General features: G+C 41.9%; 1 protein-coding gene and 1 long non-coding RNA gene across 2 annotated transcripts; one reads left to right on the top strand and one right to left on the bottom strand.

Moving 5' to 3' along the window:
• The first annotated feature begins 29,320 nt into the window (after positions 1 to 29,320).
• On the top strand, positions 29,321 to 45,650 carry LOC140718414 (uncharacterized). Its single transcript, XR_012096682.1, has 3 exons — positions 29,321 to 29,810; positions 35,797 to 36,606; positions 45,254 to 45,650. It is a non-coding gene; the product is annotated as an uncharacterized lncRNA (long non-coding RNA).
• Positions 37,826 to 71,505, bottom strand: LOC140718413 (tumor necrosis factor receptor superfamily member 5-like). Its single transcript, XM_073032127.1, has 10 exons — positions 70,904 to 71,505; positions 68,778 to 68,893; positions 67,656 to 67,760; positions 66,249 to 66,374; positions 64,492 to 64,635; positions 60,986 to 61,079; positions 49,619 to 49,782; positions 46,365 to 46,425; positions 42,941 to 42,998; positions 37,826 to 38,945 (listed from the first exon to the last, which is right to left on the bottom strand). The coding sequence occupies exons 2-7, from the start codon at positions 68,809 to 68,811 to the stop codon at positions 49,689 to 49,691; spliced, it is 597 nt and encodes a 198-aa protein (XP_072888228.1). The 5' UTR covers positions 68,812 to 68,893; positions 70,904 to 71,505; the 3' UTR covers positions 37,826 to 38,945; positions 42,941 to 42,998; positions 46,365 to 46,425; positions 49,619 to 49,688.
• Between the last annotated feature and the right edge of the window lie 584 nt (positions 71,506 to 72,089).

Below are 72,089 nucleotides of genomic sequence, written 5' to 3'. Positions count from 1 at the left end.
CAATTAATGCTCCCCAAGTTTCTGTCTAATAGCATTATATTTCCCCCTACCCCAATTAAACGTTTTCCTAAATTATCTGCTCCTATCCCTCTCGAGTGCTATGGTAAAAGAGACAGAGTTGTGATCACTACCTCCAAGATGCTCTCCCACCGAGAGATTCGACACCTGACTAGGTTCATTTCCCAATACCAGATCAAGTACAGCCTCCCCTCTCGTTGGCTTAGCTACATATTGCGTCAAGAAGCCTTCCTGAACACACCTAACAAAGTCCACCCTATCCAAATCCCTGGCTCTAAGCAGATGCCAGTCAATATTACAAGAGTTAAAATCACCCATCACAACAACCCTATTATTTTTGCACCATTCCAGAATCTGCCTCCCTATCTGCTCCTTGATGTCTCTGTTATTATTGGGTGGTCTATAAAAAGAGTTATTGCCCCCTTCCTGTTCCTGACTTCTACCCACACTGACTCAGTACACAATCCCTCTATGACTTCCTCCTTTTCTGCAGCCATACTATCCCTGATTAGCAATGCCACACCCCCACCTCTTTTGCCTCCCTCCCAGTCCTTTTTGAAATACCTAAAGCCCAGCACTCTCAGCAGCCATTCCTGCTCCTGAGACATCCAAGTCTCTGTAATGGTCACAACATCATAGTGCCACATAATGATCCACACTGTAAGTTCATCCACCTTATTTATGATACTCCTTGCATTAAAATAGACACATCTCAAACCATCTGGCTGAGAGCATCTTTGCTCTATCATCTGCCTATCCTTTCTAAAAAGCTCCCTACAAGCTATCTCTACTTGTGCACCAACTACCCTATCCTCTGCCTCTTCAATTTGGTTCCTGCCCCACTGCAAATCTAGATTAAACCCTCCCCAATAGCATTAGCAAGCCTCCCTCCCATCCCTCTCATCAGTATCTAAAGGGGTATACCAGTTGCTGAGGGGATTGGCCACAGGGGGACCCTGCACTTTCTCCCTTTACCTCTCTTGGTGTTCATCCATCTACTCCCTGAATTCTACACTCTGGGTGTAACCACCTGCTCAAAAGTTTTATCTATCAATTGCTCTGCCTCCCAGAGGATCCAACTCCAGTTCCAGCTCCTTAATGCAGATTTTCATGACCTGGAGTTGACTGCACTTCCCACAGGTGTAGTCATCAGGGAGACCATCAGGTTCCATGAATTCACTCATCCTAAAGGAGGAGCATACCACTTCCATATCTACTAACCTGCCTGCTCTTCTCATTGAAGCCTCTAAGTTCCCACTCTGTCTCTAGCTCCCATTCCAACGATTGCTGCTCCACTAGATCCTATCTCTCTTTTATGGTTTAAAAAATAAGAAAAATCCTGACGCAAAGAGAAAGAACTCACCACATTTGGTGGTGCTCCACCTGCCTTCTGCTGCCACTGATGCCTCTGATGCTTCCCGCACCTGCGGAGATCTAGTGTCGCACTCTCTCTAGCTGGCACTTCAATGTACTGATTAAGGAAACTTTCATGAACACATTTAACAAACCCAAGCAGCAGCAGAAATCGAACCTGGGTTGCTGGAACTGTGAGGGAAACTTGCTGGTTGTAGTTCCATGGACCGTCAACCAGATTATGCCTTGTTCTCATACCTTGTAAAGCATTGCGCTCACCACTGCACTACTGTACACCCCAATTTTGCTCAATTATCTGAAATGTTAGTTTCCCATACAGGGCAATGATGATTGAGTATATTGTAGTCTTACCATTTTGAACTCTTCAGCTTTAGTACCTGAAAACAAAAGAATAAATGAAAATATATATTCTCTGAGGAATCTTCAGAACTGACATACATTTGCTAGGGAATTGAACGATGAAGCACTAGATTAATAGTTCTTCTAATTCTCCAACTCTTCTGAAGTCTCAGCCATTGAATTATAATTTTGCTTATCCTAGATTCTACAGACACATGATGATTCATTTTTAAAATATTAAATATAATTTCCATTGTTAATACATAAATTTACATATTTCAGTATATGAAGAAAGTTTAATGTATTCTGATGTTTACACTGACCTGAAACATTAACTGTTTCTCTTTCCACAGATATTCAATAATTCCAGAATTATGTTTTAATTAGTTAAACAATCTTGTTTAAAATTTGATTTAAGTTGTATTGAATCACCAATCCTGAATTCTTGTAGGTCAATCAGCAGCATTAATGGCGTATGAACTCTGCAAATTGTTCAAAAGATTTAAATGGCTCAACAATGTACATGTTAACACTTAATCACTGCTATTATTGGTCATCAATTATCTTGACTGATGAAAGAAGACCCAACAAGGTCAATTAGACAATGGTGCTTGCCAATGAAGTAGAAAATGGACTGGTGCCAGAGCATACTGGCTATCCAAATGGACATCATGTACATTTCTCTTGTGAATGAAAGCCATGATGAAAATCCCAAAGTGATCCAGGATATAGAATTCCAAAGATTCGCCATGCTTTTGAAGTAAAAAATTTCTCTTCATTTCAGTCGTAAGTGGACTATCTCTTATTGTAGACAGTAGGACATGCTTTTAGACTCCTGCTTGGGTCCTGTTGAAAACTGTGAACTTTAAAGTTCATTGAGATCATCTCTCAGAGTACAGATCTAGCCTACTCAATGTCTTCTCATGCCAAACCCTATCCATCCCCGGAATCAGTCTATTGAATCCCCATCGCAGTTCAACTATGTCAAATGTGTATGAGCAGTGTTGTATGTTGGTTTTGCGGTTTGGGAGAAGAACAGGCAAGGAACGAAATAACAAAATATAATTGAAAATGATAGGGTAGTGCAGTTGGTAGATCATTATTTGCAAAGCTCCAGTGACTAGTGTTTGATCTTGGCCTCAGATGGTGCGTATTCAGGCTTTCAGCCTGAAATGACAGTTCCTTTCCCCTCAAAGATGTTACTTGAGCTGCTGGGTTCATTCAGTAGAGTGCTTGTTGTAGATTTAGTTCCTGCTTGATGGTTGAAGAACACTGAACAACCATTCATCACTTCCTCTAGGACTTTTAGATGGGCAGTCAATACTGGCTCTGCCTGGTATGCCCACAAACCATCAATCATACTCCCTCAAACACTTCCCTCAAAATTTTACACTACCACCTATAAAACCCCTTTTTATCACTCCACTTCTCCCCAGCCATCTACACCAGGAGTAACTTTCAGTGGCTGATTAACCTAACAACTACTATGTCTTTGGGAGAAAACAGGAGCACCGAGGGGGAAATCAGATCACAGACAGAACATGCAAACTGCACACAGACAAGAGTGGTTGTCCGATTGGAACCAGGGCCACTAGAAATGGGAGATAACTGCACTATCCTCAGTGCCACTGTGCCAAATGTTCTCTTGTGGCCAGTGTTGGCTCTCATTGTGAATTAATTTTGATATTGTTAAGACTGAAGTGCTAGAAAGCTAAACAAATTTCTACAATTGAAAAAGTTGGACAAAGCTTCAATCAGAAACAGGATACAAATCTAACTACTATCAAAGTGAAACTAACAGGACATGGATCATCATTAACAAATAGATTTATTTCATTAAACACATACTGAGAAAATCAAAATCATAGAACACTACTGAACAGAAACAGGCTCTTTGACCCTTCTAGCATGTGCCAAACCATTAATATGCCTAATCCCATCGACCTGTACCCAGACCACAGTCCTTCATACCCCTCTCATCCATGTACCTATCCAAATGTTTAAATCGATCCTGCATCCACCACTTGTGCTGGCAGCTCGTTCCACATTCACACTACCAACTCGTAAAACAATTATACTAGTTTAAACAAAGTCTTCTGAAATATACGGAAGAAATCACAAACCTGAAAAAAGTGAGCTGTGCTCCTCATGGTTTTCTTGGCATTTTATACTGACAACAATCGAGATGACAAAGAACAAAAAAATGTAGAGATGGGGCTACCACCTTTAGTGTTTCCACACCACACCAGCCGAAATTTGAATCATCTGTTGATCCCTGTGGGAAAAAAAATGAGAAACAGAGTCAACTTGTTTTTCAGTGAGATGCTCCAATAACTGCACCACCCATGAATGGTAGTTCAGCCCAATCTTCCAAAAGAAAAAATAGCTCAATGTCACTACCTCACTCCTTTTCTCTTATACGTTGAATTTATTCCCTCTAATTTATTCTGTACTTTTAATTCTAGTTTCTTATTTTGTTTTCAACTTGTTCCATTATTGTTTTGCTACCACCTCCCACTCTTCTTTCTTTCCCATGCACTAATTAAAAAGTAAAGAATTATTGTCCTATTTCAGAGTAATATTATCATTATTAATAATGCTTTTAATAATTCCAGATTGTCATTCATTTATTAAATTTTAATATACCGACTCACCAAAGATTGACAATTAAAAGAGAAAACAAAAGCCACTCAGTTGCTTAATCAGCAGGAACAAAAAAAAACTTGATATCACTTCAGACAATGAAATATATCTTATTACACTTCTATGGGACCTTGATGAAACCTGAGTTTCTGTTCATAAAAGTAAAATCCTTCCTTAAGCAAAAATACGTAAAGCAAGTAGACTTTTCCCACTAGATTCAAAAACTTAAGCTGTATTCCAAAGCACAAGAACTCTGGTCAAAACAAATCATTAAACACTTAAAAATACATTTGAAACATCTGAAATGCTATCAACTTTAAATTTAATCGTTAAAAATATAATAAAGATATAATGTGCATTCCAAGTGATAAAATACTGAGAGGGATTTGACAGGGAAACATGGAGAGGATGCTTCTATTTCATGGAAGAACGTGGAACTAACAGTTATTGCCCCACAATACGGGGTCATTTATTTAAGACAAGGGGAGGCAAAATGTTTTCTGTTGAAAGGTTGAAAGTCTTTAGATATCTCAAAAGGCCAGTGGAAACAACTTCTCCAGTAAGGCAAGTTCTTGATAAGCAAGAGGATGAATAGTGCGGGTAAGCAGGGAGTTGACGTAATAAATCAAAGCAGCTTACAATGACCTTTTGAAGATGGATTAAATTTAAGGAGCCAACGTATCTACTCCTGCTCCTAATTAATATCCTTGTACACAAGTAGTAGCGGCACATTTAAGCTAAGGCAGTAGCAAGACAGATGGGAGACAGAATTGTCACTGGTGTTCAGCTGATGGTAGCGGTGACACTGAAGTTGATGGAGTTGGCCATGTTGATGTGGAGGCTTCCTCCTGTAATTGTTCCTGGGTGGTTAATGGACGAAGCTAAGGTAAGATGTTGGAAAGCTGAACAGCTCTCTTTTACATCCTTTACAATAAAACACAGCATTGTCTACCGTGCAGCAAAATCTGGTGCTGCGTAACATAGGACTGTCATAATTGAAGACTGCAATCACTTTCACAAGATCAATGAGGAAAGCTTTTGCGCCATGATAGTTTGGTTGCAATGGGAGATACATTGTAGTTTCTCAATTCTTTGTAAACTCTTTAGCATTCGATTCCAATAACCTTTCCTCATCATTCTTGATGTGCTTCATCAAACATTGGTTTGTTTGCCAATCTGCAATGTCTTCTCAATGAATGTTCAGGTTTGTAAATCCATGGGACCCAAGCATGCACTCTGGTCAAAATGTCATCCATACCTGAGTAGCGAGTTTGTTGCTGCTGCTCTTTTCCAAAATGAATCACTTCATTTCATGCTGCAGGTAATCGGCCTTGAACATAACAGCATCCTGTAACACTGAAATGGTGTTAAGGCTAAATCGCTGCCTGGATGTTAACAACCACATCCTTGTGGTCAAACAAATTTGCAGGAGCATTGCGGATGAACAAAGCTCTGCAGTTGATGTTTTTTCTGCACAATATTGTTTGATAAAGCTAAGAAAAATAGTAAGGTATAATTTTAAAAGAGCAGTGTTGCATTTGCACATAACTGGGACAATGGTCTTTGAGTATCGCTCAGAGCCTTTGGGTGCTCTGGGTGGTAGATTCAGACAGGTTTAACTTAAGAGTAACTCTCTGTATTGCTTCCAAGAGGAGTTTCCCCTGAAGACTGGAGTGTTTTTTTAATCTCTCAAGATGAATATTTGGGAGGGCATCCACTTCCAGAAAAACCCCACATGGAGTCATAGATGGAAACAGGCTCTTTGTCCTATGTCACCCATGGCAACCACCATGCCTAACTGAGCTAGACCCATTTGCCTGCACCCTTATCCCCATCAACTTTTCCTGTTCTCATACCTGTCCAAATACCTCTACATGTAAAATGATTTTGTCTACACCACATCCTCTGGCAGCTTGTTCCATTTATTCACTATCTGTGTGAAAAGGTTGCCTCTCAGGTCCTTCTAAAATCTTTCCATTCTCACTACACCTGCTAGTTTTGCATTGGTTTGTCCAAAGGAAAAGAGTTTGCTGTTCACCTTATCTATGCCTCTCAAGATTTTTTACATTTCTGTAAGGTCGCTCCTCAGCCTCCTATTCCCCAGGGAAAGAATGTCCAACCCCCATCCAGCATTTCCTTATAACCAAAGCCCTCCAAGTCCTAGTGACATCCTCGAATCTTCTTTGCATTCTCTCCAGCTTAATGACATCTTTCCTATGAAAGGGTGCCCATGGCTGTATGCTGTACTCCAAATGTGGTTTTCCCAATGTCTTGTACAACCACATTATGACTTCTCAGCTGCTGTAGTCAACATTCTGACTGATGAAAGCAAGCATGCTGTAAGGGAAAAGTTACATTTGATTCCTTCTTGGTGTTTGCTAAAATAAAATGGAAATTTGAAAGAAAATGGCGTCAGCTTGAAGTATGATAATGGCCTGTTTCCCTTTCCACCCTAGTTCCCTTATTGACCAATATTTCACCTTTATTTTGAATGAGCATTATTAAGATTAGATACCAGTGAAGAACGTTTTCCTCCTTAGATGCCAGCAGTTTGTTTTTAAGTTGTGTGTCTAGGCTAAAGATTCTGAGAGCTAAAACGGGGTCTTGAAGGGTATAAAGAGAGGTAATTTCTTTGTGGAAAGGGGGAAATTATCTCTTAGGCCTGGTCACAACTAGTGCTAGCTAAGAGTAGGAGATAAAAAGAAGGCTGCATCAAAGGTTGTCAGGTCTGTGGTTCCCTCTAGTGTTGCGCAGATCAGCTTACTAAGTGGAAGGTAAGTATTATTTTTGTTTTCTGTACTACTATATTAATCATTCATTTCTTTTTATCCTACATGTTTTATATCACTCTCATAAAGTAATTTCTTGTAGCCTTAACACATGTACAGTTCCACCTTTGTCTGCAAATACCTCATCCTGCTGAATCAAGACAGAACATGTTACACATGCTACCTGTCTTCCTTACCATTCTGTTTACTAATGTTGCTAATGTCAGTGAATTTTTGTACTTGCACCCCAAGATCTCTCTGTTCCACAACACTCCTCAGGACTATCCACTTCATATTTATCTGAATTATATACCAAACTGCCATTTCTCAGCCTACTAGCCCAGTTGCTCAAGATCCAAGGGAATTAAATTTAAATTTAATTTAATTTAATTTAATTCAAGGGAATTAAATGCAGCATCTCAAAGTTTGCGGATGACACGAAGCTGGGCGGCGGTGTTAGTTGTGAGGAGGATGCTAAGAGGATGCAGGGTGACTAGGATAGGTTAGGTGAATGGGCAAATTCATGGCAGATGCAATTTAATGTGGATAAATGTGAGGTTATCCACTTTGGTTGCAAGAACAGGGAAACAGATTATTATCTGAATGGTGGCCGATCAGGAAAAGGGGAGATGCAACGAGACCTGGGTGTCATTGTACACCAGTCATTGAAGGTGGGCATGCAGGTACAGCAGGCGGTGAAAAAGGCAAATGGTACGTTGGCATTCATAGCAAAGGGATTTGAGTACAGCAGCAGGGAGGTTCTACTGCAGTTGTACAAGGACTTGGTGAGACCGCACCTAGAATATTGTGTGCCGTTTTGGTCCCCTAATCTGAGGAAAGACATTCTTGGCATAGAGGGAGTACAGAGAAGGTTAACCAAATTGATTCCTGGGATTCATATGAAGAAAGACTGGATCGACTAGGCTTATACTCACTGGAATTGAGGGGGGATCTTATTGAAATGTATAAAATTCTAAAGGGATTGGACAGGCTAGATGCAGGAAGATTGTTTCTGATGTTGGGGAAGTCCAGAATGAGGGGTCACAGTTTAAGGATAAAGGGGAAGCCTTTTAGGACCAAGATGAGGAAAAAATTCTTCACACAGAGAGTGGTGAATCTGTGGAATTCTCTGCCGCCACAGGAAACAGTTGAGGCCGGTTCATTGGCTGTATTTAAGAGGAAGTTAGATATGGCCTTGTGGCTAAAGGGATCAGGGGGTATGGAGAGAAAGCAGGTACAGGGTTCTGAGTTGGATGATCAGCCATGATCATACTGAATGGCGGTGCAGGCTCGAAGGGTCGACTGGCCTACTCCTGCACCTATTTTCTATGTTTCTATGTTTCTATCCAGTTGTAATCTTAGATAATCTGCTCTGGTTTCCTCCCACAGTCCCAAGATGTACCGGTTGGTTGGTTGGTTAATTGGTCATTGGGACTGTGGGAGGAAACCACAGCACCCAAAGGAAACCCAAGCAATCATGGGGAGAACATATAAACTCCTTAGAGACAGCGGCAGGAAATGAACTTGGGTCGCGAGTACTGTAAAGCATTTTGCTAACCACTCCACTATCATGCCGCCCTATTTGCATCCAAATTAGTAATATAAATGATGAACTAAAGTGGATCAAGCAATGATCCCTGCAAAGCACTGTTAGGCATGGAAGCAGAGCTGTACACCCTAGAAACAGATCATTTCGCCCATCTGGTCCATGCTGACCGAGATGCTGATCTAAGTTGTTCCCACTTGCCTACAGTTGGCTCGTATTTCTCAAACTTACCCATCCAAATAGTCATAGGCCTCCAATCTGGTAAAAAACCCTTTGACTCCTACCATCACCAAATAAAAATAAAGAACAGAGCCACAAAATTGAGGATTTTATGGAAGACAAAATGGCATGGATGGAAGTGCAAAATGGATTATTGACAGTAATTGATATACTGGAGAGAAAGCAAAAAAGCTTTGTTAATTAAGGACACATGTCCTAAAGAAGGGTATCTGTACTAGTTAAAAAGGAAGTATAAGAAAGATTCAGCATACTAGTTCTTGGCACAAATGTGTCATCTGAGGAGAATTTGAGAAAGCCAAACAGTTTTTTTTCTCTAAATGAAGGTGAACTCATTGCAAAGTCTCATATTCTTAGGTAGAAGCAAGGAGAATATTTCCCCGGCCTAGAATTCAAGAATTATGGGGACACGTCCAAAATAAAGGGCAAATCATTTCAGACTAATGTGAATGTGACTGTCTCCAATGTAAAAATATCATCCAGATGCACAGTAACAGAAGTTTTGCATCCATTTAACTGCTTACCAATTTCTTTATCTTGACTCTATTTGGTTAGTGATAGATTTCAGTCCATGCCACCTCTGGCTCCACACATGATTCTTCACATTTCCTACAGGACAAAAGGTCAAAAAAAAGTCTTGTGAACTGTGTTGTTCTGATATTTGACAAGCGGACTTCACCACCCTGCATTTTCTGTCTATCTTATGTTTCTTATCAAAGCTGTATTCTTACCACCTTGATTCTTTGTACCTTGGATACTGGCAAGATATTAATATGTTCTGCTTATTAATAATTACATGCTTCAACATCCAGATGCACACACTGCAGGGATATATTCTCTTAATAAGCTCTTACCAAAGATAAACTATCCAATTACAGATGCTATGTAATCCTATTCATAAAATCTAAACAGTACTATTCTGACTCTAACGCACTAAGGTTTGTAAACATTTCCACATATTCAACTTCACCCTTTCTAGCTATGACACATACAACTTTCCAAAGCTGGACCAAATACAGATATCAAGTCAGGTCAAGTCAAGTTTATTGTCATTTAACTATATACATGTACACCATCAAATGAAACAAGATTTCTGCTGATGTAAGGTCTCTACCAGAAACATCGACTGTTTACTCTTTCCCATAGATGCTGCCTGGCCTGCTGAGTTCCTCCAGCATTTTGTGCGTGTTGCCAACAATTCTCCGAACCAGGATGTAAAGTACATAATAACTTAGGAAAGTAAGAATAAAATTTACAGATTAATTATGCATAAATAAAGTGCATAAATTAAATATTGGACAGAACAGATTAACCAGTGACATTTCAAATGCAATCCGGCAGGTAGTTCAGAAGCCTAATGGCCTGAGGGAAGAAACTGTTTTCCATCCTGACTGTTTTTATACATCAGACCTATACACCAGCTAGAAAGGGTCCAATGTAGCCGTGAGAAAGCCTTTAATGTGCTCCATGATCAGCCACTCAAAGTATTTCGTAATGGTTAATGCTAATTCCACCAGACGATAGTTATTTAGGCAGGTTAATATCGCCTTCCTTGGCACTGGAATGATGGTTGCTGCCTTGAAAACTAAGGGGACAACAGGGTGGTCCAGAGAGATGTTGAATATATCTGTCAGCTGTGCAGTTTTTCAGAACCCAACCTGAAATATTATCAGACCACGCAGCTTTGGGTGAGTTGACCCTGATCAGGGTCTTCCTCACTCAGCTTCAGCCAGAAAGAGTGTCCACTCCCCTGGAGGATGCCTTCCTAGCCAGCACTTGGTTCCATGCATCAAACTGGGTGTAAAAAGACATTCAGCCTGTTGGGAATGAGGCATCCTGGCCACTGACATGCACGATGTAATCCTCTGAATTCCCTGCTATATGCGCCTTGTGTCTCTGGTATCGCAGAAGTGGTTGCATATTCTCCGAGAATGCTCCTGTTTCACCTTCCTGACGAAGCAGAAAAGCACAGTTCTTGCTTCCCTGAAAGCTGTCACATCCCCCTATCTAAAGGCACCATCACAATCCCTCAGCTGTGCACGGCCCTCTGAAGTAAGTCATAGCTTCTGATTTGCCCTTTGCTGGATATGTTTCATGATGGTCTCATCCTCAGTGTACTTATCTATGTAGTTGGTCACAGAAGCCACATATTCCTCAATGTTTAGTGCTGCTCCAGTCCTGCAATGCTGAGATTGGCCCTTCAGGCCAGGTTTTCATCACCTTTAGAACCGGTTTGGCCCGTTTGATCAGTAGTTTATACGCTTTAGAACTCTTCAGTATTAGAAAAATGTCCTTTGCACACTGTGGGAACTCTACTCCATTATGCATTTTATTTCATTCATTGGTGTAATTAAAGTATGGATTTTTAAAATTTGTTTTCCTATTTTGATGAATTCATTTTCCTATCACAATTGGTGTGTGATACAAGGTTTTGTCACGGGCCTTGGGCAGCACTGAAATAATTTCACACACACTCTTTTTACATCCAAATAATAATCTTACCACTTGATACCATATTCTGCTGACATGTCAGTCCATGACCTCTACTGCCACAGTGAGACCTCTCTCAGGTTGGTATGAGTTCAGCGTGGCATATTCCATCTGGGTAGCTTCCAACCTGATGGCACGAACAGTCGATTTCTCTAACCTGGTAATTTCTTCCATTCCCCATTCAGGCTCCCCCTTACCTCTTTTCCTCACATGCCTATCAGCTCCCTCAAATCTACAGTTATAGTATTAACAGCTTAATCTATATTCTCGACCTTGATCTACAGGCTGTCATAGACATTCGATTGTTCCCTATTCTTTCCCTGCCAAAGCATAAATATTCGCTTCTCCTGTTCTGTTTCAAGGTCATTGATCTGACATATTTATTGTTTTTTATCCACAGATGATGCCTGACCAAAGTATCTCCTTGTGTTTACTGAACACATACAAATACAAATGTGTAAATGCATATTAGTCTAGAAAATGGAGTCTAAATTGGATAATTTGCAGACCTGAGAAAACCAGCGCATGATCACTATCAATGACCGTCCATCCAGTGACGAGCAACACTGTTAACAGTGAGACATTTAGGATGACAGGCAGTGGTTTCCAGTTCTCAGCCTTCACTGGAACAGAACACATCCTTGAGTATCTGCCAAAGACAACAGCATAATATGCAACTTGTTTATGAATTTGTTTTACTAATTGGTTAGTTAGTCAAGCAATCCCTCCATAATCAAATGTTGAAAGGCCTCGATAGAGTAAATGTGGAGGGGTTGCTTCTTATGGTGGGGGAGTCTAAGACCAGAGGACAGAGCCTCAGAATTGAGAGACGTCCAATTAGAATGGAGGTGAGGAGGAATTTGTTTAACCAGAGAGTGGTGAATACGCGAAAGTTGTTGTCATGGGTGGCTGTGGAGGCCAGGTCATTGGGTATATTTAAGGCAGAGGTTGATAGATTCTTGATTAGTCAGGGAATGAGGGCATGGAGGGATATAGGAAGAAGGCAAGAGATTAGGGCTGAAAGGGGAATGGATTAGCCACGATGAACTGGCAGAGTAGACTCGATGGGTCAACTAGCCTATTTCTGCTCCTATATCTTATGGTCTTACCCCTGCATGTAACTAATGGAAGCCCATTTAATGAAATATCAAGCAGAAGCACACACTTTGCCACATCTGCTTCCGATCACTATAAAGCACAATAGTCTACAAGGTGAGCCAAACTATAAACCTTGTATTTACTGTCTCCTATTCACAAAGATCCTTCATGCAGATTTCTTTGACATTCATAGGGATCAACATTTTCTCATAGCTCCTCTCCTAAGTTTATGTGAAAATGTGTTAAAGGATTAGTGAAATAACACTGCCTCAGCTTCTGAGCATGCCCTAATAGAACAGGATTAGATAATATTTTTAGACATCTATATCAATGCATACAAATACTGTCACTGGGTCAGACTCCTAAAACTGAAGTAATGTAATCAAGGGCTGAGTTAATTTAGTTCTCTGAAATCTGATTATAAATCTATTTGAACTAAACAATATTCTGTAGCCTTCAGAAGACTTCCTGCTTCAGAGATCATGCATTCATTTATATTCACTAAAGTTTAACGATTTATTAACATGAGGCAGGTTTTATTTTGAATAGTTGTTGGTATTACAACAAGCTGAGTTTTTCACATGGCATTTTGCAGAACTCACTAAAGCATCTTAAGAAGGTGATGGAGGAGATGTATAAACAGAAGCACAAATGTTGTAGATAATAACCATTGTTTTGTAATAAAAATTAATTTGGATCAGTTTGCTTCATTTGCCAACTGTGGCTTTTTCCTGCAGTGATCCACTACCTTTAGTTGAATACTTTGTGATTATGAAAATCTACACGAGTGGAATTGCTTTATTCAGTCATTGGCAGATAGTCTGGCACTTAAGCCCATAACTAGATACCATTAAATGAGTGGCTGGTTAGGATATTTCACAGGGCAAGGAAGAACAAACACCTAGAGTCACAGTTATGTAGCCTGAAAACATGCCCATCTGTGCTGGACAACATGCCTTCCTGAGCTGTCCAATTTGTCTGAATTTGACTCATATCCCTCAGAACCTTTCTTATCCATGAACTGTTTAAATACTGTAATTATATGCACCTCTAATAACTCCTCCTGATGTTCATTCCATGCACCCACCATATTGGAAAAATGTGCTCTTCGGGTCTTCTTTAAAACTTTCTCCTCTTAACTTAAACTCACTGGCTTCTGGTTTTAGACTCCCCTGTCGGGGAATAATATTGTGACCACCCACCTTATCTATGCTCCTCTCAATTTTATATTGTCTCCTTAAGGTCACCCCTCAATCTCCTTCAGCCTATTCAGTCCCTCCTTATAACTCAAGACCTCCAGTCCCAGCTACATCCTTCTAAATCTTTTCCGTACCCTCTTTACTTAAATTGCATCTTTCTTATAGTGTGGCAACCAGAAATACACACAAAACTACAACTGTGGTCTCAAAGAGTCACCTCCAGTAACTTACCTACCACTTGCTTGTAGTTCCCCAGCTTGTCCTTGCAGTCCTTCTAAAATAAAGGCACAATATTAGTCTTCTTGTACATTATTCATGATTAGGATGATACAAAAATTTCTTCCCTTGCTTCCCACAACGTCCTGGGATACACTTCATCAGGCCCCAGGAACCTAACCTATCCACCTTTATACATCAAGATCACTATAACCTCTAATGTAATACTGATGTTTCAGGACATCACTGAATTCCCTAGCTTCCAGAAGCTTCTCCATGGTAAATACAGATGAATGGTATTTAAGATTCCCATTGATCTTTAATGAGATCTATTATCTCTCTGGTTACACGTTTCCTCTTAAAATACTTACAGTATAGAGTCTTTTAAGATTCCCCTTTACCTTATTTGCAAAGGAAATCTCATATCCCTTTTTTCGTCTTCCTGATTTCTTTCTACATCAATTAGGCCCCTCAAGGCAGGAGATTCACTTGATTGCAGCTGCTTAGACTGGACATATTCCACCTTTTTCCTGAGAAGAGTCTCAATATCCCTCATCATTCAGGGCTCCCTAATCCTGCTAGCCTTGCTCTTCATTTTAACAGGAACACATCTGCCCCAAATTCTCCTCATTTCACTTTTAAAAGGTTCCTGCTTTCCAGATATCCCTTCATCTATGATAAAGCTCTTCCAACTAACCTTTGCAAGTTCCTCTCTAATGAAAACTAGCCTTGTTCCAATTTAAGACTTTAAGCAGTGTCCCATCTTTTCCCTTAACTATTTCGAAACCAATAAAATTACGGTCATGTGCCCAGTCTTATTTCCCATGATGCTGAATGTTGCCCCCTCTCTGCTCAGGGCATCTACATATGGCTTGATAAAACTTTTCTGGACATGTAATAAATACTGCCTGATCTAATTCCTTAGCACTATGGCAATCCCAGCCAATATTAGGGAAGTTAAAGTCTCCTACTATTACAACTCTTTTATTCCTCCAGTTATCTATAATCTCCCTACAAATCTGCTCCTTCAATTCTCACCAACTATGGGGGTACAGCCCCAAATTGGTCACCTCCTTCATATAGTATAGCTTCACTAGATAATCTCCCTGGAATACCCTCTTGTAGTGCTGCCCTGATGATCTCCCTAAGCAAATACACAACTTCTCTAATGTGTATGAGTGTGTGTTGGGGATGAGGGGGGAAATATTGCAATAGAGTCTAAATTGATGCAAAGCATAACTTCATCTTTGCTTACACGCTTGTGGAATCATTGGTTTGTCTATAAAGCTTCTTTCCCTCTGCCATCAGATTTCTGAATGGACAATGAACCCATGAACACTACCTCACTATTTCTCTTTTTGCACTACTTATTTAATTTAAATATATATATACACACTATAATTTACAGTTATGTATTGCATTGTACTACTGTTGCATAACAATAAATTTCACATATGCCTGTGATGTTAAACCTGTTTCTGATTCTGAAATGTTTAGTGGATTTTCAATCATTTGTAATATAGCTGGGTCTGTACTTCTGTAGTTTGTCTGTAAGCCTGAGATGTCCTGGCAGCATAAATTAAGACTGTTCTTCTCTAGCAGGTTGTTGTCAGCGAATAATCCCCTAACTGTCCATCTTGAACCAGTTTTCAGTCTAAAGGAAAACCACAAGACAGATTCTTTATTAGAGGGAGTAGGTTATAGTTGAGTTGTTTACCTGCTGCTCTGTTATTTCTTCACTGAAATTTACTGTTATTTCTTTGTTATAATAAAATAGCTGCAACCACAATGTTTGTGCCTCACTCTTGACTTTCAAAGAACAAAGAAGGATGCTTATGTGAAAACGCTGTTCTTGGACTAAAGTTCAGCATTCAAAACCATAATTCTATCCAGGCTCAAAAGGAAATTCAGAGACCTCGGCCTTCACTCTGCCTTGTGCAGCTGGAACCTGGACTTCCTGTCAGATCACTGGCATGTGATCACTGGCATGTGGTGAGTGGGCTCCCTCACCTCCACCCCTCTGACTCTCAACACAGGGGCCCTTCAGGGCTGTGTACTAAGTCCCCTCCTTTACTCCCTGTATACCCATGACTGTGTCACCATCTGCAGCTCTAATCTGCTAATTAAATTTGCCGATGATACTACATTGATTGGCCTTATCTCAAACAATAACAAGGTGGCCTACAGGAAAGAAGTAATCTCTGCTACAGTGGTGTCAAGAAAACAACCTGTTCCTCAATGTCACAAAAACAAAGGTGCTAGTTGTGGGTTACAGGAGGAACAGAGACGGGCTAACCCCTATTGACATTAATGGAGTTAAGAGGGTAAACAGCTTCACTCCTCAGCATCCACATCACCAAGGACCTCACATGGTCTGTACACACCAGCTATATGGTGAAAAAGCACAACAGCACCTCTTTCACCTCAGACCGTTGAGGAAGTTTGGGATGGGTCACAAAATCCAAATAACTTTCTGCAAGGGCACAATTGAGAGCATCCTGACTGGCTGCATCACCGCCTGGTGTGGGAACTGTACCTCCCTTAATCACAGGATTCTGCAGAGAGTGGTGTGGACAGCCCAGCGCATCCATAGTTGTGAAGATCCCATGATTCATGACATTTACAAGGACAGGTGTGTAAAAAGGGCCCGAAAGATTATTGGTGACCCAAATCACCCCAACCACAATCTATTCCAGCTGCTACCATCCAGGAAACAGTACCACAGCATAAAAGCCAGGACCAACAGGCTCCTGGACAGCTTCTTCCACCAGGCCATTAAACTGATTAACACGCTGATTTGAGTGTATTTCTATGCTACATTGACTGTTCTATTTATTATAAATCATTAATTACTATGATTGCACATTGCATATTAGATGGTGACGTAACATAAAGATTCATACTCCTCAGGTTTATGAAGGATGTAAGAAATAAAGTCAATTCAACTCAGTCTGGACAACAGATGCAACAGTAATCAAATACACAACAGCATTTTTTCTCTTATGATAGATAATAAATGTGGTGGTATCTTTAGTTCACAGCAATGAGCTGCCAATCTTGTCTATCCCTCAACCATGTTTCTGTAATAAACGTACAAAAGCTAATGCCCCAAACTCACTTGTGAGACTTCTTGCATTAAAATAAAAGAAACCTAGCCTATCAGATCTTTCTTGCTCCCTGTTCTGCCGACTGAATTTGTTCACTTTGATTTCTATGTTTGACCTAAGGCCTACCACATTACAATGGGTCCCACTCCTGCCAGACTGGTTTAAACCCCCAAGCATTTATAGACAATAGACAATAGGTGCAGAAGTAGACCATTTGGCCCTTTGAGCCTGCACCACCATTCTGAGATCATGGCTGATCATCTACTATCAATACCCGGTTCCTGCCTTGTCCCCATATCCCTTGATTCCCCTATCCATAAGATACCTATCTAGCTCCTTCTTGAAAGCATCCAGAGAACTGGCCTCCACTGCCTTCTGAGGCAGTGCATTCCAGACCCCCACAACTCTCTGGGAGAAGTTTTTCCTTAACTCTGTCCTAAATGACCTACCCCTTATTCTCAAACCATGCCCTCTGGTACTGGACTCTCCCAGCATCTGGAACATATTTCCTGCCTCTATCTTGTCCAATCCTTTAATAATCTTATATGTTGCAATCAGATCCCCTCTCAATCTCCTTAATTCCAGCGTGTACAAGCCCAGTCTCTCTAACCTCTCTGCGTAAGCCAGTCCTGACATCCCAGGAATTAACCTCGTGAATCTACGCTGCACTTCCTTTATAGCCAGGATGTCCTTCCTTAACCCTGGAGACCAAAACTGTACACAATACTCCAGGTGTGGTCTCACCAGGGCCCTGTACAAATGCAAAAGGATTTCCTTGCTCTTGTACTCAATTCCCTTTGTAATAATGGCCAACATTCCATTAGCCTTCTTCACTGCCTGCTGCAATTGCTCATTCACCTTCAGTGACTGATGAACAAGGACTCCTAGATCTCTTTGTATTTCTCCCTTACCTAACTCTGCACCGTTCAGATAATAATCTGCCTTCCTGTTCTTACTCCCAAAGTGGATAACCTCACACTTATTCACATTAAACATCATCTGCCAAATATCTGCCCACTCACTCAGCCTATCCAAGTCACCCTGAATTCTCCTAACATCCTCATCACATGTCACACTGCCACCCAGCTTAGTATCATCAGCAAACTTGCTGATGTTATTCTCAATGCCTTCATCTAAATCGTTGATGTAAATCGTAACAGCTGTAGTCCCAATACCGAGCCCTGTGACACCCCACTAGTCACCACCTACCATTCCGAGAAACACCCATTCACCGTTACCCTTTGCTTTCTATCCACCAACCAGTTTTCTATCCATGTCAATATCGTCCCCCCAATGCCATGAGCTCTGATTTTACCCACCAACCTCCTATGTGGGACCTTATCAAATGCCTTCTGAAAATCGAGGTACACTACATCCACTGGATCTCCCTTGTCTAACTTCCTGGTTACATCCTCGAAAAACTCCAATAGATTAGTCAAACATGATTTGCCCTTGGTAAATCCATGCTGGCTCGGCCCAATCCTATCACTGCTATCTAGATATGCCACTATTTCATCTTTAATAATGGGCTCTAGCATCTTCCCCACTACTGATGTTAGGCTGACAGGACGATAGTTCTCTGTTTTCTCCCTCCCTCCTTTCTTAAAAAGTGGGATAACATTAGCCATTCTCCAATCCTCAGGAACTGATCCTGAATCTAAGGAACATTGGAAAATGATTACCAATGCATCCGCAATTTCCAGGGCCACCTCCTTTAGTACCCTAGGATGCAGACCATCTGGACCTGGGGATTTGTCAGCCTTCAGTCCCATCAGTCTACTCATCACCGTTTCCTTCCTAATGTCAATCTGTTTCATTTCCTCTGTTACCCTATGTTCTTGGCCCATCCATACATCTGGGAGATTGCTTGTGTCTTCCCTAGTGAAGACAGATCTAAAGTACTTATTAAATTCTTCTGCCATTTCTCTGTTTCCCATAACAATTTCACCCAATTCATTCTTCAAGGGCCCAACATTGTTCTTAACTATCTTCTTTCTCTTCACATACCTAAAAAAGCTTTTGCTATCCTCCTTTATATTCCTGGCTAGTTTGCGTTTGTACCTCATTTTTTCTCCGCGTATTGCCTTTTTAGTTAAGTTCTGTTGTTCCTTAAAAATTTCCCAATCATCTGTCCTCCCACTCACCTTAGCTCTGTCATATTTCCTTTTTTTTTAATGCTATGCAATCTCTGACTTCCTTTGTCAACCACTGTGGCCCCTTTCCCCCCTTTGAATCCTTCCTTCTCCGGGGGATGAACTGATTTTGCACCTTGTGCATTATTCCCAAGAATACCTGCCATTGCTGTTCCACTGTCTTTTCTGCTAGGATATCCATCCAGTTAACTTTGGCCAGCTCCTCCCTCATGGCTCCATAGTTTCCCCTGTTCAACTGCAACACTGACACCTCCGATCTGCCCTTATCCTTCTCAAATTGCAGATAAAAACATCATATAATGGTCACTACCTCCTAATGGCTCCTTCACTTCAAGATCGCTTATCAAATCCTGTTCATTACACAAGACTGAATCCAGAATAGCCCTGTCCCTGGTCAGCTCTCGTACAAGCTGTTCCAAGAATGCATTCCGTAGGCACTCTACAAACTCCCTATCCTGGGGTCCAGCACCAACCTGATTCTCCCAGTTCACCTGCATGTTGAAATCCCCCATAACTACTGCGACATTACCTTTGCCACATGCCAATGTTAACTCCCTATTCAACTTGCACCCAATATCCATGCTACTGTTTGGTGGCCTGTAGACAACACCCATTAGGGTCTTTTTGCCCTTACTTTTCCTCAGTTCTATCCACACAGACTCTATTTCTTCTGATCCTATGTCCCCCCTTGCAAAGGACTGAATCTCATTCCTCACCAACAGGGCCACTCCACCCCCTCTGCCCACATTTCTGTCCCTACGATAGCACGTATACCCTTGTACATTCATTTCCCAGGTCTGATCTCCCTGCAGCCATGTCTCCGTTATCCCAACAACATCATAGTTACCCATTTGCACCTGAGCTTCAAGCTCATCCGCCTTATTTCTGACACTTCGTGCATTCAGATATAGAATTTTTAGCCCATTTCGCCTCTCTCTGTTTAAATCGCTGCCTATTGTGCTTAACCCAGCTCCCCGAACTCCCATACACCCCTTGAATTTTGTTGTCCTTCCTAAATTTATTTATTCTTTCTGCACATTTAGCTCCATGTTCCGTCAGACCATCCCTCTGTACATGTGTCCTCCTTATCACTTGTTCCGCCTCACCTTTCTCTACTACACACTTAATATTCCAGAACCGTGTAGTCCCCACCTGTCCTTTATTCTTCATCTCACTATCCTCTCTCACATTCTGGATCCCTGCCCCCTGCAAATTTAGTTTAAACCCCCCCACCCCCGAGAAGCACTAGCAAACTTTCCTGCAAGAATGTTAGTACCGTTCCAGTTCAGGTGTAAACCGTCCCGTCGGAACAGATCCCACCTTCCCTGGAACAAAGCCCAATTATCTAAAAACCTGAAGCCCTCCCTCTTGCACCATCCTCTCAGCCACGTATTAATCTTTATAATCCTCCTGTTCCTTGCCTCACTCGCACGTGGCACAGGTAGCAATCCTGAGATTGTTACCTTGGAGGTCCTGCCCTTCAGCTTCGCACCTAACTCCCTGAACTCACTACGCAGGACCCCCTCACTCATCCTACCCATGTCGTTGGTCCCTACATAGACCACAACATCTGGGCTCTTGCCCTCCCTCTCGAGAATAACCTGCACCCGATCTGAGATGTCCCGGACCCCGGCACCAGGGAAGCAACATACCATCCGAGACTCCCGATCTTCCCCACAAAATCTCCTATCCGCCCCCCTGACTATAGAATCCCCTGTCACTACTGCTCTCTTCATTTCCCTCCTCCCCTTCCTAGTCGAGGGTCCAACCTCAGTGCCAGAGACAGGACCACTGCAACTTGTTCCTGGTAGGTCATCCCCACCAACAGTATCCAAAACGGTATACTTATTGTTGATGGGAACGGCCACAGGGGTGCTCTGCTCTCTCTGACTGCTCCCCCTGCCTCTCTTGACTGTCATCCATTTGTCTACCTCCTGTCTTTTCGGTGTGACTACCTCCCGATAACTCTTATCTATCTCTGCCTCTGCCTCCCGAATGATCCGTAGTTCATCCAGCACCTGCTCCAATTCCTTAACTTGGTCTGATAGGAGCTGCAGCTGGATGCACCTTTTGCAAGTGTGGTCATCAGGGACAACTGTGTTGACCCTGATCTCCCACATACTGCATACGGAGCACACCACTGCTCTAACTGTCTCCCCCATTACTCGATCCCAGATTAGTTAGAATAAATGAAAAAAGTACCTACCTACTGACCTTACCTTTTTATACCTCAGCAAGCACGTACTCAGGCTCACTGATTTCCTCTCACCAAAGTCCCCTTGCGCTGAAGCCCACTGAGCCGAAGCCCAGCACTCCGCTGCCCGCACTGACGCTGCCTGCTCCTGAAAGTGGGCCTCTTTTTAAACCCCACGCTCGCCGCTGACGTCACCCACGCCTGTGCAGTTTTACCTTCCTCCTCAGGTACTATCCAGGTAGGTCCGACGGTCTCGGCCTACCTGCAACGGCTGATCCTCCGATCCTCAGTCATCTGTTGACCTCGAGCACTCCTTACTCCTGCTCTGCTGCCCGCATTGACACTGCCCGCTCCTGAAAGTGGGCCTCTCAGCATGTCTCAGGAAATTGGTCTTCCTCCAATTCATGTGCAACTCTTCCATCGTGTACTCCATTAGGATCTTTTCTGACCCAGAAGAGACCTCAATGATCCATGAACATGAATCCCTTTCTCCTGCACTAGTTTCTGAGGCACATATTCTTCTGCCCTATCCTCCCATTCCTACCCTCAATACCACATGGCATTATGTGTCCTGCTTTTTAATGTCAGCCAAACTCTCAACATTCAAGCTGCAGGACAGCATCTCCTTTTCTGCCTATGTTGTTGGCATCTCTAATTGCCTCAGCCTTCCCTTGAAAATGTTCTGCTTGGAGACATTCTTGACCCTGGCACCAGGAAGGCAACATTACTAGAGTCTCATTCACAGCCACAAAGCCTCCTGTCTGTCTCCAGCACCACTGTTCTCCTTGTCTCTGCCATCCCTTTCTGTGCATCAGAGCCAGTTGTTGTGCCACAGACCTAGTTACTGATGCTGTTGCTGGTCTCCTCTGAAAGATCATGCTCCCAAAAGCATTTATTCCTTCTCACCTCTTCCCCAACCATAGTTAAGTTTTACAGCCCTCGGCTACATTCATCATCATGGCCAGAAATAACTACAATCTACAAATCAGTAAATAGATATAATAGAACCAGACAAAGCAAAAGTATTTGTTCTTGCCATGTGGTTCAGGACAGGAGGTGGCCATTTTGTGAGACTGTACTTGCAGCCACCATTTTGTGAACCATTTGATGAACTGGTTCTTGCTCAGGGATAATTTAATCAGGGCAAGTGAGCACAGACACAAAGAATTTTCTGCTGAGACCATTTTCAGATAGAAAGCTATTTATTATGCAAAATGTAGGCTTGCCTGTTATCTGATCATCTGGGCACAGTATTTAACTACAACACACACAAAGTACTGGAGGAACTCAGCAGACCAGGCAGCATCAATGGAAAAGAGTAAACAGTCAACGTTTCGGACCGAGAGCCTTCATCAGTCCGTCCTGATGAAGGATCTCAGCCTGAATGTTGACTGTTTACTCTTTTTCCTTTGATGCTGCCTGGTCTACTGAGTTCCTCCAGCATTTTGTGAGTGTTGCTTTGATTTCTAGCATCTGTAGATATTCTCGTGACAGTACTTTGCTGACCTGGTTGAACTGGTTTGAACAGTTTGAGTTGGATAAACAGAAAGAATTAACAAAGACACAAGACTGAAGGAAAAACCACAAAACTAAATTGTTGTAGCCTTGGGCTAACTCCAACAAGATGATGACACAGATCAGTCAGACTACCCTGAGCCAATGAAACTGAAACATCATAGATTGATCTAATAAGGAAAAGAAAAAGAATGGAAGAATTTGGGGTCACAGACAGTGACAATTCTATGGAGACCAACAACTGTAGAAGTGGATGAGCCTACATTAGACATGTGGAGACTACATCAGAATCAAGAACAACACTTGGCCAACATAGATTCCTTTTCCTGGATATTACTTTTTCTCTTCTTTGACTGTTTATGGAGGGTCAGGGCAATCTAACAAGTGGGCACACAGGAATTCAATTGTGTAAATTCACGTGCTTGTGAACTAAGGTAATAAAGGTACTTGTCAGTAAATACAGATCTTCCCTGAGCCTAACTGATTATCATTATTGTAGGGTAATCCTTGTAACTGGATATTGATTGTTACAAGGGCATACATAAATAGGGCTATGTTTATTCATGTAATATAAGTGGATTTACCTGGTACCAGTTCTTCATTAAGATCACATATTTGTGTCACAGTCCTTCCACGATGATTCCTTAAAGTTGTCATAACCATTGTGGGATTGGGGGGGGGGGGGGGGGAGTTGCTAGTGGGAATAAGCTCTCTAGCTACTAAGCCCAGTGGAACCATTTCTACTGACAGGAGAAGGGGCAAAGGCAGGTTACTAATGTGACAAGCCTGGAATGGACTGAGCAGCATTTACCATTCTTTGCAAGTTCCGAAGTCCAGAGAACAGTAGTTGCCACACCAGGCTGAAATGCAACCAGTCAGGATACCTTCTACAGCACATCTGCAGAAGTGTGATAGAATCCTCATGCACAAGCCAAATCTTTTCAGGCACCTAAGCAAGAATGTACACTGATATACTTTCTTGATCATTGATTCAGCTTTGTGGGACCAGAAGTTGCAGGTGAATTGGATGCTTAAGAACTTGAAGCTGTCAACAAATTCTACAGTAGCAGCATTGATGCGGACAGGGTTGTGTTCAGTCCCATTTCTTTAGGTCAATAATCAGCTTCTTCATCTTACTGACATCAGAGCTGAGATTGTTGTTCTGACGCTATCACACAAGATTTGCTTTCTTTTCTGTCCTCATCATTGACATCATCTGGCCTATTACAGTGGAATCATCGGCAAACTCGAAGACCAAGTTGGTGCTGTGCTTGGGCAGACAGTCATGGATTGGCAGAGTAGGGCAGGGAGCTGAGCGTACAACCCTGGGGAACACCAATGTGAGGGTCATGGTGATGAAATGTTACAACCAATTCTATACAACTAATGTTTACCCGTCAGATTGTTCTATCTGCTGCAAAGTCTATCACCCTGATCAAAAAAATGCAGACCTAACCTTCTCCAGGGCAGGAGACAAAGGACAAGATCACACGGTGATGAGGTTATACTACAGCCCCCAACCCCAATCGTCACTGAGAGATGTAGGTAGATTACAGAAAGATGCAAAAGCAATAGAGTTGTCATAATGGGAGACTAACTTCGCCAGTGTTGACTGAGACTTCCTTTATGCAAGAGACTTAGACAGGGCAAAATTTGTTAGGTTATCCAAGAGCATTTCCTGAAACAATCTGTGGACGCTTCAACTGGACATGGAACCATATTAGGCTTTTACTGTCAAACAAACTTGGTCAGATGTTTGATGTTTTTGCAGGCTTGTTTGTTATGTGCCATGTCATATGATGTAGACAATCGTGGGACTTGTGATCTCAACTCCTAAAGTTTTAAGATAGTTACGAATAAGGATAAATCTGGAATTCATGAATGTGATACAATCTAGAAAGGAAAACGGAAATATTTTTCAGTAACATCTAGAGAGGGGAGATTGAGGGTGACTGATATTGGGCAAATCCACATTTAATACATGGGTGCCATTTAAAGACCATTAGGACCAGCATGCTCTAGAAAGGAGGAAAGGCAAAGACAGCAAGATTCAGAAATGCTGGATGACAGGACATATTGTAAATTCAATCAAAACAAAAAGGGAAGTGAATGTAAGGTTTAGGAAGCTGATAAAGGCCAGGGTCCATAGGGAGTACAGAGAAAGCAGGAAAAAAGCAGAGAATTAGACAGGCTAAGAAAGGGCATGAATTGTCCTTGAGTAGGTTTAAGGAAACTCAAGAGACATTTATTCAGACATGAAAAACAACAGGGGAACTTGACAGAAAGTCAGTCTACCGAACAGCAAATTTATGCCTGGAGCCAGAGAATCTGAGTGAGATACTAAAGAATGAAATGGACGAAGAAGAGATCATTATGGGGTATCAGAATCAGAATCAGGGTGGTACCCATGATGAAGCTAATTTTACAAATTCCTGCAACTTATTTCAATCTTGTACAGTAGCTAGTGATATGGTGATACAGCCAGTCAGAATGCTCTCCATGGTACATTTATAGAAGTTTTCACGTGTTTTGGTTAATAAACCAAATCTCCTCAAACTCTGAATGAAATGTAGTTGCTGCCTTGCCTTGCTTGTAGCTGCATCAATCGGTTGTGTCCAGCTTAGATCCTCAGAAGTATTGACACTCAGTAACTTGAAATTGCTTACTCTCTTCACTTCTGATCCCACTATGAGGATTAGTTTGTATTCCTTTGTCTTACACTTTCTGAAATCCACAATCAGCTCTTTGGAATTGCTAATAATGTAGGGCATCTTGAGATCAAAGAAGAGGTGTTGTTGTAAATACTGAAGAAAAATACAGTGGATAAGTACCCAGGTCCTAGTGGGATCTATCCTATGTTATTGATGCAAACAAGAGAGGAGATTGTTGGAGCTTTGACAAAGATCCTTGTATGCTCTTTAACCATTGGTCGGAGGGAAGCTACTGGAGAGGACTCTTAGGAATAGAAATTACTCGTGTTTGAAAAAGCATTTGGTGTATTAGAGATAGTTAACATGACTTTGCTCAGGATGGACCATGTCTTAAATGAATGTTGTCAGAACAAAATTTGTCTCCGTGGACTTTGGTAAGATATTTAACAAGGTTCTTGAAGGCAGGATGATCCAAGAGATTAAAGTGCATGGTATCCATGGTGGACTAGATTCAAAACTGGCTTCCCCAAATGAGGTAGAAGGTCAAGGTGGAGAGGCATTATTCTGACTGGAGGTCTATAACCAGAGATACTTGCTGGGATCTCTGTTCTTTGTGATAAAAATAACCTGGACAAAAATATAACTGAAGATATTTGTCAAAGCTTGGAAAATAGAAGATTGAGAGGAGATTTGATAGAGGTATACAAACTTACGAGGGGTATAGATAGGGTAAATGCAAGCAAGCTTTTTCCACTGAGGTTGGGTAGACTACAACTACAGGTCATGGGTTAAGGGTGAAGGTGAAAAGTTTAAGGGAAACATGAGGGGAAACTTCTTCACGGAGAGTTGTGAGAATGGAGAACAAGCTGCTAACACAAACAGTGTGTGCAAGCTCGATTTCAATGTTTAAGAGAAGTTTGGATAGGTGCATGGTTGGTAGGGGTATGTATGGTTATGGTCCCTCCAGGCCAATGGGAGTAGGCAGTTTAAATGGTTTAACATGGACTAGATGGGCCAAAGGGTCTGCTTCTATGATTCTGAAGGATTCAGCCAGATATAAATCAATTACAGACATAGGCAACAAAATAGCAAATGGAGTTTAATCCAGGTAGGCAAGAGTGTATGGAGAGGAGGGGATTTAGTGATTGACAGGACTGTTTAACAATAGAGATATACAGAGGCATCTTGGGATCCTATTTCATGACTCCCTGAAAGTGGCCACACAAGAACATAGGGTGGTACAGAAGGCATATGGCAAGCCTGCTTTCATTGTTTGATGCTGAATATAAAAGTCAGAAAGTCATGTTGCAGGTGTATAAAACTTTTGTCAGGCCATTTGGAATAATGCATGCAGTTTTAGTTAACCTATTATAGGATGTGGAGGCCTTAGAGGGTATAGAAGTGGTTCATCTGGTGGTGCCCGAATTAGTGCCTGAGCCTTATGTTAAATACCCAGAAATTATACACGAGTAATCAAAATTTTAAAGTGGGCAAGAAGATTAATATCATATAAACATTCATTAAATTACTAAGGCTGGTAAAACACTACACAGATAATTAGGGATAAACTTTTATATAATAGTAATGCAAAATATTGCTCAGATAGCATTCTCCTTTATGAACTAAAACAATACCTACAGATGATGATTTTGATGCCACAAACAAAAGAAAGACAATGCAGGATAAAGTATACATTCTTTCATCTGGATGAAAAGCTTTACTAAAAAACAAACTGGCTGCCCTCCTGACATAGTCCAAATGAATTTCAAAATTAAAAGCAAATTAAAGTACGGAGTTAAAATGGTTGCCATGGGGGGGAGGTTAATGTTTGTATTTGAATGGGCTGGTTCCATGGTTCTTTGTTTCATAGCTGTCTGTTGGGAAGACAAATTTCAGGGTTCTATACTGCATACATGTTTTGATAATAAATGTACTTTGTTTTTGAAAGACCAGGTTGAGAGCTGGACCAGGGATGAGAGGAATCGGTTTGGGTGTTGCCACAGGCTGGGCTGGAAGTTGAGGCAAGAAGGGGAGTAGAGATGTCAGGAAGTGACGAAGAAGATGGAGGAATTGAACAGGAGATAGTATTGGATGATAGTAGCCAAATGGAAGAAGGTGAACAGCAGGTTTCTGGGAAATGTAAAAATAAGTAGTGAATTAAAGACTCTAGTGCCTTACCATCCAGTGATGAAGGCAGTAGATACGATATAAACAAAAGAAGGAAGAGTTTAGGATATTGCTCAGCTTTGAACGTGGACCTGTTTCTGATATTAATCCAATTAAATTAACTAAGTATGTGAAAAAGCATTAGGAGATACAGTATATTGGGACCAAAACCTAACTTAGTGTTTTATAAAGATAGTAAGCAACATGGGAAAACTTTTGGGTTCAAAGCTGTGGGAGGAAAGAAAGTAACACCAAGGAATTATGTTGAATGACAGTGGCTTTGGGGAGTAATTACAGGAGTGCCTCTAGATGTATCCAAGGACAAAGTTAAAAATAATTTAGCCGGCGGAAAAGTTGTAGACACGAAACATTTAAAAGAGTTTTCTGGTGGAGTAAGAAGAGATGTCTTATTGGTGCTGATTAAATTTGACTGAAAAAAGCTGCCAGAAAGTGTTAATTTAAGTTATAGGAGTCAAATGGTTCGAGTCCATCTGCCACTCCCTCTGATATGTTCTCAGTGCCAAAGGTTTGGTCATGAAGCAGCTGTGTGTTAGGGTAAAAAGTGGTGTTGGAGAACATGATTAGGGCAATTATGGAGAAGACATTAGGCAAAAATATAGCAATTGTGGAGGGAAACATGAGTCTGCTTATTCTGGGTGTCCTATATGTAAGAAAGCTGTGGAAGCACACTCAGGTAGAAATGGGCATTTCATATTCAGAGGCTCTTCAGAAAGTACAGAAGACTGTGTTAACGGGACCTATTAATATCCAGAATTCATATAGATCAAAGTGCGTAAAGTGCATAATTTTATAACAAAGGATTTGTTGATTACTGATAAACTAAAATCTGTTACTTTCATGCAGATGTGGTAGATAATACAGCACAAACTAAAAGTAGGACAGAAAGAATTTAAATTATGTTTAAAACTGCAGCAAAAATCTAGAGATTAAAAACATAACTCCAAAAGTTATTAAAGGTGCTTTACAATGAGTGACAATTAATATTGAGTTCAAAAAATCATTGTTAATGATTTTTCATTATCCAGTTTTTTCTAGCAATAGGATGCTAGACTAATGATCAGCAAAGGATTATTAATGTCTAATTTGTCTTTAATTTTCAGTCCTGATGAAGGGTCTTAGCCCAAAACGTTGACTGTTCACTTTTTTCCATAGATGACGCCTGGCCTGCTGAGTAACACTTGTGCTATGCTTTCGGATGATGGGTGCAGTGGAACTGTTGTTTTATAGCAAGTTCTTTACAGACTTCCTCACTTATTTTGGCAACAAGATGTGGCCCCTTGTCCGAGCTCATCACTTCTGGAAGTCCATGGTGAAGAATTATTTATTTTAGCAATATTTTCACAACAGTCACAGCGGTGTTATTAGTTGTAGGAACAGCTTCAATCCATCTGCTAAATACATCTACTATCACTAAGCAATACTTATAACAATGTACTCTAGGTAATTCCATAAAATTAAGTTGTAAACTAGAAAAAGGCTCACTAGGCAAGGGGGTAGTAACCTGGTAACCTAGCAACCTGCCCTGCTGAGTAACTCTTGTGCTATTAATAGGGTTTTCTTCTTACTTTACAATGGAATGCTAGAAGTTTGCTAGCTAATAATTCCCAGGGGATTTTTAATGCTCATTGTACCTCGGGAAGTTACAGATGTGAAAGGTGATGGCAGACTTGAAGTCAGAAAAGTATTTGCTTGTATGTTGCTGAGTAGGAGCGGCAATGCACCTTACGAACCGCCAACCGCCATGAAACATTATTATTAGAAGAAATTAAAAACCGGAACATATACAATTGAGGTCTCCGGAAGAAATGAATCACTGACCAGAAGAAATGACTGTTAGGTGCTACAGGCCTGAACGAACACGGCGCATCGGGTGACGATAGGGCGGCCGTGACCGCCACTCCTCCCCGTCGCCAAGGGGGTGCTCGCCGGCCCGGGACCACTGCTGTCGCCGGGGGCCGTGAACGCAACTACTCCCCGTCGCTAAGGAACGAGTTCTCGTTCCGTGGCCGCGACTCCATCCTTCCACGAAACTCCAACGGGCCGTCGCCAAGGGAAGCCGTGTCACCATGGTGCCGGTAAGCGCATAGTTTCGTAGGAAATCATCAAATATTCCGGTTTTTCATTCTGGTTCCGTCAGTGGCTTTGAACGCTGGCGGACCGAACCGCTCTTGGCATGAAAAGGAACCATGTGTTGTCCCAATTCTGAGGAAACTTGGCCCTTATCACCACCGGACAGCAAAAGTAAAAATAAACAAGAGCGAAGCGAGCCCCCGACCCCGACCCCGACCCCGACCCCGACCCCGATCACCGACCATAAAACACAGAAGAAAAATTAGGCAATCTTGCCACCTACTTTGCTTCGCCATTCGATCATGGGTGGGTTTTCAGTATTTGGTGGCTTTCAATGAGATCCTCTCCCCTCCCCACCATTCTAAACTCCAGCAACTATATGCCCAGAGCAATCAAACATTCCTCATACCATTACAGAATCAATCAGGTTTATTATCACTGGCATGTGTCCTGAAATTTGTTAACTTAGCAGCAGCAGTTCAATGCAATACGTAATATAGAAGAAAACTAATAATAAATAAATCAATTACAGTATACGTATATTGAACATATAGTGGCAAATGGAGTTCAACCCGGAGTAGTGTGAAGTGGTACACTTTGGAAGGACAAACTCCAAGGCAGAGTACAAAGTAAATCGCAGCATACTTGGTAGTGTGGAGGAGCAGAGGGATCTGGGGGTACATGTCTACAGATCCCTGAAAGTTGTCTCACAGGTAGATAGGGTAGTTAAGAAAGCTTATGGGATGTTGGCCTTCATAAGTGGAGGGATAGAGTTTAAGAGTCGTGAGGTAATGATGCAGCTCTATAAAACTGGTTAGGCTACACTTGGAGTACTGTGTCCAGTTCTGGTCGCCTCACTATAGGAAGGATGTGGAAGCATTGGAAAGGGTACAGAGGAGATTTACCAGGATGCTGCCTGGTTTAGAGAGTATGCATTATGATCAGAGATTAAGGGAGCTAGGGCTTTACTCTTTGGAGAGAAGGAGGATGAGAAGAGACACAATAGAGGTACACAAGATATTAAGAGGAATAGATAGAGTGGACAGCCAGCGCCTCTTCCCCAGAGCACCACTGCTCAATACAAGAGGACATGGCTTTAAGGTAGGGGTTGGGAAGTTCAAGGGGCAATTAGAGGAAGGATTTTCACTCAGAGTGATTGGTGCATGGAATGCACTGTCTGAGTCAGTGGTGGAGGCAGATACACTAGTGAAATTTAAGAGACTACTAGACAGGTATATGGAGGAATTTAAGGTGGGGGACCTTGTGGGCCGAAGGGCCTGTCCTGTACTGTGCTGTACTATTCTATGTTCTATGAACCATTCTCGTGAATCTCCTCTGGAACCTTTCCAATGCTGACACATCTTTTCCTAGACAAGACATCCGAGCAGAATTAGGCCATTTCATCATGGCTGATTTATTAACCCCACTGACTCCATTCTCCTGCCTTCTCATTACCTCTCACACCCTGACTAATCGAGAACCTATCAACCACTGTTTTAAATATACTCAATGACTTGACCTCCACAGCTGCCTGTGACAACAAATTTACCACCCTCTGACAAATAAATTCCTTCTTAACTCTGTTCTAAATGGTTATTCCTCTGTTCTGAGGCTGTGCCCTCTAGTCCTAGACTCTCCCAGTATAGGAAACATCCTCTCCATATCCACACTATCTATGCCTTTCAATATTCAATAGGGTTCAATGAGATACCCCTTCATTCTTCTTAATTTCAGTGAGCATAGGCCCATCGAACATTCCTCGTACAATAACCCTTTCATTCCAGAAATCCTTTTCATGAACCTGCTTTAAACCCTGTCCAGTTTCAGCACATGCTTTGTCAGATAAGGGGCTCAAAACTGTTCACAATATTCCAAGTGAGGCTTCACCAGTGCCATATAAAGACTCAATATTTCATCCTTGCATTTATATTCTAGTCCTCTTAACATGAATACTAACATCACATTTGCCTTCCTCACCATCTACTCAATCTGTAAAATAATTTTTAAGCATTTTGACCCCAAGTCCCTTTGCACCTTGGATTTTTGAATTTTCTCCCCATTTAGAAAACAGTCTACACTTTTATTCCTTTTACCAAAGTGCACGACCGTACATTTCCCAACACTGTATTCCAATGTCCACTTCTTTGCCTATTCTCCTAACCTGTCAATGTCCTCTGCAGCTTCCCTGCTTCCTCAACACTATCTGACCCTCCACCTATTTTGGTATTGTCTGCAAACCCAGCCACAAAGCTATCACTTCAATCATCCAAATCATGGAAGTACAATGTTAAAATAAGCAGTCCCAACACCAACCCCTGCAGAACACCGCCAGTCACTGGCAGCCAACCAGAAAAGGCTCCCTTTATTCCCACTGTTCGCCTTCTGCCAATCATCCAATGCTCTATCCATGCTAGTATATTTCCTGGAATACCCCAGACTCTTGTTTTGCGCCTCATGTGCGGCACCTTGTCAAAGGCCTTCTAAAAATCCAAGTAAACAACATCCACTGACTCTCCTTTGTCTATACTGCCTGTTATTTCCTCAAAAAATTCCAACAGATTTGTCAGGCAAGATTTTCCCTAAAGGCTTGCCTGCAGAAGGCAAAGAGTGGTTGTAGACAGGTCATATTCTGCATGGAGGTCAGCGACCAGTAGTGTGCCTCAGGGATCTATTCTGGGACCCTTACACTTTGTGATTTTTATAAATGACCTGGATGAGGAAGTGGAGGGATGGGTTAGTAAGTTTGCTGATGACACAAAGGTGGATAGTGTGGAGGGCTGTCAGAGGTTACAGCAGGACATTGATAGGATGCAAAACTGGGCTGAGAAGTGGCAGGTGGAGTTCAACCCAGATAAGTGTGAAGTGGTTCAATTTGGTAGGTCAATTATGATGGCAGAATATAGTATTAATGGTAAAACTCTTGGCAGTGTGGAAGATCAGAGAGATCTTGGGGTCTGAGTCCATAGGACACTCAAAGCCGCTACGCAGTTTGACTCTGTGGCGAAGAAGGCATATGGTGCATTGGCCTTCATTAAAAGGGATTGAGTTTAAGAGCTGAGAGGTAATGTTACAGCTATATAGGACCCTGGTCAGACCCCACTTGGAGTACTGTGCTCAGTTCTGGTCACTTCACTACAGGAAGGATGTGGAAACTATAGAAAGGGTACAGAGGAGATTTACAAGGATGTTGCCTGGATTGGGGAGCATGCCTTATTAAAATAGGTTGAGTGAACTTGGCCTTTTCTCCTTGGAGCAACGGAGATGACCTGATGGAGGTGGAAAAGGCATTGATTGTGTGGATAGTCAGATGCTTTTTCCCAGTTTGAAATGGCTAGCACAAGAGGGCATAGTTTTAAGGTGCTTGGAAGTAGGTACAGAGGAGATGTCAAGGGTAAGTTGTTTTTTTTTTACATAGAGAGTGGTGAGTGCGTGGAATGGGCTGCCAGCGATGATGGTGGAGGCGGATACAATAGGGTCTTTTAAGAGACTCTTGGATAGGTGCATGGAGCTTAGAAAAATAGAAGGCTCTGGATAACCCTAGGTAATTTCTAAAGTAAGTACATGTTTGGCACAGCATTGTGGGCCAAAGGGCCTGTATTGTGCTGTATTTTTTCTATGTTTCTATGAAACTGTGCTGGCTTTGGCCTATTTTATCATGTGCTTCTAAGTACCCTGAGACCTCATCCTTAGCAATCAACTCCAACATCTTCTCGACTACTCAGGTCAAGCTAACTGGCCAGTAGTTTCCTTTCATTTGCCTTCCACCCTTCTTGAAGAGTGACAGCTGCAGTTTTCCAGTCCTCTAGAGTCATGTCAAAATTCTTGAAAGATCATTACATGCCTCCACATTCTCTTCAGCTACCTCTTTCACAACCCTGGCGTTTAGTCCAGCTGGTCCAGATAACTTACTTCCCTTCAGCCCTTTTAGCTTCCTAACCACCTTACCCCTAGTAAAAGCAACTGCACTCACTTTTGCACCGACTCCTGTGACACGCTGCTCACTACTGATTGCCAACCAGAGTAACACTCATGTATCCCAACTCTCTGCTTTCTATTAGTTAACCAATCTTCTATCCATGCTAATACATCACTCCCAACTCTGTGCATCCTTATCTTATGGATGCGGCACCTTATCAAAAGCCTTCTGGAAATCCAAGTAAATAACGTCCATCTGTTTCCCTCTATCCAGTGCACTCGTTATCTGCTCAAAGAACTCCAATAAGTTCCTCAAACAGGACCTGCCTTTGTTGAATCCATGCTGCATCTGCCTGATGGATCCATTTCTTTCCAGATGCCTCACTATTTCTTCTCCAATGATAGCTTCAAGCATTTTCCCAACTACAGATGTTCCCAACTAACTGGCCTATGTTACCTGCCTTGCCTATATCCTTTTGTGAACAGTGGCATGACATTTGCCATTTTCTAATCTGCCAAGACCTGCCCAGAGTCCAGAGAAAAATTTGGTAAATTATCATCAAAGCCTCTACTATAACTTCTGCCATTTCTTTCAGAATTCTGCCATCTCTTACTACCTCATTTTCCAGTGGTCCAATATCTACTACCTACTCTTGCCTCTCTTTCACTCTTTATATATTTGAAAAATCTTATGGTATCCTCTTTGATGTTATTTGCTATCTTACCTTCTTTTTCATCCTTATGACTTTTTTAAAAGCTTCCCAATCCACTAAATTTCCCCTAATTTTCCTCTATCATATGCCCTTTTGCTTTTATGTTTTCTGTGACCTCCCTTGTCAGCAACAATTGTGTCATCCTGCCTTTAGAATACCACACCTTCCTTGGGATGTATCTATCCTGCACCTTCAGAATTGCTCCCAGAAACTCTAGGCATTGCTGTTCTGCTGTCATCCCTGCTTGTGTCCTCTTCCAATCAACTTTCTCAAGCCCCTCTCTTATGCCTCTGTAATTTTCCTTTCCTCCACCACAAAAATGATACATCTGACTCTAGCTTCTCCCTCTCAAACTTCAAGATGAATTACGTCATATTATTATCACTGTCTCCTAAGGGTTTCTTTACCTTATGCTCCCTAATCAAATCCGATTCATTATACAACATCCAATCCAGAATAGCCTTTCCACAATTGGGTTCAACCACAAGCTGCTCTAAAAAGCCATCTCATAGGCATTCTACAAATGATCTCTCTTGGGATCCAACACAAACCTAATTTTCCCAATCTACCTGCATATTGAAATCCCCAAAATTAAATGTCAAAAGGGTAATTGTCTTTTCTATCTCCCATTGTAATTTGTACCCCACATTCTCCTAAGGAGCTTAGGAGAACAATGGCACCTAACGGCATCTCCTTTGCTTGCATCTTTGGATACAGCTCTATTTCTATCTCTAATATCTCTTTATTTTTCCTATCGTCTGTAAATAACCCCCATTAGGGTCTTTTAACTTTTCCAAGTTGTTAACTCTACCCACAATTCGACGTCTTCCAATCCTATGTTACCTCTAAGGATTTGATTTCATTGTTAACTAACAGGACCACCCACCCCCTCTGTCTCCCTGCCTGTCCTTTCGATATAATGTGTATCCTTCGATGTTAAGCTCCCAACTAAAATCTTCTTTCAGCCATGACTCAGTGATTCCCACGTCATATCTGGCAATCTCTAACTGTACTACAAGGTCACCTGCCTTATTCTGGATATTGCATGCATTCAAATATAACACCTTCAGTCCTCTTTGCATTTTATCTCACATTTTTTTTTACAATGGAATGCTAGAAGTTTGTTAGCTAATGGTCAGGGGATTTTAATACTCACATTTCTATATGGAGTTGTAGTGACACGAATATGAAAGGGATGATAGAGGAAGACTTTCTGGAAGAAAAGTACTGGGTGTGCTTGAATGATGCTCAGTAGATGAAGATAAAATACCTTACGTTGGTCCACCAACTACCATTAATCAAAGGTTAAAAGGTTCATCTTATTGTTCAATTTAAGTACAACTCTGATATTTGTCTATTCCAGGTAGCCGTTAAATACAGAAAGACCATGAGTGTTGATGACAGAAGACACCAATCTCCCTCCAACTGGCATGAAAAAGAAACAAAACTCGCAAACCCCAAAATTCCCCCTCACCTGCAGCAAAAAACAGCCACAAAAGCAATCCTCCACCCCCCTCACTCGCAGAAAAGAACAGTAACAATTACAACAAATCCCCAACCTCTTCCCACACACTGAAAAAGTAACTGATCACCTACCAACCAATCAGCCATTAGAAAGAAAACACTGGAAAACTGTAGCAAACCAATATAAAGTACAGTCCAATAATCACATAAATCTCAGAATATGGAGAACGTCTTGTTGCTGCATATCAGGATAGTAGCCGCACTAACTCAGTCCTTGTGTAAAGAATGACTGCCGACCCGGGTCTGATTGCCTCCGATCTGGCTGCCGACCATCTCACAACGAGCCATTGCTGACCCCCTCCACATTCACTTCGATGCTTCAGTCTTCCTCGTCGCTTTGATGTGGAGTTTTTCATGACCCTGCGCCTAATCTCGGACCTTTTCCGTGAGTCGGCATTTTGGACCTTTTTGGGTCCGCCCCCCTCACCCCATCTCTGATCTCCACGAGGCAGCTCTCCAGATACAGCATAGTGCTGAATCCTTCGATTAAGATACAAACTGTATGCCACAGGCTCCAACAGTTTCTGTAACACAAACAAGACCAAAACAACAAGTGGAAGGCGTAGAAGAAGTGAAATAATTGGAAAGTTTTGTCTACCTGGAAGACGTCACCCGTGGATCGTTGATCGCTGGCGCCCGGAAGAAGAAGGTTTGTATGTTCTTCCTGTTTGCTTCTAGGTTTCCTCCAGGTGCTCCAGCTTCCTCACACATTCCAAAGATGTACCGGTTAGTAGATTATAAATTGTCCTTTAATTAGGGGTTTCCCAAACTTTTTTAGCCCAATGCCCCCCCAAAGCACCCTCATACTTGCCAATGCCCCTCTTGGTTATGGTATACTTGCTGGTGCCCCCATATTGTAACAACAGGCCTGATATATGCTAACCTGAAAAAAATGATTTCTGCTTTAAATTGTTATTTGCCTTTAAACGTAGCTTACTGTCCTGTGGTGGGGGGGGGGGGGGGGGGAGGGACGTGTCTTCAATAGGTATTCTGATTGTCGAAAGTTCCGACATGATTGTTTAGTTTAGAAACTGCAGCTCCTTTTCCCATTGGATAGCTGCCTGGTGTCGAGTTTCAAATATCCTGGGCATATGGGAAGCACAAGTGCGAGGTCGTCTCTCTTCTTTGGTTTAAGGCAACCCATTGAGAAGGCATGCCCTGTGCACACTTTTAGCTAAGTTTATTTGTTGAATGTTCAGCTTTGTAGTGTCTGTAACTTGGAGAACATAAATGTTTGGTTGAATTTTTATTTGTAAATGTATGATTAATACACCTATTCAAACTCGGTGCTTTCTGTCTCAGTCGCTGGACCTGCGAACCTGATTCAGCATTACATTTGGTGCTGTTTTGAGCGGAAGTGCATTTCTTTAATAGGTTATTTAAAAGAGAGGACCCTTAGTATGAGAGATGCAAGAGTCCCAGGGTGAACAGGTAATAGTGAGGGCTTTGGAAGTCTCGCTAACTCACTGATGGGTTATGGAATGCCGGTAGATTGATCAGACCAGTTGGATTTTGCCAGGGCTAAATGGGACATCACATTGTTCCTATACTTACATTGTTGGGTTTTCCCAGAAGAAAAGGTGCTGTCTGTTTTTTTTTGCAGCGATTGTAAGACATCAGTATAAAACAATAGCAAGTCTCAAGAATAAATTGGAAGATCTCAGTCAGCACTGTATTATTCTAAGAGAATCACTATTGACAGCTCAAACTCGAGCTGCAAAGTTGGAGGATAAAAATATAGCGATGGCTTGTCAGCTAATGAAACTACAATTGGTCAGTGTGTGCCGAGCTAATTCAGATTCAGATTCAGTTTATTGTCATTTAGAAACCACAAATACAATGCAGTTAAAAAATGAGACAATGTCCTACGGAATGATATCACAAAAAAGCACGCGAAAAACAGACCACACAAGCAAAAACAACATAACGTTTGGTAATCCCCAGTCCAGAGAGGCTGCTGCGTATCAATAGCATGGTACCATCTTAGCACGTTCCCCGGAAAGGAACTCCAAACCCATCAGACAAAACAAGGCTACCCAGACACACCAAGTCAAGAGACCAGCACTACCACCCAACAAACCAAAAACCTACACAAAACCACATAGTTATAGTTAACATTTAGTTACAACAGTGCAGACAATACCATAATTGATAAAAGACTAACTGACAAAAACCACATAATTATAACATATAGTTATATAACATTGGCAACCAGATCCCATTAAAGTTCAAGTCATGATGAGGAGAGGTGATGTTGGGCTGGGAGATAGGAATGTCTGCCTGGATGTTGAAAATGAGAGAGAGAGAGAGAGAGAGAGAGTAGACAGATAGATAGACTTTATTGATCCCAAAGGAAATTACAGTGTCAGAGTAGCATTACAAGTGTACAAATATACAAATATTTGAAGAGAAGTAAGAAAGAATAAAAAAAATTTTGAAAAGATGTACAAGATCCCTCCACCACCAGCAAAAAAGCATCAGCACCCTCCACCGAGCACTCAAGCGTGCAGCAAAGCATCAATAGACACAGACTTGCAGTACCCCAAAACTTCTTGTTCACCCGGTCAATTCGACATACCACAGGCTCTCTCGCTCTCTAATAAGGGAAAAAGAGGTGTCCCTGTTTCACAGCAAGAGGGGAGACGTAACAAACAATTCGCTGATTTAGGATGTTAAAAGTCTTGTGTCGCTTTTTCCAAGCTCTGCACCCATAGAGTTGGCACTTGTACAACTCTCTGGATATACAGCCCCCAGCAGCTAACCAGCTGCTCCCGATGTTCCGTATTCCCCCGCTATGCTTCAGTCAGGGGCACTGGACTAGAATCATCACATTCCCGGAACCGTGAAGGCATGCTGCTTTACCAGGCCGCATCCTTGGGATATCAAAAAGCGGCCGGGCGTGAGGCCCTGAGAGCAGGTCCCATTCCCGCAAAGAACAGAAGTCAGAGTGTAACTCCATATCAGTGTCTTCAAAAGATGCCCCCCACCCTGAAAAGGAAAAAAAGAGAGATATCAAAGATAGAAATAGAGCTGTTTTCAAGCAAGCAAAGGAGTCGCCGTTTAGCACCATCTTGACTTCGCCCTGCTGCCAGTCAAATTTTGCATAGCTTTCTTAATCTTTCAGTTCAAACTTTATTCATGATTAAAGATATAGTGGAATCTGGTTAATTGGGCCATCAGTTAATCAGAGCACAGAACAGATAATTTTACTCACTTCAACTCTAAACTGATTCCACAACCTATGGGCTCATTTCAAGGACTATAAAACTAAGGTTCTCAATATTATTTATTTGCAACAGCATGATTTGTCCTCTTATGAACATTTGTTGTTTGTCCGTCATTGTGTGTAGTTTTTCATTGATTCTATTGTGTTTCAATATTTATTCGTGCCTGCAAATAAATTAATCTTAGGGTTGTGTAAGGTGACGTATATGTACTTTGATAATAAATTTACTTTTTTATTTATCCTTGATCCTTAAAATATTTGCTGCCTCTGTCACAAAAGTAATAAACTAAACAGAATATACAATTCAATACCCTAAGTCAACCACAAAATTCTTGCCATCTTCGACACCATTCCATACAATGGAGTCTGGCGTTTTCCAATCACTATTACGCTTTTGAAATTTAGTGAGTTTTTTAAAAATTCGGCTAATATGGCAATTAGCTCTGCAGCCACTTCCTTTAAATCCAATAGATCCTTCAACTTGTCCCCATGTAGTTGTGTTTCCCTCACCTTTTGTCCATTGGGAGTGGGATTTTAAAGATGAGCTTTATTTGTCATAAGTGACATTGAAATTTACAGTGAAATGTTTTGTTTGCATCAATAACCAACGTAGTCTGAGGGCAGCCCACATGCGTTACTGTGCTTCCGGCACCAACATAGCATATCCACAACTTACATTTTTGGAATATGGGAGGAAACCCGTATGTCACAGGGAAATTGTACAAACTCCTTTCAGACGGCAGAATCCGATTTAATATCACTGATGTACAGTACCGTGCAGAAGTCTTAGGCACATATATAGTATATAGCTAAGGTACAGTACTGTATTTGTCAACACAGTGCGGAGAGCAACTTTGTAAGTCTGGCGATAACAAAGGATGTTGGGAGTGGCGAAGTTGATGGGCTGGGGGGTTGGGGGTGTGAGACAAATGGCACAGGAGGAGTGCTGGGGTGGGGGTGGCATGGGTGTGGACATATCCAGCCCTGAGGCAGCAGGCAAGGTAATTTGATACCAAACAATTGGAATATTGATTATTGCAAAATGCCTCTCTAGTGCTTCCCACTCCCTCCCCTCTCCCTTCCTCTTTTTTCCAACCAGTCTGTCTGCCCCTTTCCCACGCTCAGTCCACAATAGTGACCCATATCACAATGAGGTTTATCATTACTCACATGTCATGAAATTTGCTTTTTTTTGTAGTAGCAGCATTACAATGCAATACATAAAATTACTACAGTAGTGAACAATTGTCTAAGGCACCCTAGCTATACACTGTACACCCTATCCTTGTTATATGCGGGGGGACGTTCCTTGTAGTCAATGCATAATGTGAATAATTATTTAAATGGAGAAATTGTCAAGCAACAAAAGAACTTTAAAGGCAAGATTCTGTTCCCGGCAGCAGCATCCCAGAGCTGTGTTACCTTCAGCTGATGCCGCGCTGTTTATAATTTCCAACTTTTTTCAAGTGTTAAAGCGGTTCTCTGCCGCTCAGCTGATGGCCCAGGACATGACATCGGACAATTATGCGGCATAGTTAAATATTTCAAGCACAAAATCGCTGTACCGTAGGTAAAACCAACAAAAGTTTAAGAGCACAAGATCACGCATCCATACGTTACCAAAACCAATGTGAGACTGGTGGGATTGAGACGGTGAGGTGTGCATAGTGACTTGTATTGGTGGGAAAGCAGTGCTCCTCGCATAACTGTGAGTTTTGGGCGCATAAGTTACAGAGAAAGGTTGAACAAGTTAGGTCTTTATTCTTTGGAGCGTAGAAGGTTGAGGGGGGACTTGATAGAGGTATTTAAAATTATGAGGGGGATAGATAGTGTTGACGTGGATAGGCTTTTTCCATTGAGAGTAGGGGAGATTCAAACAAGAGGACATGAGTTGAGAGTTAGGGGGCAAAAGTTTAGGGGTAACACAAGGGGGAACTTCTATACTCAGAGAGTGGTAGTTGTGTGGAACGAGCTTCCAGTAGAAGTGGTAGAGGCAGGTTCGATATTGTCATTTTAAAGAAAATTGGATAGGTATATGGACAGGAAAGGAATGGAGGGTTATGGGCTGAGTGCAGGTAGGTGAGAGTAAGTGTTCAGCATGGACTAGAAGGGCCGAGATGGCCTGCTTCCGTGCTGTAATTGTTATATGGTTTGTTACGTATTCAGGCAACAATAAATATATATGAGTTAGGCAAGGGTTTTTATAACAAATAACACGTTTATTAAACACTGAAAACAAACCCCCCAAAAGTAAACAAACATTAGCTTAACTGGAACTCAGCTGCTGTGCGGCAGATTCACAGTTCTTAATAGCGTTGCAGTTCAAACAGTTCTTAAAGCGGTATTGAAAAAAACAGTTCTTTAAAGCGGTATGCCGAAAGTTCAAAAGCTCACAGTCCATTTAAAAGGAGAGACTTTTTTTAAAGCGATTTAAATTCTCTTCCACGTCGTTGTCCTTCGATTCCCGGCGTCGAACTTTCCCACGAAGAATTTTATGAAATATAACGGCTTAAAGGCACTGACCTTCCTTCCACACTATTCTCAATCTCCCGCTATCCCAGCGGAGATTAACACGAGAACAGTCAATGAAATCCTTCCGAATGAGGATCACACAAGGTTGAACTTTCCACCGTTGAAAATCGATTCTCCTCGATCTTTATCTTCCAAATTTTTATCTTCACTCTCCACCAGCAAAGAAACTGCTGGCAATGACCTTTTAAACTTTAGGCATTATATAAAACTTCATTTTTCAACTAAACTGCGTCATCACATTAAATCACGCAGTGACATGAAGTCATCTTGGCAAATCTAGCCACGAACTGCCCCACCTGACAGGGTGGGTCTTCCTTTTATACCCTGTAAAAAAAAACCTGTCACATGACCTCTACTGGCGGGAAAATGATGTCACTCCACCATCACATGACCATTACCTCAAGTCCAGTATAACTTCAACCCCAGTCACGTGACAAGGGTACCACTGTCACGTGTACGTAACAGGTTATATATACAAACACATACAGTACATATACACACATATATGTATACTTTTACACAGTATATTGTTGGATTTGTTGTTTTGTAGCCACATTACAGAGAAATATACACAGTATTTCTTATTGTAATTTATAAGTAAAAAATTAATCAAATTACTAGAAAAAGAGAGCTAATGTTTTGAGGTTATGTTCATGACCATCCAGGACACTAGCAGCAGGGTAGATGCTGTTCCTAAAATGTTGAATGTGCTGTGTTCAGGCTGCTGTATCTCCTCCCTAATGGTAGTAATAAGGAGAGGGCACATCCTCGGTGATGAGTTCCTTAATGATGGATGCCACTTTTTTTGAGGTATCGCCTTCTGAAGATGTCTGTGATGGTGGGGAGGCTAGTGCCTATGATGGAGCTAGCTGAGTTTACAATGCTTTACAGATTTTTCCAAACCTGTGGACCCCCTCCATACCAGACAGTGATGCAACCAATTTGAATGTTCTGTACAAGTGCAAAAATCTGATAGTGTCTTGGGTGACATACCAAACTTTGGTGATTTTTGGTGAGCAGTAAGAATTGAACCCTGATCGTTGGTAGTTTAAAGCATTATGAAGCATCTTCCATTCACTTGTCCTTTCATTTTATGAGCCCAATTGTAACTTTTGAGATATTTGCAATATTCTCAACAGGAGAGAGTGATGTGAAAACACACTTTGTATTTGTCATCTCTTTGCTTCCTGTCAGTAATTTGTCAATCTCAGGTTGCATTACTCACTTTATTACAGGTTATATTTACATCAGATGGATTCAAATTGTAGTCCATTTTTGGTCATCTGCAAATAAATGTGATACATCAGATGCTATGAATATTCTGAAGAGTTAATATCAAATTGTGGAATCACATCTAAAGCTACAGTGCCTATAAAAAGTATTCACCCTCCCCCTCCGGATGTTTTCTTGTTTTACAACATTGAATCACAAGGTATTTAATTTGGCTTTTTTGACACCATTCAACAGAAAAGACTCTTTCGCATTACAGTGAAAACAAATTTCTACAAATTGGCCTAAATTTATTGCTATTATTAAACACAAAATAATTGATCACATACATATTCACCCCCTTCAAGTCAGTATTTAGAATTTGCACCTTTGGCAGCAATTACAGTCTGGAGTCATGTGGAGAAGTCTCTATCAGCTTTGCACATCTGGACACTGCAAAATTTCCCCATTCTTCCTTCGAAAACTGCTCAAGCTCTGTCAGATTGCATGGGGATCATGAGAGTTCAGCCACAAATTCTCAATTGGATTGAGGTGTGGACGCTAACTTAGCCACTCCAGGATATCAACTTTGTTGTTTTTAAGCCATTCCTGTGCAGGTTTGGCTTTATGCTTGGGGTCATTGTCTTGGTAGAAAACAAATCTTTGCCCAAATTGCAGTTCTCCTGCAGACTGCCTCAGGTTTTCCTCCAGGATTTCCCTGTATTTTGCTGCATTTGTTTTACCCCCTACCTTCACAAGCCTTCCAGGGCCTGCTGCAGTGAAATATCCCCACAGCATGATGCAGCCACCACCATGCTTTACGGTAGGGATGGTGTGTTTTTGATGATGTGCAGTGTTTGGTGTTTAGTCTGATGGCCAAAAAGGTTCAATTTTGGTTTCATCAGACCTTAGAACCTTCTTCCAAACTAACTTCAGAGTCACCACAAGCCTTCTGGGAAACTTCTGAGATTTAGTTTGAGTTCTTTTCAACAGTGGCTTTCTCTTTGCCCCTCTCCCACAAAGCTGTGACTGGTGAAGCACCCGGGCAACAGTTGTTGTATGCGCAGTCTCTCCTATCTCAGCCACTGAAGCTTGCAACTCCTCCAGAATTGTTATAGCCTCTAGGTGGCTTCTCTCACTAGTCCACTTCTTGTATGGTCACTCAGACTTTGAGATGGACCGTTCTAGGCATATTTGCAGCTCTGCTATATTTGTTCCATTTCTTGATGATTGACTTAACTATACTCCAAGGGATATCCAGTGACTTGGAGATTTGCTTGTATCCAGCTCCTGATTTGTGCTTTTCAATAACCTTTTTGCGGTGTTGCTTGGAATGTTTTTTTTTTGTCTTCATGGTGTAGTTTTTGCCAGGACACTGACTCACCACCAGTTGGACCTTCCAGATACAGGTGTATTTTTACTACAATTAATTGAAACACCTTGAATGCACGCAGGTCTCCAAAAACAGTGGAGGAGGCCGTGGATGGGCATATCGGAACGGGAATGGGAAATGGAATTAAAATGGGTGGCCACTGGGAGATCCCGCTTGTTCTGGTGGACAAAACATAGATGCTTGGTAAAGTGGTCTCTCAATCTACGTTGGGTGCTCTCCCTCTGGTGCTCCTCCCCACCCCTCCTTTCTTTCTTCCATGACCTTCTGTCTCTTTCACCAATCAACTTCCTAGCTCTTTGCTTTATCCCTCCTCCTCCAAGTTTCACCTGTCACCTGTTGTTTTTCTCTCCCTTCCCCCACCTTTCAAATCTACTTCACAGCTATTTTCTCCAGTCCTGCGAAGGGTTTCAGCCCAAAACATTGACTGTATTTTTTTTTCCATAGGTGCTGCCTTTCCTGCTAAGTTCCTCTCCACTGAACTAATTATGTGTTGTCTAAAACCAATTGGCTGCACCAGTGATGGTTTGGTGTGTCATATTAAATGGATGAATACTTATGCAATAAGTTTTGTGTTTTATATCTGTAATTAATTTAGATCAATTTTTAGAGATCTGGTTTCACTTTGATGCAGAAGTCTTTTTTTCTGTTGATCAGTGTCAAAAGGAGCCAAAATAAATCCACTGTGATTCAATGTTGTAAAACAATAAAACAGGAAAACTTCCAAGGGCGGGGGTGGGGGGAATACTTTTTATAGGCTCTGTACAAAGAAACACAGCATATTGAAGGAAAATCAAAATAAAAATTACAGATGCTGACAAGGCAATAAAATGCACAATTGCAGGAAACACTCTGTAGGTAACAGCATCCATGGGTAGAGAGTTAACATGTTGATAAAGTGTTTTCAACATCACATATTAACTGTTTCTCTTTACACAGATGCTGAGTTGTTCACATGATGAATGCCACCCTTTTAGGCTGACTGAAGAAACTGATTTTTGATGTTCGGGATGCTTATGTGTGATAAACATTTTAATTGTCGTGTTTTTCACACATCCATGTTACCTTAGGTTTGATAATTGATTTTTACAATGGCTGTACATGTTTATGTATGTTATTATTGTGACATACTGGAATCATTTCTGTATTTGAAATGTAGAAACAGCACAGAAATAAGGAAAATCCTTAATCCATCAGTTATACAATGACAGACATTGCAATCCATTTCCACCTTTGGGAAATACTGCCAACTCTTCTGACCAACACTGAGATGACAATGTACCCACAATACTCCCATTGCCTTATAATTCCTAAGTATTACATCCTTGCTCTTTTATTCTAGTCATCTTGAAATGAATGTTAACAATGTACTTGGCTTCCTTGTCACTGACTAAACCTGCAAACTAACCTTTAGGGAATCCCGTACAAGGACTTTGCACCTCTTGTTTTTCACCCTATTTCGGAAACAGTCTACATCTTTATCTCTTATGTTTACATCTTTATTCCTTCTGCCAGAGTGCATGGCCATATACTTCCCCACACCATATTCCATCTGCCATTGCCGATTCCCCCGAAAAAGCACAGGAAGTAGGAGAATCATTAATCCGTCAGGAGTGAGATGATACGCATCTCCAAGTATGTATTTCCACCTTTGGGAAATATTGCCAACTCTTCTGACCAGCACTGAGATGGCAATATTTATGTAATTTGATGCTGTTAGTTGCAACTAATGCACTGAGCTGTAATTAAAGTGAAGTCATCACAACCACATTGGCATCAGGGTGAATTACTTATTGATCCTTTCATCAAAGAGAGAACCTGGCACAAAGAAAAGATTTGAGCCAAGCAGACTCCTTAGCACTTACATCTTCAGGAGACCAGTTGATCAAAAATTACTACGTGTGGAAAAATTCAATTAAGACACAGACTTACTGCAGCCACTTCAACACAACGTGAACCAGCAATGGGAAATACAGATGCAATATAAAAACTGCAAAAAAATTCCGAATGTGCTCTGTGAAATATTTGAAGGGTTCCTGAACATACTCACATCTCCGACTTTAACCTAAAGCAGCTCGTCACTTCTGCGAATTTGGTTTTGCTTTGTGATTCTGCAGAGGTAAACAAATTATTATAATCACTGGTTTAGAAAATCACATTTTGTAAGTGGTATTTGATTTGTCATTGTTTTGTCACTCTGTCTATGAAAATGAATGTAACATGATATTTCCCTTATGATGTCCTACACTGACTCTCATCATTATCATAAATGGCACAAGGACTCTGTGGTTCCCAACATGGGCAGAACTCTGATCATTTCATCTTCGTTCACCTGCAGATCCATTGGCTGGACCATCTCTGCCTTTCTCCATCAGCTGAACTATGTTTGAGAAATATTCCTTCATGGACATAATCGTTAAATCAGCCTCGATTACTGTGATATTTATTATTGCTCCATTAGCAGAGACAAACCCCCTTAAAGCAACTGACAGTCGAAATGTCTTCTATGGTCTTCTCAAATCACCTTCCATGTCACTCTCCATCTTCACATTAGACACAGAAACATAAGAACATAGAAAATAGGTGCAGGAGTAGGCCATTCAGCCCTTTGAGCCTGTACTGCCATTCAGTATGATCATGGCTGATCATCGAACTCAGAACCCTTCTCTCCATACCCACTGATCCCTTTAACCACAAGGGCCATATCTAACTCCCTCTTAAATATAGCCAATGAACTGGCTTCAACTGTTTCCTGTGGCAGAGAATTCCACAGATTCACCACTCGCTGTGTGAAGAAGTTTTTCCTCATCTCGGTCCTAAAAGGCTTCCCCTTTATCCTTAAACTGTGACCCCTCGTTCTGGACTTCCCCAACATCGGGAACAAGCTTCCTGCATCTAGCCTGTCCAATCCCTTTAGAATTTTATACGATTCAATAAGATCTCCCCTCAATCTTCTAAATTCCAGCGAGTATAAGCCTAGTCGATCCAGTCTTTCTTCATATGAAAGTCCTGCCATCCCAGGAATCAATCTGGTGAACCTTCTGTGTACTCCCTCTATGGCAAGAATGTCTTTCCTCAGATTAGGGGACCAAAACTGCACACAATACTCCAGGTGTGGTCTCACCAAGGCCTTGTACAACTGCAGTAGAACCTCCCTGCTCCTGTACTTGAATCCTCTTGCTATGAATGCCAACATACCATTCGCCTTTTTCACCGCCTGCTGTACCTGCATGCCCACTTTCAGTGACTGGTGTACAATGACACCCAGGTCTCGTTGCACCTCCCCTTTTCCTAATCGGCCACCATTCAGATAATAATCTGTTTTCCTGTTCTTGCCACCAAAGTGGATAACCTCACATTTATCCACATTAAATTGCATCTGCCATGAATTTGCCCACTCACCTAACCTGTCCAAGTCACCCTGCATCCTCTTAGCATCCTCCTCACAGCTAACACTGCCGCCCAGCTTCATGTCATCCGCAAACTTGGAGATGCTGCATTTAATTCCCTCGTCTAAATCATTAATATATATTGTAAACAACTGGGGTCCAAGCACTGAGCCTTGCGATACTCCACTAGTCACTGCCTGCCATTCTGAAAAGGTCCCGTTTACTCCCACTCTTTGCTTCCTGTCTGCCAAACAATTCTCTATCCACATCAATACCATACCCCCAATACTGTGTGCTTTAAGTTTGCACACTAATCTCCTGTGTGGGACTTTGTCAAAAGCCTTTTGAAAATCCAAATATACCACATTGACTGGTTCTCCCCTATCCACTCTACTGGTTACATCCTCAAAAAATTCTATAAGATTCGTCAGACACGACCTCCCTTTCACAAATCCATGCTGACTTTGTCCAATGATTTCACCGCTTTCCAAATGTGCTGTTATCACATCTTTTGATAACTGACTAGCATTTTCCCCACCACCGATGTCAGGCTAACCGGTCTATAATTCCCCAGTTTCTCTCTCCCTCCTTTTTTAAAAATCCAATGTTGTCCCACATTCCACATTCTCATCATGTTTATCTGGGACTTCATCAGCCCAAAACAGAAATATCTTATCATTCAATATCACCAATGACAGCTTACCTGAAAGCATCCTGTCTTATCATCCATACTCTTCCTCATCAGCCCTGGTCCTGCCAACCATACTGTGCAGCACTGACTCCCCAACATTACACCTCATTTGTGTACACAAGATATATTACATAATCTCAAAGAGTTTCTCTTTGCCTTTCCTCGAGCTCGCCTCTGGGACTCAGGCTTGAGCTGTTCTTCACTGCTTAAATATGATCACTTTTTTCATGCTACTGTGAAATGCAACTTTCTGATGACACCCCTGTCTTTTCTACACCTGATCAATTCAATGTTCTAGGATTTGGATCTACCAGTATTCCCAGGATGCTGATTATTGGTGTATTGCAATGATGCTTGGTTCAGCATCTTCCTTCACCTAAACCCTCAGCTGTGCCACTTTCTTTCTTTCATACTGCAGCAACTGGTATTTCTTCCATTTACTCCTTATCTGCTGGGACAGTAGTCCACAGATATCTCTATCTCACACTTTTCACCATCCAGAAATCTGCAATAACCAAATGAAATGAGATGTATTCTTGCAGAACCCTATCTTCAAGATCAAGATTTCTTGTTTTGCACTCCTATTTTACACTATTGCATGCACGTGTTCCTTGAACGTTCCCGCACCAATCTTCTTCTCAGTCTTCAGTAATTATACTTTATCACTGGTTTCATCCCCATGCTGGTTTCCCCTCACTGAGCATCACCTCACTCTGTTTAAACAGAGATAAACAGAGTTTCAAAGGCAGCAAGAGAACTGCAGGAAATTTAACACAACATGCAACCATAAACATATTGACCACAATTTATCATCTGGCAAGTGTGGTTTCACTCTCTTACAGATCTTCTCTTTGATCTAGCTATTCTTCCCTGTAATTTTATCTCCAATCTAAAACTTATATGATTTTTTTTTCTCTCTATCCCAGTTCTGATGAAAGGTCTGCAATATATAATATGGACATTGGTCCTTTTTAACAGATTATTCCCAAACTTTTCTGTTTACATTTCAGATTTCCAGCAGCTAAGTTTAGATCATATAGGCATTCTTTTCACTCCCCTTGTTCTACTAATTGGAAGCTGCTCTGTGCAGAATATTTTAATCATATATTGAGCTAAAGGAAAGAAGGTTGTGTTGTAGATTAAAAAGTCAGCATGATATTATGGGCTGAAGGATCTGTACTGTAATATTCTATGTTCTATGCACACAGTAACTCAATTACATACCTGCTTTACAGTTCCATTTCCTCCAAAAAGCACATGCCACGATGACAAACAGAATTACAACAGCCACAACTTAAACAGCAATTGTCCTGTTGCGCTCTGCTTCACATTTCACATCAGCTTCAGCACTCCCTGGTTCAACCTGTTTAAGTTTGAGTGTTTCACATCTGGGGAAGACATAGAAAAACATAAATCCATACAAGCACCTGCGATAGTTGCTCTAAATTTAATTACAATAAATCTGTTACAATTGATCTGTTACTGAAATCTGAGTCGATCAGGAAGAGGTCAACAGCCTGAAGGATCTTTCACTTCCACCTGAGTGGGCAGACAAGGTCTCAATTTAACATCTCTCCCGAGAAACTGCACTGGAACATCAGCCTAGATTTGAGGGGCACGTCTTGGAAATTTTACGTGAACCCACGACCTCTGACTCATGGAGGGTGCACCCACTGTGCCAGTGTCGATTGCTGTATAAAGAATGATAAATAAACTTCCCAGGGAAAAGAGAAAGCTTGATGTGATAAAGTAATGTAGACATTAAGGGACAGTTGAGTTCCTTTGTATGTGTAATGTGTTGTAATGCTATTATGTTTTGGTAACGTCATACAGTCTGGTCTGCTGGGAAATGACCAAAAGCCCCTAATATATAAATAAATGGAAAGGGAAGAGAGGGATATCGGTTAAGAACTTCCAATCCAAATGGAAACAGACACGAGGAATGAGGAAACTGAAGTTGTGATAATAAGTCATTCTCAATGCTGAGAGACAGCCTAAGAAGAAAACAAACAATTAGAAATCTAGTATTTATCCCCAATTCTAATATCCCCTGAACCCAATGGGTCAATTTAGAGGGCTGTTCAGAGTCGACCATACAGTATTTCTGTGGCTCTGGAGTCAAATATATACCAGGCTGTTAATGCTGGTAAATAGTCTCATTATAGGTTTTGGTCAACAAGGTGAGAATTTATAAAAGATGCAGTCATAGATCACAGTCATAGGGAGCTGCCACGGTAGTGTAGTGGTTAGTCCAACACTATTACAACTTGAAGTGTCGGAGTTCAATCCCAGAGTCTTCGATTAGGAGTTTGTGCTCCTCATGGAATGCATGGGCTTTCTCCAGCTGCTCCGATTTCCTCCCACAGTCCAAAGACGTGCTGGTTAGTATGTTTATTGATTATTATAAATTGTCCTGTGATTAGGCTAGAGATACATTGGTGGGTTGCTGGCAGAATGGGCCAGAAAGACCTACGCCACACTGTCTCTCTAAACAAGTAAATGAATAAATTTGTTGAGGGAAGATTGTACCTGAATAACTTGATTAAGTGTAAGACTATAAGACAGGAGCAGAATTAGGCCATTTGGCCCTCAAATCTGCTCTACCATTCTATCATGGCTGGTTATTTTCCCTCTCAATCCTGCTTTCTTCCCATAACCTTTAACATCAAGACAAATCAAAACCTACCAACTTCTTCCACTTTAAATATACTCAATAATTTGGATTCCTCAGCCAACAGTGGCAATGAATTCCATAGGTACACTACCCTCTGGCTAAAGACATTCCTTCTCATCTCTGTTCTAAATGTATGTTCCTCATTTCTGAGCCTGTGCTCTTTGGTCCAAGACACCCCTGCTATAGGAAACATCCTCCCCACACTCACTCTATCTAGGCCTATGAACATTCGACAGATTTCAATGAGATTCCCCTCCCCATTCTTTTAAACTCCAATGAGTACAAGCCCAGAACCATTAAATGCTCCTCATACATTCACCCTTTCATTCCCAGAATCATTCTTGTGAACCTCCTCTGGACCCTCTCCAATATCAACACATCTTCTTGTATTTAAGGGACGCAATACACTTGCCTTCTCGTCATATCCTTTGATGCTCTGACCAATCAGGAAATGGTCAACTTTTGGCTTAAATATCCCCATAGATTTGGCCTCCACCGCAGTTTGTGGCAGAGCATTCCACAGATTCACTACTCTCTGGCCTAAAAAAATTCTCCTTACCTCTGTTCTAGAAGGTCACTCCTCAATTGAGGCTATACCCTCTAGTCTGGATACCCCCACCATAGGAAATATCCTCTCCATAGCCACTCTGTCTAGTCCTTTCAACATTTGGCAGCTTTCAATGAGATTTTCTAAATTTTTCTGGGTATGGGCCCAAAACTGCCAAATGCTCCTCATATGTTAACCTCTTCATTCCCAGAATCATCCTTGTGAACCTCCTCTGGACTCACCAATGACAACACATCCTTTCTGAGATATAAGGCCCATAAAACTGTTGACAATACTCCAAGTGCGGCCTGACTACTGCTTCTAAAGCCTCAGCATCATCTCCTTGCTTTTATATTATATTCTCCTTGAAATAAATGGCAACATTGCATTTGCCTTCTTTACCACAGACACAACCTGTAAACTAACCTTCTGGGAATCTTGCATGAAGACTCCTAAGTCCTTCTGAACCTCTGATGTTTGAACCTTCACCCCATTTAGATAATAGTCCACGCTATTGTTCCTTTTATCAAAATGCATTACTGTACATTTCCGAACACTACTCCATCTGCCCACTTTTTTGCCCGTTCTTCCAATTTGTCCAAGTCCTGCTGCAATCGCATTGGTTCCTCAGCAATCCACTACTCCACATATCTTTGCATCATCCACAAACTTTGCAACAAAGCCATCAATTCCATTATCCAAAATCTTTGACAAGCAATGTGAAAAGTAGCGGTCCCTATACTGACCACTGAGAAACACCACTAGTCACTGGCAGCCAACCAGAAAAGGCCCCTTTTATTCCCACTCGCTGCATCCTGCCTGTCACTATCTATCCCAGTATCTTTCCTGTAACACCATAGGTTTTTATCTCGTTAAGCAGCCTCATGTTTGGCACCTTATCAAATGCTTTCTGAAAATAAGAATGGTTGAGAAAACTTCAACTAGACTGGAACCCAATCAAAACTCTCAATGTGTCATCAACAGGCAACTGCACCAACCAGAGACTGCCACAGCTGCTTAATGCTATTGAGAAGATATTTGAGAAGGGTATTGGTAAACTCAAAGGCATGAAGGCCAAAATTGAAATGGATGAAGCAGCAACACCAAGATTCCATAAAGTGTGTCTTGTCCCTTGCGCACTACTTCTTAAAGTGGATGCTGAACTTCAGAGTTTGGAGGCATCTGGCATTCTCTCCAAGGTTGAGTGGAGTGATTGAGCTATGTCAATTGTCTTGGTGATTAAGGAAGGGAAGGCTGGAGGTGTTGGCATATTTGGAGGTTTCAAAGTGAGCATCTCTTGCTGCAAATACAACACAGTTTTTGCATTTTTGCCAGGTGGGGAGAGGCTTTCAAAGATTGACTTGTCACAAGCCTATCTGCAATTGGAAATTGAGGAGTCAAGTGGGAAGTTTCTCATAATCAACACACACAAAGGACTATTCCAGTATAATCGCATCAGCTCCTGCAATTTGGCAAAGAGCAATGGACCAAGTACTCCAAGACATCCCAGGAACACAGTGTTACCTTGTGACTGGCAACAATGATGAACAGCACCTCCAGAACCTTAGTAAAGTGCTTACCAGGCTGAGTGAGTATGGTCTGCGGGTAAGGAGAGACAAATGTGAGATTATCAAGAATGAAATCTCATATGATGGATGTCATTGACAAGCATCGCTTACATAAGTCACAAGAGAAACTTGAAGCAGTGCTGTAGACACCCAAACCAGAAACTGTGTTACAAATCAGGACATACTTGGGCCTTGTAAACTACAATGACACATTTCTCCCAAATCTTGCTACTGTGCTGCACCCATTGAATGCACTGTAACAGACAGGAGCAAAGTGAGAATGGTAAGAAAGATGTGAAAGAGCATTCAAGGAAACAAAGAGACTAATAACATCCAATGAACTGCTCATCCATTATGACTCATCCCTGCCCATTGGACTGGTGTGTGATGCCTCCCCTTATGGCATTAGTGCCATATAGGCACACACTGTGAAAGATGGAGCTGAATATCCAATTGCGTATGCTTCAAGATCACTGACAAGTGCAGAATGCAAGTACGCACAGATCAACCGAGGGGCCCTTAGTCTAGTATTGGGAATAAAGAAGTTCCACCACTACCTCTACAGACAAAAGTTTACTCTAGTAACAGACCACCTGCTCTTTATGTCCATTTTCAGTCCCAAGAGGGGAATCCCAGTGATGTCTGCTACCTGGTTGCAATGTTGGGCAGTTTTCCAAGGAGCCCACACTTCTGACATAGAGTTCACGGGTACCAAAAAACACATCAGTACTGACAGCTTGTCATGCCTTCCACTGTTGACAACTGAAGAAGTCTTCATTCTGTGACCCAATGGAGCTGTTCCACAAAGCATTGGTGGACCAGCTGCTGGTAATAAATACTGAAATACAAAGAGAAACAAGGAATGGTACGACATTGTCAGAAGTCTATGACATCGCCATGCAAGGATGGCCAGCTCATGGTGATCCTATGTTTCCAGAGTTCTCAGGAGATAGCACCAACTGTCTGTATGTCAAAGAATGCTGATGTGTGCATCTTGTGTTGTGGTTCTTTCTAAACTGAGCACCAGAGTCTGCATGAAGGACACCTGAGTACAGTTCAAGATGAAGAGTCTCACCCGGAGCTATGGGAATAGATAGGCGCAGGCACGTTAGATCCATGGGAATGACTGTCTTCACCATGGCAAAGAGGGATATTTACTTTGCTAGGCTATTCATGGACTCTATGTTTCTGATTGCTGTGGATTCTCATTTGAAGTGGCCAGGAGTCAAACCAATGAAGTCAACCACCTTAAAAAAAGAACTGTTTTCCGCACTGAGGACCATCTTCTCCAGAAGTGGCTTAGCAGATCAAATGGTGAGTGACAACGGGCCACAATACAAGTCAGAAGAAGTCAGACTATTCATGAAGAAAAATAGCATCAAACATTTCAAATCAGCTCCTCACCACCCAGCAACAAATGGGTTAGCTGAACAGTTTGTCAAAACCTTCAAGGAGTCCATTAAAGCTATTGACAAGGAGGACATTCCTCTACAGCACAAGGTGGACAACTTCCTTTTTGTGTATCAGCATACAACAAACCAAACCCCTGCAATGCTGTTCATGAGCAGGAATCTGAGATCTCACGTCGACCTCCTTAAACCAGACCTATGGAGGGAAGTGCAGAACAAACAGTTCAGCTAGTTGCCAAGTGAATCAACAAGGAGTTTTGAGGATAGACAGGAAGTCTAGCATGTGATTACCGAGAAGACAAGTGAACGCCCGGTAAGATAGCTATCAGTGGACCACCAATGTACACAGTGGATGTTGGAGATGATATCAGGAGATGTCATGTGGACCAGATACTGGATGTTCAGCTGAAAAAACACACCCGAGTCAACTGCATCCAACAAGAGGGACAAATTATAGCCACCAGACTTACCTCTCAGTGATGAACATGTCACTAACAGTAACATGATATCTACATCAGAGGAAATTGTCTTTGACAGCTGCCAAACCTGCTGCCACTCCACAGGTCCAGAGGTACTACCCAGAAAAAAACAGAGCGCCACCGAGAAGACTGAATCTTTAGTATAGCAAAGTTAGTCATGGACTGTTAGTTAAAAAGAGAAAAATCAAGAAAACACAATTATTGCACAAACATGTTAATTTGAATAAGGTTTGCTAAAGGGAAATTGAATATTTTGTTACATATAGTTTTATGTTCCACACGGTAGACTTATTCAGAAAGTCAGAAGGCATGGGATCCAGGGAAGTTTGGCCAGGTGGATTCAGAATTGGCTTGCCTGCAGAAAGTAGAGGGTCATGGTGGAGTGAGTACATTCGGATTGGAGGGTTGTGACTAGTGGTGTCCCACAAGGATCGGTTCTGGGACCTCTTACTTTTCATGATTTTTATTAACGACCTGGATGTGGGGGTAGAAGGGTGGGTTGGCAAGTTTGCAGACGACACAAAGGTTGGTGGTGTTATAGATAGTGTAGAGGATTGTCGAAGATTGCAGAGAGACATTGATAGGATGCAGAAGTGGGCTGAGAAGTGGCAGATGGAGTTCAACCCGGAGAAGTGTGAGGTGGTACACTTTGGAAGGACAAACTCCAAGGCAGAGTACAAAGTAAATGGCAGGATACTTGGTAGTGTGGAGGAGCAGAGGGATCTGGGGGTACATGTCCACAGATCCCTGAAAGTTGCCTTCCAGGTAGATAGGGTAGTTAAGAAAGCTAATGGGGTGTTGGCCTTCATAAGTTGAGGGATAGAGTTTAAGAGTCGCAAGGTAATGATGCAGCTCTATAAAATTATGGTTAGGCCACACTTGGAGTACTGTGTCCAGTTCTGGTCACCTCACTATAGGAAGGATGTGGAAGCATTGGAAAGGATACAGAGGAGATTTACCAGGATGCTGCCTGGTTTAGAGAGTATGGATTATGATCAGGGATTAAGGGAGCTAGGGCTTTACTCTTTGGAGAGAAGGAGGATGAGAGGAGACATGATAGAGGTATACAAGATATTAGATAGATAGATAGATAGATAGATAGATAGATAGATAAATACTTTATTCATCCCCATGGGGAAATTCAACCTTTTTTCCAATGTCCCATACACTTGTTGTAGCAAAGCTAATTACATACAATACTTAACTCAGTAAAAATATGATATGCATCTAAATCACTATCTCAAAAAGCATTAATAATAGCTTTAAAAAAAGTTCTTAAGTCCTGGCGGTCGAATTGTAAAGCCTAATGGCATTGGGGAGTATTGGACAGGATGAAGACAGCTCTTCATCCTGTCTGAGGAGCATTGCATCGATAGTAACCTGTCGCTGAAACTGCTTCTCTGTCTCTGGATGGTGCTATGTAGAGGATGTTCAGGGTTTTCCATAATTGACCGTAGCCTACTCAGCGCCCTTCGCTCAGCTACCGATGTTAAACTCTCCATTACTTTGCCCACGACAGAGCCCGCCTTCCTTACCAGCTTATTAAGACGTGAGGCGTCCCTCTTCTTAATGCTTCCTCCCCAACACGCCACCACAAAGAAGAGGGCGCTCTCCACAACTGACCTATAGAACATCTTCAGCATCTCACTACAGACATTGAATGACGCCAACCTTCTAAGGAAGTACAGTCGACTCTGTGCCTTCCTGCACAAGGCATCTGTGTTGGCAGTCCAGTCTAGCTTCTCACCTAACTGTACTCCCAGATACTTGTAGGTCTTAACCTGCTCCACACATTCTCCATTAATGATCACTGGCTCCATATGAGGCCTAGATCTCCTAAAGTCCACCACCATCTCCTTGGTCTTGGTGATATTGAGACACAGGTAGTTTGAGTTGCACCATATCACAAAGTCCTGTATCAGTTTCCTATACTCCTCCTCCTGTCCATTCCTGACGCACCCCACTATGGCCGTGTCATCAGCGAACTTCTGCACGTGGCAGGACTCCGAGTTATATTGGAAGTCTGATGTGTACAGGGTGAACAGGACCGGAGAGAGTACGGTTCCCTGCGGCGCTCCTGTGCTGCTGACCACCGTGTCAGACCTACAGTCTCCCAACCGCACATACTGAGGTCTATCTGTCAAGTAGTCCACTATCCAATCCACCATGTGAGAGTCTACTCCCATCTCCGTTAGTTTGTGCCTTAAGATCTTGGGCTGGATGGTGTTAAAGGCACTAGAGAAGTCAAGGAATGTAATCCTCACAGAACAACTGACCCCATCTAGGTGAGAGAGTGATTTGTGCAGCAAATACGTGATAGCATCCTCCACTCCCACCTTCTCCTTATACGCAAACTGAAGAGGAATAGATAGAGTGGACAGCCAGCGCCTCTTCCCCAGAGCACCACTGCTCAATACAAGAGGACGTGGCTTTAAGGTAAGGGGAGGGAAGTTCAAGGGGGATATTAGAGGAAGGTTTTTCACTCAGAGAGTGGTTGGTGCGTGGAATGCACTGCCTGAGTCAGTGGTGGAGGCAGATACACTAGTGAAGTTTAAGAGACTACTAGACAGGTATATGGAGGAATTTAAAAGGTGGGGGGGGGGGTTATATGGGAGGCAGGGTTTAAGGGTCGGTACAATATTGTGGGCCAAAGGGCCTGTACTGTGCTGTACTATTCTATGATCTATGTTCTATGTTTAAAACTCGTAAGAATATTCCAATATTTTGAGGAAATAGCAAGAAGTGTCACTTTTCATTTGGCATTCATTGAATTTAACAGTGATTTAGCAAAGTTTTATTGAAACATACAAGAAGAGGACATTGGATTCTCAGTGGATGAAAACATTCAAGATGTTCAGTATTTTTCCACAGATAAATGCATAGGGAACATCAGAAATAATGGAGTAGGAATGAAAATGGAAGCCAATACAGTTGATTCTTGCATTGACATTGGAAACAGGAACAACTCAGAACCATCTCACACAGCTGGGTGACAGAGTAGAGGAGGATGGCATCATCAAGTCAGCAAGCAAGTTAACATGGATGAGAAGGCAAAATTTACTGTGGTGACTCTTAAGACACTGTCATTTTCAACATGGGCACAAGTTGTTTTGTCACTGTATGGTGGAAACCTAATATTAAGAAATTAATCAGGGGAAGTCCATTACAAAGTTTCTCACGCTCCAATATCATAATCTCATCAATTATCAAAGCGACTAGTTTGCATAATCTACTCAATTCCTGGGGGATTGATCGTGTCAAAGTTCTCCCAACAGCTCAAGTAACAAGTTTTGAGCTTTGCACACAACCCAATGATACAAAGATGTGCATGTTAGATATCAGTTCTAATTTCCTGCTCTCCATGGACTAATTGCACATGAATTAAGTTTAGCAGAGAACATATGTGTACACTTTAGAGAGGTTGCAAGGGAGATTTACTGGGATGCTGGATTTTTAATGAGTATTCAGGCATGCCAGGCCCTCTTTGAACACTATTATTTTAATGTATTAACGGTGCATGGAGAAGCAGGGGCTGGGACAGTCGGTAGCTCGCCTCATGGTGGACTGTCAACCTTGGTTCCTAAGGTTGTCATAGCCGGGGTGGTAGTGGGGATAAGTTCCTGCTAACTATAAAGTGCTCCAAATGGCATGCGTCTCTAACAGCCTCTGACAACCAAGTCCAACTCTTGGCCTTCACGTGTGGCTTAACTACTAGGCCCGGCGGAACTCTTTCTACTGACGAGAGAATCAGAATCAGAACCAGGTTTATTATCACCAGCATGTGTCATGAAATTTGTAAACTTGACAGCAGCAGTTCAATGCAATACATAATATAGATAAAAAATAAATAAATAAGTAAATCAATTACAGTATATGTATATTGAATAGATTAAAAATCAGATGGCAGAGGGGAAGAAGTTGTTCCTGAATTGCTGAGTGTGTGCCTTCAGGCTTCTGTACCTTCTACCTGATGGTAACAGTGAGAAAAGGGCATGCCCTGGGTGCTGGAGGTCCTTAATAATGGATGCTGCCTTTCTGAGACACTGCTCCTTGAAGATGTCCTGGGTACTTTGTAGGCTCATACCCAAGATGTAGCTGTCTAAATTTACAACCCTCTGCAGCTTCTTTCAGTCCTGTGCAGTAGCCCCCCCATACCAGACAGTGATGCAGCCTGTTAGAATGCTGTCCACTGTATATCTATAGAAGTTTTTGAGTGTATTTGTTGACATACCAAATCTCTTCAAAATCCTAATAAAGTATAGCCACTGTCTTGTCTATGCCTAGGCACCCTGGGAGGACACAGTCCACCGGAGGCGCAAACCCATGATCCCCTGGGATCGACAGCTGCCTACTACTGCCTGGTTTAGGGAACATTTTTTTGGAAGAGAGGTTGAGTGAGATCGTGCTTTTCTCTCTGGAGAGAAGGAGCACAAGAAGTGACTTGATACAGGTGTACATGATGATAAGACGCATATTTTCAGAGTGGAAATGAGAGAGCACAATTTTAAGGTAATTGGAGGAATGTATGGGGGGTGTAGAGACAAATACATTAGGGACTTTTAAGAAACTCTTAGATAGGCAGCTAGATGACAGGAATGTGCAGGGCTATGTCGGAGGCAAGTTGTGTGTATTTAATATTTCGGTAATATTCAAGTAATCTTGTAAATATGCTGTTGATTAAGCATTCTATGTTTAAATAATTCATTATGTTTCATTAAAAATAAGTGAATTGCATACCTCATGACACTACCACATAGTTTGTGCACACCTTGCTAAAGTAAACACAAACTAAGACTCGCATTCCCGGCTCTTTTGTTTTTCTTCTAATTAGTTTAATATTTTAGAGTTACAAAACATAACAGTAAGGGTTAGATTGATCTTAGAGTTAGATATAATGTTGGCACAACTTTGTGAGCTGAAGGGCCTATACAGTGCTGCAGTGTTCTATGTTCAATATGATTTAGGATTTTATTTTATGCTTATTTATAAATATATTAACAGAAAATAAATGTGACCAGAATGAGCAGTTGGTATTTTCACTGATGTTCCTTACAGAATTACCAGCATCATCTCTTGTTGGGAAGTTTCTTGTGCATCCACTGAATATATCATCAGGCTGTGCCAGGATTTGCAACTTTACTTTGGTGCAGTTATTTTGTGGTGAAGTAAAGTACTCTGAGTCTCGGCAAGCTCTGTAAGGGTCTAGGAACTCTCAGAATGAAATGTGTCTGTCATTATGATTCCTCTACTGTGTGGTTGTTGCTGAAATGGAAATGTCTCCAGATACAGCCATGATAGCGTAGCAGTTAGCACAACACCATCACAGCTCAGGGCTGAGTTTGGAGTTCAATTCCAACATCGTCTGTGAGGAGTCTGTACATCCTCACCGTGGAATGTGTGGGTTTTCTCCACATCCCACAGTCCAAAGACATACCGGCTAGTAGATTAATTCACTGTTGTAAAGTATCCTGTGATTAGGCTTGGGTTAAATCAGGGGTTGCTAGGCAGTGCAAATCGGTTGGCAACAAGGGCCTATTCTGCACTGTATCTCCAAATAAAATAAATATGTCTGAAGGGAGTGGCTGATATCCAGGATACAAAATGGAAAACGCGACAGTGAAATGATTTACTGTCTCCAAGGGCCAAGAAAAAGCAGGGACCTACTATTTAACCGGTGTTTCAGCAGGTTTGTCTGCTTCACTGCAGACAGAGAGGTGAAACAGATCAGACAGAAAGCAATGAACAGCATTTTCAATGAAAAGGATTTTAACAATGTTCCAACTGGTTAACATTACATTAGAGAAAATTATTAATTGTTTCTGAAAGACAGGGAGAACATTGCAAAGTGACTTCATGAAATGACAAAAAACTGAGTTTTCTGAATGTGAATGACCATGGAGTTTAAAGTACTTACACTGTCCAGTTCTTACACTCTTCAGTTGATGAATTACTGTTTGAAAATGTCCCATAAGAACATTTCTCACACACAGTATCTTTGAAACGTATTCCTGAAAAACAAAAGAATAAGTGACTATGCAAAGTATAGATACCTCACATTTGCTCAGTTAGAACAGTAGAGCCAGGCAGGATTGTGGAATGCTCCTCTTGTGGGTTGTGGGAAGGCAGGGAGACCTCCAGTATCGCTGACAACTACAACTGCGATGTGCATCCAGCTGCAGCTTCTAACAATCTGTGCTAAGGAGTTGGAGCTGGAACTGGATGAACTTGGATTAATTCAGGAGGCCGAGGGTGTGATAAATGGGACACATAGAGAGGTTGTTACACCCAAGGTGCAGGTCACAGGAAGCTGGGTGACAGTCAAGAAGGGGAAAGGGGTTAAATAGCCAGTGCAGAATACCCCTGCAGCCACCCCCCTCATCAACACGTATGACACTTTGGATACTGTTGGGTGGGTGGGGGGGGAGTGGATGACCAAGCAGAGGAAAGTCAAGGGGTCTCTCACACCGTCTGACTCTGTGATTCAGATGAGTGACGAGGTTCTGCATAGGCAGTTTGGAGCCAGGTTAAAGGGCAGGACCTCCAGGGTTGTGACCTCAAGATTGCTACCCATGCTACATGCTAGTGAGGCCAGAAATAGGAAGATTACACAGTTTAACATGTGCCTAAGGATTTGGTGTAGGAGGGAGGGCATAAGATATTTAGATCATTGGGCTCTCTTCCAGGGAAGGTGGGACCTATACAGTTTGCCCCTGAACTGGAAGAGGACTAATATCCTAGTGGGAATGTTTGCCAGTGCCGTACAGTTCGGATTGAACTAGCGTTGCAGGGGGAATTGGAACCAGACTGCCAGAACAGTTAGTGGAGTGGTTTTGGAGACAGATGTTGCTAACACCTGAGACAAAGTCAGGAATCAAAAGGTTGAGAATGGTGCGACTGATCTCCTGAGCTGCATGTATTTCAATGCAAGTAGTATCGAAGGAAAGGCAGATGAGCTCAGGGCATGGAATAACACCTGGAATTTTGATATTGTAGCCATTAGTGAGACTTGGTTGCAGGAGGGGCAGGGCTGGCAGCTCAATATTCTGGATTGTTTTAGATGCGACACAGCGGAAGGAATTGAAGGAGGAAGAGCGGTGTTACTAGTCAGGGAAAACGTCACGGCAGTGCTCAGTCAGGACAGACAGGAAAATCCATCTAGTGAGGCGTTATGGGTGGACCTGAGAAAAAAGAAAAGTATGGCCATGTTAATGGGGCTATATTACAGACCACCCAGCAGTCCAAGGGACTTAGAGGAACAAATTTACAGACAAATCGCAGACTGTTGCAGGTAACATAAGGTTGTTTTAGGAGGTGATTTTAACTTTCCACATATTGACTGGGACTCCCGTACTAAATGAGATACAGTTTGTCTAATGTGTTCAGGAAGGTATCCTTAATCAGTATGTAAAAGTCCCAATGAGTGTGTGTGTGATATTGAGCTGCTATTAGGGAATGAGATAGGGCAGCCGACAGAAGTTTTTGTAGGGGAACACTTTACACCTAGTGATCACAATTGGAGAAAGGCCAATTTTGATGGTATCAGAAAGGATCTGGCAAAAGAGTACTTGGTAAGTGGGAGGCCTTCAAAAGTGAAATTTTGAGAGTAAGAGCTTGTAGGTGCCTGTCAGAATGAAAGGTATATTTAACAAATGTAGGGAAACTTGGTTTTCAAGAGATACTAAGGCCCTGGTTAAGAAAAAAGGGAGGTGCATAGCAGGTTTAGGCAGGTAGAAACAAATGGGTGGTATGGAGTATAAGAAATGCAAGAGAACACTTTAAAGGTAATCAGGAGGGCTAAAGGAAAGCATGAGGTTGCCCTAGCAGACAAATTGAAAGAGAATTTTAAGGGATTCTACAGATACGTTAAGAGCAAAAGTATTGCAAAGGACAAAATTGGTTCTCTGGAAGATCAGAATGGTCATCGATGCATGGAGCCAGAAGAGACGGGGGAGAGCTTCAATAATTTTTTTCTATCTGTATTTACTCCAAAGACGGACACAAGAGTCTATAGAAGTGAGGCAAAGCGGCATCATCTCCATGGACCCTGTATAGATTACAGAGGAGAAGGAGTTTGCTTCCTGAGGCAAATTCAGGTGGATAAATCCCCAGGGCCTGACAAGGTATTCCCAAGGGGCTCTAAACAGAAACCAGAAAATGACAGGCTGGTGAACACAAAATACTCTTGCAGATGCTGGCGTCAAAGCAACACGCACAACATGCTGGAGGAACTCAGCAGGTCAGGCAGCATCCGTGGAAACGAACAGTCAACGTTTCCGGCCGAGACTGAGTCCGAGTCCTGACGAAGGATCTGGGCCCGAAACATTGATTGTTTGTTTCCACGGATGCTGCCCGACCTGCTGAGTTCCTCCAGCATGTTGTGCGTGTTGATAGGCTGGTGAGCCTGACATCAGTAGTAGGAAATTTATTGGAAGGTATTCTTGGAGACCAGATATACAAGTATTTGGATAGACATTGGATTGATTAATGATAGTTAGCATGGCTTCATATGTGGTAGGTCATGTCTAACCAATCTTAGATCTTTTTCAAGGAAGTAACTAGGAACGTTGCTGAAGGCAAGGTGGTGAATGTTGTCACCGTGGGCTTCAGCAGGTCATTTAGACAAGGTGCCACACGAGAGGTTGGTCAAGGAGGTTCAGTTGTTAGGCATTCAAGGTGAAGTAGTAGCTTGGATTAGACATTGGCTTTGTGGGAGAAGCCAGAGAGTGGTACTAGATGGTTACCTCTCTGACTGGAGGCCCGTGGCTAGTGGAGAGGTGCGAGGATCGGTGCTGGGTCCGTTGTTGCTTGTCACCTAGATGAACAATCTGGATGATAATGTGGTTAACTGGATCAGTAACAACACTTTGGTAGTAGGGTACTAAGGAGAGTGGTAGAACAGTGGGATCTGGTAATACAGAATCAGAATCAGGTTCATTATCACTGGCATGTGTCGTGAAATTTGTTAACCTAACAGCAGTATAGTGCAGTACATGATAATATGGAAATAAAAATCAATCAATAAATAAATTGCAGTAAGTTTATCTATGTACAAACTTACTGTATGTTTCCACTATTGGGGAGTGGTTGCCAAGAATACAGAGAATACATACACAACGCTGGAAGAACTCAGCAGGTACGTATTCTTTGATCCACAGCATCTGCAGTTGTATTTTTGTGCGAAGAATACAAATGTCCCAGATACACCCATGGTAGATAATGGTTAGTAAAATGTTTGGGGCAGTTTGGAGTTTCAATTCCAACACACCTGCTGTACATTGAAAATGTCAAACTCAGCAAAGAATCCACTTCACGGAGTTGTTCTTACCATATTTGGTGCAAATTTGGCTAACCTGGTTTGACTTTCCAACAGAATACCAGTCCCACTGGACTGCACTTAACAATTGCACTCCCACAACCTACCTTCCTCTTTTACTCCTAGGCCAGCTGGGCATGCTGTGTGCTGTTTGGCCCTCAGACAGTTTTCAGTGCAATAATACCCTGTCATGGGCTCACATATCGTATCGTGAGTGTAACTACATGGTTGTTCAATTTGAAGTCCCAGCTCTGTAAACAGAAAACATTTATGAGGTTGAATTAATATGAACTGCTTTCTCTTTCAACTCCAGCATTTGAATAGATATTTAATCTCTCTTGCACTCCCCAAATCTATCATCCTGTCTTAAAAATGCTCAGCAGCTGAATGGAAACAAAGCAAGGCAGACGTCTATCCCATTGCTTCATTAGGCACAAGGCCATTCATCCCATCGAGTCTGCTCTCCATTCTATCATGGCTGATGTCAGAATCAGATTTAATATCACTGGCATATGTTATTTTGCGGTAGCCTTATTTTGCAATACAGAATAATTTTTAAAAACTATCAATTACAATAAGAAATATATATATAATTAAATTCAATAGCGCAAAAAGAGAGCAAAGGAATAGTTTGGTGATGTTCGTTGCCCATTCAGAAATCCAGTGGAAGAGGGGAAGAAGCTGTTCCTGAAACATTGAATGTGTGACTTCTGGCTCCTGTACCTTCAGTACCATCAGGGCAGAGTTACAGAAACCCTGAAGAAAGCTTCCAGCTCGGGTGAGTCTTGAGAAAGTGTTAAACTCCCTGCCTAGCTTTGTACACAACACACTGCGATGGCAGCTGATGTACGTACGCCTTTGGAATGTGGGAGGAAATTGAAACATCCAGAGGAAACCCATGTGGTCACAGAGAGAACGTACAAACTTCTTACAGAGAGCGGCAGAAATCAAAGATCGATCTTACAACTGGCACTCTGTAAAGTGTTACGCTAACTGCTACATTACTATGCCACTCAATCTGAACCCAGTGAGTTATGGTCTACCAGGGGTCTGTATTCTCAATCCTAGAATCCAGATTTTAGATTCCCAATTCCTGGAACCCAGAATTCCTAATTACTATCCTGTCCCCTGAACTCTGATCGTTGCCTGGGCCCGAATGCCTGGTCCCTACTCTCCAATCCCAAATTCCTGATCACTGGCTTAAATCCCGAATTCCTGCTCCCTGTCTCCTGCCTAGAATTCTCAATCGCCTTCCTAGGTCCTGAATTCCAAGTATTTACACTCAGTGGCCACTGTATTCAGAACCCCCTTTACCTAATAAAGAGGCCACTGCGTGTATGTTCATGGTCTTCTGCTGCTGAGGCAAACCCATTTCAAGGTTTGACTTCCTGTGCATTTAGAGATGCTCTTCTGCACATCACTGCTGTTACATGTGGTGATTTGAATTACTCTCACCTTCCTGTCTGCGTGAACCAGTCTGGCCATTCTCCTCTGACCTCTCTCATTAACAAAGCATTTTCACCCACAGAACTTCCGCTCTCTGTATGTTTTTCTTTTTCACTCCGTTCTCTAAACTCTAGAGAGAGTTGTGTGTGAAAAATCGCAGGAGATCAGCAGTTTCTTCGATACTCAAACCACCCTGTCTGGCACCAACAATCACTCCATGGTGAAAGTCACTTAGATTACACTTCTTCTCCATTCTGATGTTTGGTCTGAACAACAACTGAACCTCTTGACCATGTCTGCATGCTTTCATGCACTGAGTTGCCTCCACGTGACTGGTTGATTTGATATTTGCATTAACAAGCAGGTTTACAAGTGTACCTAATAAAGTAGCCACTCAGTGTAAATTCTCAATCCATACCTTGATCACATGATTTACACTCCAAACATTTCTCCGATCCAGTGTCACGGTCAGAGTATTCCCCATCTGGGCATTGTTCACACTGTGTGCTGAATTGACGAGTGCAGTGTTCAGATACTCTCATACCTGCAACAAGACATGTACATGGGGAAAGGCAGGCATGGAGTTACAAAACAATCAGGTAACCAGTTACAATGCAGGTTATCAAAAAAAACCTCACCTGAGAAATGGTATTGTTACTAAACAAATAACAATAACTAAGGATCATTATGATACGCAACAGGGATTGTGTTAGCAAATTGGTATTGCGGTCTTTCTTTGATAAAGCACTTGGTTACATTCCAGTTCTGTGGGTTTTGAGGAGGTTGATAAGGCCAATGTGGGCTGCACAGTCTCTACCACAGTGGAGTGTGTGACTGGGCAGGTTTGTGAGATAGTGAGTTTATTCTTCTATTTACACTGGGCTTCTGTGCGTTCCCAATTCAGAGGGCACTACAGCACAGAAACAATCTCTTCTGCCCATCTAGTCTGTGCTGGTCTGGTCTTCTGTGTAGTCCCACCTATGGAGAATCATAACCATCCAGACCGCTCTCATCCATGTAGCCATCCAATCTTAGGTTTTTCTTAGGTCTGGAAGCTCATTCCACACATGCACCTCCCTCTTATTGGAGGGAGATCCCCCTCAAGTTCTCCTTAAATATTTTACCTTTCACCTTGAACTTATGACCTCTAGCTTTAGTCTCACCGAACCTGAGGGGATAAAACCTGCAAGCATTCACCCTATAGATACCCCTCATAATTTTATACACGAGATCTCCACTCATTCTCCTTCACTCCTGGGAATGAAGTCCTAACCTAATGAACCTATCCCTGTAACTCAAGTCCTCAGTTCCCTGCAACATCCTGAGAAGTTGCTTGGATGCTCCTTCCCCATCCTGAACAGTTGAAGTTTAGGGACTCCTATTTTCCAATGTGAATTTACAACTTTCTGAGGTAGCTTTGACAATCTCCTCGAATGTTCCTAACGTTCCAAGTGGTAACTACTTCCTGCAACAAATCTCAGAACAGTTTGCTTCAGGAAGCTCGTGTGCCTACAAACAACACCATGGCCCACCCATCAGAGCTAATTGACCAGCACTGGGGTTGCAGGCCTGATGTCAGATCCCTCAAGAACTGGTCATACATGTGAATGAGAAACCAATTGCTCTGCAGAAACATTAAAGACAGGTCTTCAATTCTCTATAACCAAAGGAGAAAGAGCAGTCTTTTATCTCATACTAAAAGGGAAATGCCACTAATGAATCATTTCTTAATTTTAACAACTCATACCTTAAGCATTTTTATGTTTAAAAAAAATCTATAGTTTCTGTTGTGATAGGGATTCCATACAATAGAGGCATGGCTTACCTGCTTCACATAATGGACAGCACCAATCTTTATATTTATACTCAAATTCTGTACAATCATTTGCATGTGAAGCTTCTATTAACACCAGTAGCAGGATCAGATAACCTGTAATTAAATAGTTAAATTAAGGGATTTTAATAGTGCTGGAGAAATACTTACTTTTGAAATCACACAGTATTACTGGTGATTATTTTGTAAGTTATTTTACTGTAATCCATAGATTCAATGTATTATCTCACAAAGCAGTACAGATTTACAACTATAATCAAAAGTGCAATTCTGCTTTCCATCAAACAGTTAGGACAACTTATTAGCAGATTTTCAATGTCTAGATAATTACAGAAAAGTACTTTTGTGATGAATACAGAATTTCATTGATAATTAACCAAAACAAAAACATAACAGTTATTCAGCTTATTTCAAAAGTCATTGTACTTGAAAGTTATTTGAACACAGAAAATGCTGAAATTTTTCAGCAGGTCACTTAGTATCTGAGGGAAAGAAACAGAGTTAATTTTTCAGGTTGACAAGTAAATTACTGCAGATGCTGGAAAATAAACAAGAAGCAAACTCTAAGATGTTCCATTGAAATTCCTCTGGTAGATCACTTGGTTAAACTCCAGTTCCACCTGTTCAGAGTTGAGAGGTGATAAAGCAAATGTCGGCCCCACAGACCTTACCACAGTGGAGCATGAGACAGGGCGGGTGAATAGTTTGTGAGATGGTGTGATTCTTCTATTTACACTGGGCTTCCAATAGTCATAGAGTCACCCACACTGAATGAGTGTTACTGAATATTCTGAAATAAAATTGGAACACAATCTTCACCTACCCACAATGACTCTACTGTTGTATTATTGAAAGCTGGAGCCACATTTTTCCACCTTTAACCTTGGGCTCCATCCTATCCAGACATTCTATGTGTTTCATCCCATCCTCCCCACTTTTGCTTTCTCACTTTCCAGATCTGCCACTGGATCAGTTAATTCTATTTTTCTCTCAGCAGATACTGCCTGACCAATCAAAAGCATGCATTAGTTTTACTGAAAACGTATAGTCAACTATGAAGTAGTACAGTATATTGATCAGGTGAATGGTCTTTGAATGGGACCAACTACATACCTGCGAATAATATTGCAAGATTAGGGATCCCCATCCAATGGTAAACAATGCTGTCAACAATGAGATGTTTCGGTTGACAGTCTGTGATTTCCAATCCTCAGTCTTCTATTACACATCTGCAAAACATGACAGCAAATATCAACATCCTGTTATTGGTCCTGATGAAGGATCTCAGCCTGAACTCTCGACTGTTTATTCATTTCCATAGATGCTGCCCGACCTACTGAGTTCCTCCAGCAATTTGTGTGTGTTGCTTAGCATTTAGAAACAGTTTTTCCAACTTCAAATTTCAAACTGTACAAATACAAAAATGAAAAAAGAATAATAATAATAATAACAACAAATAAAGTAATCAATATTGAGAATATGAGTTGTCGAGTCCAGTGGTTGTGGAATCACTTCAGTCTTTGGGTGACTGAAGTTGTCTACGCTGGTTCAGAAGCCTGGGGATTGAGGGGTGATAACTGTTACTAAACCTAGTGGTGTGGGATTCACAAAAGGAACAGAATTAGAATATTTTAGACCTTGATTTATCAATGTATACAAATGCCACTACTGAGTCAAATGCCACAATGATAGTGGACAGCATAAAGCTAATCTTTCATTGCAAGATCTCCCAGCTCATTGATACAATAGTTCTTGGTACACAATAAGATAGGCAACAGGTAGGTGAGCACAGGTGGCTATTTGAGGACAGCAAACTCTGAAGCAATAAATTATCTCAGAATTGTAAATAAGGAGAATGCTGTTTTGATGACCCATTGGTGAAAACATCAACATGGGTTTAAAGGACTCAGTAAGGTCATTTTTTATGTGTGATTCCCAGCTACACAGACGCCCCTGCTGCCCCACCATAGTGCAGAAGGTTGGTGATGGGACCTTTGAAGCTTGTGAAGACATTCTTGAAGGTGGGTTTTTTCCTGGCACTTGTATGGTGCAAATATTACTTGTTACTTCTCAAAGGTTCTACACATTTTTGATCGGCTGCAGGAAGAATTCAGAGTTAAAGGGTCTCTCAGAACAGAAAGGTATGATGAAACAAGGGGAGACATTGATGGGAACCTGAAGGAGGCTTTTGTACGTTCGTTAGCCAAGGCTTGGAGCAGGGTTTGTTAAGACATTATGGTCACTGTTGACTGTCCATTTTTCTGATTAACCTGCCAAGTACCTCCGGTATCATGTTGTGAACGAGCCGTCAGCTTCTGACATTGAGCCAGAGAAATAACATTGTGTATGTTACTAATGTCATATGCCATCACTCTTGCCATCGTCGTTCTATCTTTTGAACAATCTATCTCTCACTTAAGTGTTGCTAATGTCCTAGGCAGTGCCCATCGTGCTTCGGGCTGGAAGAAACCTCAATTTGCCACTCACAATGAGTGATTCTGCTTTATTTTTCTGTAACTCTCCTCCCTAACATTCCAACTGTTTCAATCACTTCATGTGTTCCAAGGTCAGGGTGTGAGCTAGCAAAATGATGGACTGCTGTTGCTGAAGGAGTTTGGTAAGTTTTCCACGTCCCATGGACTGGGTACACCTTCCATCTCCTCCACAATGCGCTTCAGTATGATCCAACTTTTACACAGCAGAAAGACTCTCAAAAGCTTGACCAACTACATTCATAGTGTAGCTTTGAGACTGGGTATTGTCATGAGCCAGTGCGTGACTGCGTGCCATAGAGGGTTGGTGAGACTGAGATTTGGACATACTGGTTTACTTGAGTTTCTTGAGTAGGTTTCTTGAGTAGCTGTAGTTACTGACTGTTATATTAATTAGAGCCATTAACCCCTTCTGCTATCTTCTTTTGTGTCACTGGTGGCTCGCACCCATCAGAAAGGTGTATTACCGCCATCTACTGTAACGGAGTATGAAGGGAGTCATGAAGGGGATCTTATCATAACACACCCCCCAAAACAGTTTTAATTAAAATGTTCACCAGGGCCCTGCACAACTTAATCGTCCCAGTTTCAGGTGCCAGAATATCCTGCAAACTAGGCAGCCCAGATCTACCCAATAATTACCAAAACAGATTCCTACATTCTAACGAATGTCTGTGGCACACCATGATCTCACGTTCCACTATCTCTGGGACCTTACAGACATCACACCCCCATTCCCACACTCACCAACAAGCAGAGTGTAAACCCGGATGTCCAAACCTCAGTCTGACCAACCACACATCTTCTCTCCTATTCCTTCCCAAAAGGCACCTCCTCTGAACTGCTGGAAACAAATTTTAATACTAGCTCCCTGTCCCACTCCTATCCCACAATTTCTGTCACTTCCAAATCCCAGCCTACCTAATACAAGTGTCACAACCACGGACTCAGCAGAGCCGTAGACACGGCAATTGCACTTTTGAAATAGCACTTGTCAGCTAATTATTATTTCATTGTGATAATATTCCATCTGCTTTCAGCCTTGCCTGAGAAATTGGACTGTCGAGTCAACTGACTCTAAAGACTAGCGGTATTCGTTTAATATTTAGTTGTTCTTTTCAGCCGCGTGTAGGCCTCATTTCCCATTGGAGAGGTTTGGTTAACGGCCTTGTTTGGCCTAGCGTTTATTGTTTTCTTTTTCCTTTAATACTGTTCGCATTAAAGTCTGTGATCTATTGACCTGTGCCAGTATCTCTCACTCTGCACTTGGGCCATGTCCGAACCTGGTGACAACAAAATTTGGCTTCATACTTTCCTATATTGACAATAATATCTATCTCTGACTTAGTAAGTGCCTGTTTTGCTCTAACATCTGCCCCTTCATTACCCGATACACACATATGCAAGAACCCAATAAAACTGTATGCCTATTCCCACATTCACCAGAACATATAAATTATAACACATTTCCATCAATGGACCTGGTTTCCTTCGACGCTTTGATCCCAAACTCTGCAGTACCGAGGCAGAATACGAGCAGCTCACGACTCTGTTTGGCTGAATTTGTTCCACCCATTGGAGTTTAATGACAGTGGTCATAATTTCTGCTGTAGAGACATACAACCCATCTGTCAGCCTTTTCCCCACCTCAACATTAAACCAGGGGATAAATATCCCTGAGCCCACCCAGTGACTAACTGGGTCTTCAGAACCATTTGTAATGATAGGCAAAAGGAAAAATACTGCTGCTGTAAATGACCAGACACCCTCCCATCATCCACAAGACCCTGTCACATCAGTTCCCACATCTGGAAAATTTCCATAGTGGAACTCCTGGCCAGGTCACAGTTGGGCTTATCCGCAAATCCCCAAGAACATACTCTGACAAATATTCCCTAATTATCCGCCCAAAACATTTACAACTCGGCTAGTA

The sequence above is a fragment of the Hemitrygon akajei genome, chromosome 29, assembly GCF_048418815.1.
Source record: "Hemitrygon akajei chromosome 29, sHemAka1.3, whole genome shotgun sequence".
Taxonomy (NCBI): domain Eukaryota; kingdom Metazoa; phylum Chordata; class Chondrichthyes; order Myliobatiformes; family Dasyatidae; genus Hemitrygon; species Hemitrygon akajei.
Note: the sequence above shows the minus strand (reverse complement) of the source record. Positions and strands in the feature narration are given on the sequence as shown.

Bases quoted from the DNA above. Each gene is read 5' to 3' on its own strand.
- LOC140718413 (XM_073032127.1), bottom strand. From the start codon at position 68,811: ATGGGGATCCCTAATCTTGCAATATTATTCGCAG. The intron at 67,761-68,777 runs GTATGTAGTTGG...ATTTAATTACAG, and splicing joins TCTTGCAATATTATTCGCAG to GTTATCTGATCCTGCTACTG. The intron at 49,783-60,985 runs GTAAGTACTTTA...TGTCTTCCCCAG, and splicing joins GAGTGTAAGAACTGGACAGT to ATGTGAAACACTCAAACTTA.